This window comes from Acipenser ruthenus, chromosome 18 (genome assembly GCF_902713425.1).
Source record: "Acipenser ruthenus chromosome 18, fAciRut3.2 maternal haplotype, whole genome shotgun sequence".
Taxonomy (NCBI): domain Eukaryota; kingdom Metazoa; phylum Chordata; class Actinopteri; order Acipenseriformes; family Acipenseridae; genus Acipenser; species Acipenser ruthenus.
In genome coordinates this window covers 8,798,428-8,870,516 of record NC_081206.1, presented here as the reverse complement: position 1 = coordinate 8,870,516, position 72,089 = coordinate 8,798,428, and the positions used below count along the sequence as shown (strand labels likewise).

The window sequence follows — 72,089 nt, the reverse complement described above, 5'->3', positions numbered from 1 at the left end:
AGCATAGGTTCTCCCATGTTCCACCCTCAAAAAAAAAAAAAAAAAAAAAACCTGATTTCCTGATTGGTACAGTCTCCCGTGTGTTGACTGACACACTAGGGCAGAGTTCAACACACAATAAGGCACTGTGGCAAAGTGGTGATTAGTGCGCAGGTGTAGAGCAGGTGCAGTGCAGTAATCCAACAATGAAAGACAGACAAAGTATGGGTGAAATGGTTTCTGTTTTATTTTGTAAATCCAAATGGTCTGATGACCAAACAGTAAACAAAAGGAGGGCTGGCAATACACAGCGATGCGTATTGCGCAGTGGATAATTGTGGGTTGCAGTCCCTTAAAAAATAACAATAATCCAGAACATACACACAAAACACAAGCACGGTCACAAGCACAAAGTGAGTGCTGTAGCGCTCGTGGTGAAGTACAAGTTATCCGTGATACAATGTGCAGTGTTGTCCGGTTTTAGTGTTGGCCTTAAGCGACAGCTCCGGATCGTGTTAGCCGTCTAATCTAATAACAAACCAACAGTTCTATTAAAGATGAGACAGACAAAACAAACAAAACACTCAGGGTACTTTGCTCTATACAGGTCCTTTCAGTTTAGCGTAACCATCACAAGGAACAGATCACTTCACTACGTCCCCTTTATATACCGTCAACCATGACCCCTTGGTTAACGAGCGCACCCGCTCCTCCAGTCCACGGAAATGTAATTTTTTAGGAGCACCAGAGAATTTTTAGGAGCATACGCTCCCAAAACAGGGGCACTGTAGAGCCCTGGGTGTTCTGCTCCTCAACATCGTACTGGAGTTAAGTGGGTTCGACAAGTTCACGTAGCTAACCATCTCTCTGAAGACTTTTAACCAGCCTTAGCATACCCTGCTAGGATACAGTGGGAGCCTCTAGCTGCTTCAGGAAGAAAAAAAAAGAGAAAGGCTTTTGAAAGCCTTAAAGGCTTAAACTACCGTAATACAAAAAGTCCAATCAGACTTGCAATCCCTGATGTTAATGAAGGTGTCACACGTTGTATAAAGAAAGTTGTGCCTGGCAATCTTCCATTTTTCGGATGCCTACCCCCGGTGACATTTCATCTCACATTCAAAGAGTGCCTACCCTTAATGAAATGCATAATTAACATATTCTAATTGTACTGAGCGCCGTGATGATTCTGACAGAACTCACTTTCCATGTCTAATTCAATGCTAATTTAATCTGTTCTTTTCCCGTCGACATGACCTTTCTTGATTGAGTTTCACCGAGAAGAATTTTTTGATGGATTGATTTATCAGCTCCGCAAATACAACAAAGGCTCCTGGTTTTTATGACAAAACAAAATAAATAAATAAATAAAAGGGAATTTTTTTTTAAAAAACTCCAAAGAATTTTAGTTTCCAGATTTTTTTTTGCTTTTTATGCTGCATCTAATTCCAATGTTATTCAAAACCCCCGTTGCTGCTCATAAAACACAAACCCTTTTCTGACGGGCTGGCTCCTCAGAAGTGTCACCTGCCTTCACTCACAGAATTTGACTAAGCCTTTTTTCAGATGGCTTACCTTGAATGCTGGGGGATCAATAGGTGCACTACAAAGATTAACCGATTTTAAAAGCTTCGAGTCTAGATAAGAGCTTGCTTGCTTTATATTCATAAAGGAAGCTTTAATCGGCACACTCACAGTAGTGTAGAGCACTGTACTGTTGCAGTCAGGCTGTAAGATCGATATCTTATCTACTTTTATGGGGGCATTTGGAGCTTGTGTAAATATACTGTAAGCAATATTATGGTGGTGCCATAAAAGTCTTCATAACTATGTGATCTAGGCAGACATGCAGTTGATAGTATACAAGGGTATACAGAATGTTTTTATTTTTGGAGGCCAGCATGTGCCCACTTTTCACCAGCTGAGGACCCTGGTATATGTATGGCTGCACTCAGGGCAGTGTGTTGCCATGGTGCGCCTATCACTGCACCATACTCCCACGCAAAGGAAAATTGAACACCAGTTGTCGATTGTCGAATAAGGGAATCTGAATCCAGCGAAGGGATAGAAGAACATGAAGACGCCCTGACAAGTGATGCGGTAATGGGCGATGACACACACTTCCACTGCCCTGTCGCATATAGGGCCTTAATCACAGCTTGAACTCATTAAAGTCCGTTTTTATGTTTATTGTTTTCCAGCTCCTTTTAGATGTTTATACTTTCATGATTACTACAGAGACACCACATATATTGTTAATATAACAACTGGTTTCACTAGAACTAAGGCCGATAAAATATCAATATGTACATTTCCTCAGCTCTGATGTTAATCAATGAAATCCTAGCCAAACTAACAAAAACCCTCAGACTCATTTTTGCTCGACAAGGAAAATTTTTAAAAAGCTTCTTATGACATGAACCATGTTATATACCGTGGAAGGCCAGGATGCTACCCCCGGTGCCTTTCTAGAAGCAATAACAAAACTGAAAACTAAAACCTAAAGGTACGGTCAAAAACCCTTTCAGTTTCCATGCTGTAGATAGTCCTGGAGTCACAGATGATTCGATAACATACAATGTATTTACTGTATGAGGGGATATACCTTTAAATACACTGTTAATTGTTAACAGTTCAAAAACAAATGAAGCAAGATGAGTTTTGTTTTAGTTTTTTGCTTAGGAAGCTCTAAACCATCTAAAGATATTTAAAAAAAAAACAACCTCACAGTCCAATCAAAGGGAAGCTAAATAAATCGAAAAACAAATGAACATTTTAAATCAAAAGAGATCTTGTCAATGGCTCCCTTGGTGAGCTTCTGTTAATTTTTTTTCAGTCGGCTCTGTAAAAAAAAAATAAAGAAAAAAAGAAAACCGTCAGTCATATGAGAGACTGGGATTATGCGAGGCACAGAGCCGTAATTGAACAGCTCCAGACCTTCCCTCATTTACATTTCTTCCCCCCGGTTTGATTGGCAGCTGTACATGAAATGCCACATCAGTTGAAAGTATGTTGTGAGCTGGCACTAACAATCCCGTGGCTCCGGGGAGACCTGCCATATTGTAATTTGGTTATCAGGCATGAAGGAAATAATTCTGAGTGCCAGGAATGTGAGGTAGAATAAATGCTTCATTGCTGCAGGTTGCCGGAGGTGACAGTTCTGATTTAGTGTATGAGAACGTCCTGCTGCCTTTAGGATTGGGGGCTCTTTTCACTGTACTGTCGCTCAGAGTCTCTTTAGGATTGGGGGCTCTTTTCACTGTACTGTCGCTCAGAGTCTCTTTAGGATTGGGGGCTCGTTTCACTGTACTGTCGCTCAGAGTCTCTTTAGGATTGGGGGCTCTTTTCACTGTACTGTCGCTCAGAGTCTCTTTAGGATTGGGGGCTCGTTTCACTGTACTGTCGCTCAGAGTCTCTTTAGGATTGGGGGCTCTTTTCACTGTACTGTCGCTCAGAGTCTCTTTAGGATTGGGGGCTCTTTTCACTGTACTGTAGCTCAGAGTCTCTTTAGGATTGGGGGCTCTTTTCACTGTACTGTAGCTCAGAGTCTCTTTAGGATTGGGGGCTCTTTTCACTGTACTGTTGCTCAGAGTCTTTTTAGAATTGGGGGCTCTTTTCACTGTACTGTCGCTCAGAGTCTCTTTAGGATTGGGTGCTCTTTTCACTGTACTGTAGCTCAGAGTCTCTTTAGGATTGGGGGCTCTTTTCTCTGTACTGTCGCTCAGAGTCTCTTTAGGATTGGGGGCTCTTTTCACTGTACTGTAGCTCAGAGTCTCTTTAGGATTGGGGGCTCTTTTCTTTGTACTGTAGTTCAGAGTATCTTAATGACTCCATTATAGAAGAAGTTCGTTCCTCGTTCCTGCTCAGTGACAGAAGTGTATACTCATAATGCTGTGTATAATAAACCAACAGACCCCAGATCAGGTTTACTACTGTGTGAAAAACATGGTCAGGGTAGCAGATGCATTGTTAGGGAGTAATACAATATTGTAAAAGACAGGAATAGTAATTCAGTTGGCTTAGTAATAAATGTGAGTAGGTGGCTAGGTGGCACAGCAGGTTCATTTGCAAGCTTCTTGAGTGCCTAGGGTTGAATCCGACTTGGGTCACAGGTGAAATTAGTTTGGTAGATTCATATTCCTATTCATCAAAGAGTTGATTGCACGCCAGACACAATGTGCTCGTACATTCAGTGCAAAGATGACCAATGTAGGCAACACAACAATTGCACAAAGTCAGGGGTCTCCTTACAGTAAATATCCTAGCTGCATTTTTAACAACAATTTTTATACCACAATCAACGGGTCACAAAGAAATGGATCTGATATGACCCTAAGAATATTGACACCATAATTTAAATTGATCCCTGTCCATAGATAGATAGATAGATAGATAGATAGATAGATAGATAGATAGATAGATGTATAGATGGATAGATGCCTGTGACAGGGCAGAAGCCTTGCCAGTGTAAATAGTATGTTGTGTGTAAATAAAGGGTAATTATTTTGAATGTGGAATGTGGCTGGGTCTTGACTGAATAATTGATCATCAATCAGGTCCCAGCCACATGGTATATAAGGGAAGCTTAATCCTTTGTTTAGTTGCAGGAATCTGGAGAACCTTCAGTGAAGGCTGACGCTCCATGTTGTGGATTTTTGAAAGTCTTCCAGTTCATTTTATACTTGCCTCCTGCATTTTTGCAGCCAGTATGCAATTCTTTATGGTAGTTAATATAAAATATAATTTTGTCGTATGTCTGCCCAATCAGAGTCGATCCAAATCACTTTGAATTAACCTTAACATGTTCTCTGTGTCCACTGCTCACACCAGTGTTGTGTGATCTACAAATTTAGCAAGCAGTTAGATTGTGTTTCCATCCAGAACAGTGATAAAGGAAAATAAGTCCACCAACACAAGTAGTAAGCAAAATCAACATTTTGTTTATGGATGAGAATACACGTACAAAAACTGAAATTGATTAAATAAAAATAAATGCTTTTAGATATGCTGATTTCCTTCTTTTGAAGTAATTGTTACTATGATTTTAAAAAGATTTTTGCATGGTACTATATTATATGTAGTGTTGATCCTCTCTTATGGTATAAGAATGTCTTGTGTAAGCGGTTCTGTCACGAAAGTTCTGTCACGAAACTAAACTACGCCTATGGCAAAATAAGATATACTGGCATTTTGATTGGCTGAGAGGGCATTAAGTGTTATAATTGTAAAAATGAGTAAAATAATTTGACAGTAGAGTAATATATATTGCAGTATTTCAAATGGCTTTTTGCTACACAATTTACTCAGTTTATGAATAATTTTAAGAAATTTACTTTTATAAGACATGTGGTATTAATACTGAGCGTTATACTTGGATTCTCAGTGCAATACTGTAGTTTATGTGTTGCTGGACTGTAAACAAGCCTCCTTTTTTAACTCTCATGAGCACTGGTGATGATGCAGGCTGACTGGTAAGAGCTGCTGTTTTTGCACTGAGGGATATTGTTGCAACACATTTAGAAGGCTCTGTGGAAGAGCAATGGTCCAGCACATTGTAAATGCTTGTGGATTCAGCACAGATAGGGTTAAACAGTAAATCTGTACCCAGCCAATTAGAACTGGTCTCCCATTAAAACCAACACATGCAAGGTTGGCCTGCCCAATTGGAGGGGAAGTTAAAAAGATGGAATCTTCTGTGATTTTAACCCTATCCCTGCCGATCCCACAGATATTAACACATTTTCACAATATATAGGGTCTCTGCACTGCCAGTCTCATTGTAGTGAAGCTGCGTAAAGCATCACAGTCATTTGTCCACATATATACAGTAGTGTGCAAATGCTTTATCATTTATATCCTACCTACCTGCACGAAAACCTCTGGGTCTATGAATTTCAATTTACGGTCAGTAATCCGTGATATAGAACATTTTATAAATAGTATTGCTGCCTAAAATGCTGATGTGGCTGCTACGCATAGCCAATGCACAGTGGAGACAAAAACATCACTGCGTTACTGTCTCACACTAGCGGCAAGGTGAAAAGCAAATATGGTCGGAGGGTACACAGACACAAATTCATTTGAAGGCTAAAATATGAAAGATAGGAGCCCTTATCAAAGTACCAGCATTATGTCATCAATGACGGGCAGTGATGATTTTAAAAACAGTCATGTCTCATTTATAATTGAACAATTACTCTTTTTTTTCTGGGCTCGGGCCAGTCTCTCCTAGTGGAGCGAGTAGAAACACTGTGCATTATATTTTAGCTGATATTTCCCCACAGTGATACAGTGTATAGATGCACTGTGGACCATTACATAGTACTGGCCTAGAAAGAAGGGATTTGAAAGTTCTGTTTTAGTGTGCTAAGAGATTCCACATGGTCTATTCCCCAACGTATCAAGCAAGTCTATTATTTTAAGTAATTTTTGTCTTTTAAAGTACTTCATATAAAATTGATAAGGAAATCCATTACAAGGCATAGTACTGTTTAATAAAATAGTATAGTTACTTCAAATGATGGAATCCAATTCCCTTAGATACAAGCTTTAGCAGATTTACTCCCGGTATTGCATTGCAAGTAGAATTGCTTCAATCGCACCCCCATTTGCATTGGAGACCATTTAAATCTACTGTACAATGTACCGAGAATATGCATGCTATATGTAAGGCATGTATGGATAACAGTGGCGGCTGGTGCCCCAAAAATATGGAGAGGCATTAAAAAAGGCAGGACGCTGCAGCAGTAGAATCGTATTATTGTATTCTGACTGACAACACTTTTCATATCTTAACATTTTACCCCAGTTTGGCTGCTAAACACATTTTCTCCACTAGCCAGCAGAGAAAATAAAACACTAACCCATCACAGTTTATTCTAATAAACGCTACTGTTACACACTGGCAGCATATGTTTAAGAATGCACTGTATACAACATTGATAGAGCATTTAGAGTTCAAGACCACGTCACAGGTGCAATTTGTCAAATTTCCATGGGGGGGGTGGGGAGGGGATTGGGTGGGCACTAATATGCTAACATCTTCAGATTTTATTGTCGTTTAACATGCTTTATTATTATTATTATTATTATTATTATTATTATTATTATTATTATTATTATTATCGATCTAAAAGGCAATAACGTACTTATAATGCTACAAACAACATTTGCCAAACTAAAAATGGAGAGACGGTGTACAGTACGTAGTGTGGTCCAGTGGTTAAAGTCCAGGGCTTGTAACTAGAAGGTTACCTGTTCAAATCCCACCCTGCCACTGACTGACTCACTGTGTGACCCTGAGCAAGTCACTTAACCTCCTTGTCACTATTGTAAGTGACTCTGCATATAATGCACAGTTCACAGTCTAACTCTGCAAAGCGCTTTGTGATGGTGGTCCACTATATAAAGATATTATTATTATTATACAGAATTGCATACTATATGCAAAATGTTTGAATATCATCTGCCGTGGATGAAAATTGAAAGAGCAAAGCTTGTTATACAAAAAGCAGAGCCAGGGACACATCCTCGTCAAATCGCAACCCGCTAACATATTTTCCAAATAAAGTTGTTAAGGCAGGAGACAGGCAGACAAAAATCAAGCACATCCTAGTGATTTAATGAATGACCAACAAAATAACTAGACCGTTCTGTACCGAGTGGTGGCTGGTGATTTGTAACTCTAAGTCACAAGAGGCACAATTACAAACCCGTTGTTTCATCTAATCAATCTGCCATGCAAAAAACTGCTTCATTAATGTCTTTATTGATATCTTTTAGCACAGCAAAAGAAATTGTTGAAATCCTAGTAAATACGGTTCCTTATTTCCATGTGAGCAGCAAGTGTCATATCAATTTTGTCTTGTATTGTAGATTATATTTTGTTTATATATTTTAATTATAATATTGTTTTAGTTTTATTGAACATTATTATACTGTAATGCTACACAACAATATATATGTTTTTTTTTTTCATTTTTCATTTTGAGGAGGCATTGCCTCCCTTGCCTCCTCTAAGGAGTCTCCACTGATGTATAATGTATTTGCAACACTATTTAATGAAGCAGCTTTTAGTGACAGTGTTTTTTCATGCTTGTCTATCAAATACAGTGATCTTCATATATAAATGTGTGATCAATATTATGTAACTGCATGGTTCAGGCAGCACTCTGATTGGCTAGTCACATTCTAGAAGGGGTAGATAAATGTCTGGGAGACCCCACTGAGTAAAGTTCCATGAATGTATTCAAACTGAATTTAAAACTATGTTTCTACTGTACCCCTACTGATATCCTATGGATGATTATTATTATTATTATTATTATTATTATTATTATTATTATTATTATTATTATTATTATTATTATTATTATTATTATTATTATTATTATTATTATTATTATTATTATTATTATTATTATTATTATTATTATTATTATTATTATTATTATTATTATTTAAGTAGGCTGTGTGGTCCAGTGGTTAAAGAAAAGGGCTTGTAACCAGAAGGTCCCCGGTTCAAATCCCGGCTCAGCCACTGACTCATTGTGTGACCCTGAGCAAGTCACTTAACCTCCTTGTGCTCTGTCTTTCGGATGAGACGTAATTGTAAGTGACTCTGCAGCTGATGCATAGTTCACACACCCGAGTCTCTGTAAGTCGCCTTGGATAAAGGCGTCTGCTAAATAAACAAATAATAATAATAAAAGTAAATATTTAACCACAAAGAGAATATTAATACGAACTAAATGGTTGTCACTCATTTAGGATTCCAAAATAAATGTATATAATACAATTACAGCATTTCTCTTTTCCCAAAATATTTTAAAGACTAACAAGCAGCAGATTCAAGGCATCTCGTTAACCATTGTCTATCGGCGACCTCCCAGAGGTATTAAAGGTGAGGCTAATAATCAAATTAGTCTCACCCTCTAACCTTTAGCCTCGCATTGAACGTGCAAAAAGCCCTTGTCCGATGCTGACTTGAGACGAGCTGAAAAGATCTTCATCAGCTAGGCTTGTAACTTAGCTCAGCTGAAATGTAAACTTACGCTTTAAAAATAAAACAGCACTCCCAGCCTCTGTGGTATTTATTCTGTGTGCCTTATATCATTTCTATAATTATAGAAATACTATCAATGATATCATTTATAGCACATTATTTTGTTAAAACAAATACATTGACAGTTTAGTACACTGACACTAGAGTTACTTTGTTGACTGTCACATTGATTGCTTTTCCTCACTTATATCAGCTGTGTGATATATACAGCTAAATAATATAAGTGCACACAATACAGCATTATAGAATTACATAACGGCAGATATCTAAATCACAGGCTAATATTCATTTTGACTTTTCTCTTTCATCGCAGCTAGGTTTTACATAACAGTGATGTGTATTGCTTTTGAAGACTGCTAAGCTTGTGAATGCTCTGGCATCTCCAGGGAGTGGGCCGTGTAACTGTGTAAAGCATTATTTGCATGCATAAAAAAGGCTTTTCCACAGCTATTTAGGGAGACAAGGTCCCCTTATATTTCCGATAATTCTCTTATTCTGACTGTCAGGTTAAATCGGATAAAATCGTACAACTTTGCAGCTGAAAGATGTTTCTCCCTCACTGAACTGGTTAGAAGTGTATCAGTAATTGAATTAGGAGAATTTCCTTTAAAATGCAAACACATGGTTGCTTAGATTAAAATGTCAAATATATGCTTATATCTTTCTCAAATATATGCAGCTTCTAATACAAAGAAAAAAGAAATGTAGCAAAATTAAACAGGACATAATCGATATAGAAATAGTGGGCTGGGGGTTTACGATGAGTTTGGAAATGTGTTTTTTATTCTGCAATAGTGACTCAAGAGAATTCCCAAACTGAGCCATGGTTCCAGACTTCAGCAACTTGGTAACATCTGTTGCTTTGGTTCAGTGGGTGAAAGAGGCGATTGACTTGCCATTGGATCAGAGGCTGCTCATTGATCATCACTCCTCCTGAATGGTAAGTGGATTGTGAGGAGAAAGTCATTAAAAAAAAGAATTCTTACAATGAGTTTCCAACTTAGTCTCTCTCCTTGTGGCCTATTGTAATGCTGTTTTCCAGACATCTTTACAGTGTGACAAACAACATCAACATACACTATCTGCCTAGAGCCTGGTGCTGCTGTTTTAATGTTTTATTTGGAGAGGCTGCTTTTATGGTCTCTTTGACTTTGAATTTCATCATGAAAAACTATTGCAATTGTTTTGGATTGATCTTTGTAAAACACCTATCTCATGATGCTTTTTACACAGGAAAGAAAAAAAAAACATTTCTCATACCTAGCATTGTAGACATGGTATGAAAAACAAATAAATAATAATAATAATAATAATAAAAATCTGAATTTTCTTCCCATCCTGTTCTCAAGATTGATATATAGGAGGACACTGCACACATTAGAGCCCATCTATCAGGGTTATTCAAAGCCATTCATTGAGTTTTGGAGCAGCATTTTAATGTAGTGGAGCGTGACGAATTGAAGGCCTTCATATGCACTTGATCACTCTTCAATGACTCAACGACTGTTACTGAGTCACAGCCAAACTGTTCTTGTCTTGACTAACACATACCATATTGCTGATCACATATTAAGTATTTAGAGGGAAGTCCGCAGCCTGGTTAAGGGGCATCTGAGGCGATATCTTCCTTAGAAAAGTTGTCAGAATTTTGATAAAACAAAATGGAGCCATGCTGTGTTGTTATTTTGGCAAGTGGAACCATGGTCATTCTTGAGCAATCAATTGCAACTCATCTCCCTGTTCATTTTGCATATGGCTTCCCCGAAATGTTTGAAGCTCAATATAAACAAAGCCACCTCCTACCCTGAAAGGTGGTCCTGTTGCACCAATTTTTTATTGCTGTTTTTTTTCTTTTTTTTCATTTGTGGTGGCATTAACCATAACGTTGTTGTTATCAGTCCAGGATTATCCAAAATGAAAGTCTGGATTTAAAAAATACTATTTATCAACCAAGCCAAGTTTAGCCTGCAGTTTGCAAGCAGCCACGTTTGTCATTTACCATCCACCCATGTTCAGTCAATTCAAAAGGTGGCAGCTTTAACTGTATTGTAATTTTCAACTTCTGTTCATATTTTTCAATGTTCATTACTACTCACGCTTAGGAATGTTCCATATATTTATCAGACTTGTATCATCAATTAGTTAATTCTCAGTGTTTAAAAAAATACACCTGCCTGCCTCCTGGTTTTGAGAGCCATTACATACAGTATTTTCACTTGTTTAATACAGTGAGGATTTTCTTTAACAATACGTGAACTGGAGTTGAGAGCTATGACAGCAAAGCATCTCACATTTAGCTCTCACATCTAAGGCAATTGAGGGGGAAAAAAGGCAACCTCCACAACTTTGAAGCACACATAAAACTTAGATCAATTGTATTTTAAAACTGTCATGGCTTGCCATCCTCAAAACCCTAAATAAACATTTCAAAGTCTTTTAAAGCTTTCTACTTTTAGCCAGATCATAGACCTGGGGATTGTGTGTGCCTCATTTACATGGAGGGGGGGGGGGTGTTGAAGAGGAGATTAGAAGCTCTATCACATACAAGGCTTAAAATAACTTGTTAAGAACATTTGAGCATCAAAGTAAACCATAATTGACATGTTACGTCAAATAAATGCACTTGAAAAAACTACATAAATGGAGAAAAAAAGGTAGAGGAAGAAGTCTTTTGTTTTATGGTCATAAAAAAGATAATCTCTGTAAGTTTGAGTGGCTCTTAGGGAGAGAAAAAAGAGCAGCGAACCTGTCAGTTGATTAGTCCCCCTTGATTAGCATTTATAAGAGCGCTCTGAGTCATTATTTGCATTCCTATTTAGCCGTGATTTTGTGGGGGGCAGCGATGATTAAACTTGTCACTGGGGCTGATTGACAGGGTCAGATCTTCACTTTCTTTTCTTTTGAAATTAAAAAACAACAAATGTGTCAGCTCCTTCATGCGCCTGGCGAGTTCTGTGAAGCTCTCGCAGGCTTGTCAACGCTGATAGGTCAGGAATGTTTTAATTTTAGGGATGGATTTCTGCCTGTCAGGCAGGCGTGCTGGCGTGTAGTTTAGCAGATGAGATGTGAAGGGTGTAAAACAATGGGAAGGGAAGAACAAAGACAAAGGCGCTCACTTTATTAGACAGATTGAATTACTCTGAATAGATATTAAGCAGGGTGACGCATTGAGGTGTGAAATTAACCCTTGATTACAGAAGGGCGACAAGTCTTCAGAGAGCTTCAAACAGTTGAATAATAATAATGCAAAATAACATTCTGATCCTATGAGGCTGATTGGCGCTGTGGTGTTTTTTTGTTGGCTCTGTCTATGTGCAATAATAATAAAGAAGAAAATATGATTAATATTAACCAAACCGATGATTTGAACTATAGAAGATGGATACAGAGATGTTATGTCAACCTTTTTGTTGAATCGCTTAGCACTTAGATCTGGAGAACTGCCACATGCAATTGTAATGAAACTTGGTACGGACATTCCTCCACACACCTGCTTTTGTGTATACATGCTTCTGTGTTGATTATATAGTTGGCAGGTTAATTCCCTATACTTAAACTCAAGCGACCTTGACATTCTGTCTGAGTGCCCCACCCACAACCTCCTTACAACCTCCTTTTGTGTTGTATAAAAGTACATAATGTTAGCACAGGCATTGGCTATTATGATTCTGCATGTACAATTGAGCTGACCCCAAGAATAACCCCAAGTGTCTATGTGAATAAGTTGATTCCATTGCCCGGGGAATGTTTTTAGGATGAGAATGTCTCTGTAAGTGTTGCGGCCCCCCTGAAAACAACTTGCGGACCCCAGCTCCAAGTTTGGAAGCCTCTGACTTGCGTACATGTTAAATTTTGAGAAATTCGGGAGGTGTGAACCAGGGCTTCTATCATCATTGACTCCCTATTTAAACCCAGTCACAGCTCTGCTCTTTCTCTTGCGTTAGCTTTTTTCCTCCTCCTCCTCCTCCTCTGGGGGGATAGTGATTCTCACTTCCCTGACCTAGAGTTCTCATAACTCCACAGGTTCTTCGTGTGGTCAGAAGGGACCACTGGCCACACTATTCTTTCACAGCTCATGTGCTATATCTTGCCTCATGAAAGAAGGCTCTGTCTTACTTCTTTTATCCTCCTGGGACGTGGCCCTCATACTCTTAGCGCTTGAGTCCCATAACTAACAATTATTTGTGTTCTTTCAGATTGTCTTTTCTTCCTTACGTCAAGGTTTCGTACGAGCCGTTCAGTCCTCTGAGGGTTGAACCCGGTCGCTAACGTTGACCCAGTCGCAATAACGACTCTCTGAGAAGTCAGAGTACTCTGTGTTTTCAGGGTCCTGGAGGCCGATAGGGCCAGCCTCGACTCCATAGGGAAGGCTCTCTCGATTGGAGTCCAGCCCATCCTTTTCTCTCGCTCTCCCCTGCTCTAGAGGCCAAGCAAAACACTCCCTTCCTGCCCCGTGAAATACACACACATATATATATATATATATATATATATATATATATATATATATATATATATACAGTGCCTTGCAAAAGTATTCAGACCCCTGACCAATTCTCTCATATTACTGAATTACAAATGGTACATTGAAATTTTGTTCTGTTTGATATTTTATTTTAAAACACTGAAACTCAAAATCAATTATTGTAAGGTGACATTGGTTTTATGTTGGGAAATATTTTTAAGAAAAATAAAAAACTGAAATATCTTGCTTGCATAAGGATTCAATCCCTGTGCTGTGGAAGCTCCCAGTTTACACCGATGAAAGAAATTGCCCTAACGAGGACACAATTACCTTACCATTGGCCTCCACCTGTGAACCATTAACGTTGCTGTCACATTTTCTGGATAAAAACCCCACTGTTGAAGGATCATTGGTCAGGCTGTGAATCTGAAGGAAAATGAAGACCAAAGGGCATTCTACAGAAGTTAGAGATAAAGTAATACAAATGCATAGATTAGGGAAAGGGTACAAAATAATATCCAAGTGTTTGGATATCCCAGTGAGCACAGTTGGATCAATAATCAGGAAGTGGAAGCAGCATCACACCACCCAGGCACTGCCAAGAAAAGGCCGTCCCTCAAACCTCAGTGCTCAAACAAGAAGAAGACTAGTGAGAGAAGCCACAGAGAGGCCAACAATCACTTTGAAGGAGCTACAGAGTTCAGTGGCTGGGAGTGGAGTAACGGTGCACCAGTCAACCATATCAAGAGCTCTGCATAACGCTGGCCTGTATGGGAGGGTGGCAAGATAGAAGCCATTACTCAAAAAGTACCATCTGAAAGCACGTCTGGAGTGACCCAGCTGTGATGTGGGAAAAGGTTTTGTGGTCAGATGAGACCAAGATAGAGCTTTTTGGCCAAAACTCAAAGCGCTATGTGTGGTGCAAACCTAACACTGCCCATGCCTCAAGACACACCATCCCTACAGTGAAGTATGGTGGTGGCAGCATCATGCTGTGGGGGTGCTTCTCATCAGCAGGGACTGGGCATCTTGTTAAAATTGAAGGAAGAATGGATGGAGCAAAATACAGGGAAATACTGCAAGAGAACCTGCTTCAGTCCGCTAAAAAACTGAAGCTTGGGAGGAAATTCACCTTTCAGCAGGACAATGATCCCAAGCACAAGGCCAAAGCAACATTGGAGTGGCTCAAGAACAAATAGGTGAATGTCCTACAGTGGCCCAGTCCTGATCTCAATCCCATTGAGAATCTGTGGCACTATTTGAAAATTGCTGTCCACAAGCGTCGTCCAACCAACCTGAACAACCTGGAGCAAATCTGCCAAGAAGAATGGGCCAAAATCACTCCGACACTGTGTGCAAAGCTGGTACATACTTACCCCAAAAGACTTAAAGCTGTTATTGCAGCGAAAGGTGGCTCTACCAAATATTAATGTGTGGGGTTTGAATACTTATGCAAGCAAGATATTTCAGTTTTTTATTTTTCTTAAAAATATTTCCCAACATAAAACCAATGTCACCTTACAATGATTGATTTTGAGTTTCAGTGTTTTAAAATAAAATATCAAACAGAACAAAATTTCAATGTACCATTTGTAATTCAGTAATATGAGAGAATTGGTCAGGGGTCTGAATACTTTTGCAAGGCACTGTATATATATATATATATATATATATATATATATATATATATATATATATATATATATATATATATATATATTAGTATAGTTAGTATAGTTTATATATACAGTATATATATATATATATATATATATATATATATATATATATATATATATATATATATATATATACTGTATATATAAACTATACTAACTATACTAACTAGCTTGTGGTATACCAGTATCAGTATTACCAAGGTTTTAAAATCCATTTAAAACTGTAGTCTTTTTGTTTTTTATTAAAACAATTTGGGACACTAAAAGGTAAAAAGAAAAACTTGCTGCTGCTTCAACACAAGAGAAGGAGGACCTGTGAACAGTGAAGAAATATTTTAAAATCTCGGCTAGCATTGCTTTCCTGCTTACAAATCATATTTCTATTTCTTCTTTATCATCAGATCTGACCGCCAGTTTATTATTTTGTAGATATGTTTTAACAGTGAAGCTTTAACAATGCAGGGAAAAAGTAGTATTTCTCCTTTGTGTCTTGTTTTGTTTCTCACATGAAGCTCACATGTATTTCTCTTTAACAGCTTTACGTTTCTGAAACTGTTCTGTTATTAATTTGAGACAGATGTCATTTTTAAATGAGAAGAAAAACAAGATTCTCAAAAGTTTCTCAGAGAAGAGGAAACGTCACACTGTAGACAAGCAATACATTTGTTTCTCTTTCTTGGGAAAGCACAGCTTAAAAAAGGAGAACAAATCTCTCAGCTTTCCCAGTAATAAATAGCCACTGCTTCCTCCTGATTCTACGACAAACAGGAGATCTCTTTATTCCAGCGTATAGCAGCTCCAAGCTTGCTAGGAGCTCATTGCGATACAACTTCATAAGTGTCTAAACAAGAGGGTTTGTAATCAAGTAATTAGCTGTAATTAATGAACAGAAAGTGAGGGCTCGTTTGCACTTTAAATTATCCCATTAGCTCTTGTCACCCTCTATATACACAAAACAGCAGGATTTCAATTAGTTTTGTTTTTCAAAGGTAATTATTTCTGTATGATTACCTGATGCGTTCATGTAGTGTTCCCTTTCAGGGCCCTAGAAAATGTGTTCATTTCATGTCATGTGTTACTGCTGCACAAGAGCAAGAGTACACAGGTCTGTGTTAATAAAGTGTGTCAGGGTATGAATAGCAGTCCTGGGCACTTGCTAGCATTTTTATGCTTTATGAATTCAGTTCCCCAACAGGAATCTGTTATTTGTCAAGTTCCCCCTTCTACTATACACTGTAAGACAATATTATAATCAAAAATACTAATTTCCCTGCTGTCTTTAATAATCGGAATGGCTTCAACACTTGCCAGAATCAATTGCCTCTTTTAAATTGAGTGTGCCTAATTATTTTATCCCCATTATTCTCTCCATTCTAGCTTGTCCAATTATGTTCCATCACCGCATTAATCCCAATAACATCTCAGAAGAATGGAAGGTCAATGGCTGTCCTCCGATCCCATGATCAATTCACATGCAGCAGCCCTGCTGGTTCCCGCTAGAGCTTCCCCAGCACCTGTCCAGTAGGGTCCATTGTACAGCAGGGAGGAGAAACAGTCCTGTCCAATTTTGCCTCCCTAACTCGCAGATTGGCAGAGCCAATCATCCCCAGGGAAGACGGACAACTTCTCACAGCCAGAATGCAAACCTGCTCTCACTGGACTCTTTGACTGTGCACACCACGCAGCCGTGCCTTTAACAGGTTAGCCACTCAGTGACACTAATGGAAGAGACTGTAACTTTAACACTTTCTTAACTGATTTGTTGATTTGTGTATCTGCTATTTAGAAAGGGTCATTCCTGTTAAACAGGTGGATAGAGCCATTCGGTGCATTTGTATTGAACAATGAAAAAAGAAAAAAGTGAGAGTGAGGTATAAACAGTGACAGGGCAGTCCCACCCAGTAAACACAGATTGTTAATACACCCTTCTCTCAGGCTGAAGTCACTGAAGGAGCTGAGAGCTGGAGGCTGTGTGGATTTTCAAACCTCTGAACTCATCCAATTGGAAATGCGCCCAGAGGTGCGTGATAACTTATTGACCAGATCCATTTTTATGTCATTCCAAAAACAAGAACTTCTTTCTTTATTAAGTAAATGAGGGGTTAAATCCATGCAAGGAAAGGGTCCTCAGATTGTCTGTTTAATATACGGTTCAAGTCACTTCTTTTTGAATTGGACGTACTTGACTATTATTCAGCGTAAGCACAGAGTGCTGCCTTATATTCACACTTTCAGAAGAGCTTCCATGTCAAACTGTATCTTGACTGTAAGCTTTGATGAAGTGGAAATCACATTTTTCTGTAGGGTAAAATTACATGCATGTTATGTATGTATGTATGTATAATATATATATATATATATATATATATATATATATATATATATATATACAGTATATAATCAAAGTTTGCTTTGTACATTCAATTGCTAACTGGAATGTCTGCTGATCCCTCCTTACTGTGTAATACACTGTACTACATTGCTAAAATGTATTCTGTCTAAAAGATATAAAGGAGTATATAGTTCTGTATATAAAAGTGAACCATGCTTTCATGATAATGCATTTATCATGCTTTAACATACCTACTTATCCGTGCTTGCCTATGCTTTACAATGCTGCCTAACTCAGGCAGTTTCAGTTGTAAATTTGCATGTTCTGATGAAACAGTTGAAAGTAGTTCTGTTTATTATTATTTTATATTATTATGTTGTGTTTTTTCTTGGCATGCCAATTATGCAACGGTTATATACAGTAACTGTAGGTTATGGATCAGATCTATTGTTATATATCTGGAGAAAGAGGTACAGGGTCGCTGGCACGGGTAAGGCTGCCTGTAAGACACACACATCACCAGATATGAATATTTCCACTCTAATGGTATGCTGGTGTTTTGTTCTTTCAGCTAGTTTAAAAATCAGACGATGTCTCCCAGCAGTTCATTGTAAAACAGACTGTTATGATGGAACACATCAAAGTACAGCAGTGTGCACATGTATTAGAACACTCCATTGCTTCTGTATATAATACAGCAGCGTGCACATGTATTACAACACCCCATTGCTTCTGTATATAATACAGCAGCATGCACATGTATTAGAACACCCCATTGTTTCTGTATATAATACAGCAGTGTGCACATGTATTAGAACACCCCATTGTTTCTGTATATAATACAGCAGTGTGCACATGTATTAGAACACCCCATTGCTTCTGTATATAATACAGCAGTGTGCACATGTATTAGAACACCCCATTGCTTCTGTATATAATACAGCAGCATGCACATGTATTAGAACACCCCATTGTTTCTGTATATAATACAGCAGTGTGCACATGTATTAGAACACCCCATTGCTTCTGTATATAATACAGCAGTGTGCACATGTATTAGAACACCCCATTGTTTCTGTATATAATACAGCAGTGAGCACATGTATTAGAACACCCCATTGTTTCTGTATATAATACAGCAGTGTGCACATGTATTAGAACACCCCATTGCTTCTGTATATAATACAGCAGTGTGCACATGTATTAGAACACCCCATTGCTTCTGTATATAATACAGCAGCATGCACATGTATTAGAACACCCCATTGCTTCTGTATATAATACAGCAGCATGCACATGTATTAGAACACCCCATTGTTTCTGTATATAATACAGCAGTGTGCACATGTATTAGAACACCCCATTGCTTCTGTATATAATACAGCAGTGTGCACATGTATTAGAACACCCCATTGTTTCTGTATATAATACAGCAGTGTGCACATGTATTACAACACCCCATTGCTTCTGTATATAATACAGCAGTGTGCACATGTATTAGAACACCCCATTGCTTCTGTATATAATACAGCAGTGTGCACATGTATTAGAACACCCCATTGTTTCTGTATATAATACAGCAGTGTGCACATGTAGTACAACACCCCATTGCTTCTGTAGTTTTGATTTGCTGTGTATATGATATCAAACCACTGTAACTGAAAATCTTGGAAAATTGTAAAACTAGGCAAATTAGCTATAGTGTAATCTAATTGATGACTTTAATTGGCCACACATGCAATTAATTTAAAATAGTAAGTGAAAAGGAATACAAAGCCACAAATAGTAAAATGCATGACACTTTTTAGAAGTTGTTTAAGATGCCTAATTAAAGCACAAAGTGGTCTAACATTTTCACACACGGGTGCCTATTGTTTCTATATCACTGATTACTTAAGGCAAATTGAAATTCTCACGCCCGGAGATTTTCATGCAGGTAGGTATATAAAGGCTATAAATGACAAATCTTGAGTTGTTCTAATACATTTGCACACTACTGTTGTTATGGTTACTTTACTATGCCATGGTTTTTAATGCAATATTGTTTTTTTTTTAAACAGACAATTGTATCAATTGTGATATAATACAATTTGCTATGCTTTTACCATGGTTTATCACAGTAAACATTATATGGTGGCATCTAACAGTAGCTGCTTTTGTTGTTATAAAGAAGCAGGAAATATTAACAAAAAAAAAAAAAAAAACTGTGCTTGCAGTCATGATCTGGCAAGCCTCTCAACTGCTGCTGAGCTCTAGCAAAACAAAAACAAAAAAAACTTTAACAGCATCTGAGACACAGCATCATATCAATTCTAATTATTTTGTATGTTGGAGATTGTGTAATTGGCTGTACATTCCATGCGAATCAATAAAGCCATTTAAAAAAGACAAATGAAAATCTAAACTAATAAGGACAATAATAAAAAAATACCAACCTATCCATCTACTGGAAAAACAACCTTAAATATATCTGGGTTAGTAAAAGCAGTTAAAGAGAGCAGGAGTGGTGTGGAGAAGAAGCTAGGGCATGGCCGGAGAGAGAAATGATGCTGTTAGGAAAATGCACTGGTAATTAATGAATCCTGGCAGTAATTGGGAAGGTGTAGGACTTTGTAATACTGTAATGATAGTCATCCTTTCTGCACATCCCTCCCAGACTCCAAACGATTCCTCATCATGCCCCTGATCTCAGGTGCTTAGCCATGCAAATCTTCTTGACAGCATTCGGTATCTCTGTCTGCCTAATTGGACAGTATAGAGTTGTTTATAGATATTGCAGACATTTAGGACTCAGCTGGGGGCTGCTCAAAAATCATTAGCAAAAACCTCAGGAACGACTCCTGTCAACTTTCTACCCGGGCATTCGCAGTGTCTGGCATCTGGACTGAAGAAATGTCCTTTTAAAATAAAAAATGATCATTTCCACAAATAAAGATCCAATAAGGAATTCATGAAGCTATTTACTTCTGAAAGTGCCCCATTTTATCTACAGTACAGGAGAATCCACAAGGCAGTAGAAAGTTTAGAATGAACACTGTACTGTAGGTTACCTGACAATGGGAGTGAATCTCCGGTGTTCAACCCTTTCAAAGTGCTTTTAACCAACACAAGCCCCTGTGGGGTCCAGCTTGCTTTTAAAATAAAAGTGCATTTGGGCTTCACTCTCGCCTCATCTTCAGCGGGGGGATCCCAATTGAAGACAGAGCCTGGAACTGGTTTAAGATGGTCCAGTCAGAAGCAGTCTAGCTTTTGAGTGCAGGATTAAAAGCAATGCTTCTTTTACAGCTTAAGGCTGGTCTGTGATCTGTAATCATGTCTAATAAGACACACACAACTGCCGCTAGATCTGAGCCAGGGTTCATCTATCACCAATCACCAGGGCTACAGCTCTGCAATTACTGCTGCTGTTATGGTCATGTAACCAAACATATTGTAGCAATCTCGGTCAACGCAGGCAGGCGCATCACACAGGGCGAGGTAGTCCACACACAGGCGGAGGGTGGGCGCGAACCCGGGACCTCTCGCACTAAAGCATAGCGCCGATACTGCTGTACAAAGGAGCCGGCTCCCTTGCCAGGAGCGTTTATCGGGCTTATGTCTTCATGTGTGATTACATCGCCTACCAGCCCTGCTGCTGCCTTCCCCTGTGCACGCTACAATATCATTTGAAGGCAAGTTATCTCAAGTTGTCTTGTCTCATCAGTAAGTGGCTTCAATATTTTGTTTTATGTATACAAATATTTCAGTAGTATCTGAGCTATCTTCTCTCTGAAAATTTGCCACCAGGAACAAATGTTTTCAGTATAAAAAAAAAAACCATGCACCTTTAAAACATAGGCAAATTAAAAAGTTCTATATTTTGCTTCCTAAATGTAACATTTACATTATGATAATACACTGTAAATCCATAGGTTTGCGACCTGGATGTGTAAAGTTGCTTTTCTTCGATTAGGAATTCCACAGGGAGAGTTGCATTGGCACTCTCACAGGATAGGGAGGCAAAACCATGGATTGAGTCACCTCCTCACGCTACAGCGACCCCTACTGGCCAGGCACAGAGTGAGCTCAAGTGGACACCTGCAGGTCTGGCCTTTGTCCTGCAGGGATTTCCTGGGTGTAAAGAGACGATTGGCTTGGGGTTGGTATCGGAGCACACCCACTGACCTTCAGTTCTGCTCATCTGTTGTGGGGAGGGTGAGGGAACATAATTATAACTGAAAGATTGGGGAGAAAAATGGGAAATAGGAAAAAAGGAAAATATGGCACTTACGGCTTCAATTAAAAATAAATAAGTAAATACATATTCAGTAAATTGACATGGAAAATAACTGTATCTATCTATTGTAACACAGCAGGGAGGGGGTTAATATCCTCCCAGCCTAAAAACAGGAGTTAATTGTTTTTGTTTAATTGTTTTATTATTAATTATCACCTGCACCTGGCTATCATTGTAAAGTAGAGCCAGGTGCAGGGTGTTAAAAGGAAGCAGCCAGTCTGCTCAGGGCTGCTCCTGTGTGGAGGGCCAGGTTGATGGTGTTTTCAATCGTATTACTGAAGGTAACTGTGTGTTACTTTTGTTTGTTTGTTGAACTGTGTGTTTTTTGTTTATATCCGGTAAACAGCTTAGCTGTCTGGCTCGTTGGAAAAGGTTCCTGACGTGGGTAGTCATCACTCCAAAACGGAGCTAGGTGTTTTGTTTCGTTTTGTTTATTTTGTTTGTTCTGTTTATTAAAAATAGCGCGTCAGCGCTGTACAACCTCCAGTTTCTGTGTGCTGGGTCATTTTTTAAAGGGGCAACGGATTACTGTGTTACACTATATATCATGTCAGCTTTAGAAAGCTGAGCGTGTGATAGCAACTATCTTTGTATTGATCTATCTATCATGACGTAGGTAAATGACACTTGAGTAAGGCCTATTGCTACAGGAACCTGCCTGCAAGCCAGTATTCCTTTGACACTGACATTGACATTGACAATGACAATGACATGAACATTTTTTTTCTTCAGAAATATTGGTTTTCATAAGATAATTCTATAACAACATAGCTGGAAAAAGGATTAACGTTAGTTCTTGGAAGGAGTATTATTTGCTGGGGGCTTTTTACCAGTTTTGTGTGTGGTTTTATTTGTATTTTATACAAGTGTGCCAGCAACATACATCCCATGGCTGTAAATTCAAAATCAGAGATCTCAGTATGATGAATAAGTTGATGACCATGGCATATATCAATAGTATTTAGAGAATATTATTGAAGATGAATTAGAAATGAAATGTTTAATCACAATTTGATCACTGATTCTCCAGATACATGTAAAAATGTAACTGTGACATATGGAAAGACAGAAACCTCCTTATATCTCCAGAATCTCAACAACTCCAAATAATATTAATACCAAGTTTTGTGACAATTGGATAAGCAGTTCCCTTCCTATATATACAAACATTTGACTTACTGTAAACACCTTTCTATAAGTCTATTTTATTAGGTATTTTAGGGGGTCCTAAAAAGGGGAGGGGGGCAACTTATACACCGGTGTGACCTATAGGCTGAAATTGTTGCCTCAAAAAGGGGGTGGCAACTTACACACCAGTGCAACTTATACACCGGTTTTTACGGTACCTACGTACGGACATAAGACCATCTCCATTATATCACGTTCACAGTCGATTTTATAGGCAGTAACCATTATGGGTACAAATCCCTCCAGACTCCAATTACGTCCAACCAGTGCCATCCTGGAAGCCTACTGACAGTGCTATGGCAGGTGTGTCTAATGCACTGAACAGTGAAGGTTTCACAGGTCAGAATCAAACCCATTTCATCAATTATGAATGTGTAAAATCAAGCATAAACAGGTGAAGAAAAGAGAACATCTTCCCTCTCCCTAAACAGTTTCTCATTTGGGAGCTGGTAGAATTGTGATTGATTGCTAAGGATCAAATGGATATATTTCAGAACAAGACATGGCTATGTGAGATGTGTTCAGAGCCTGGGATCAAAGACATTCTTTATTTTAAAGCTATTTTTGTGTTTTTCTATGCTCTGTAAGATTGTAGCTGACTGACTGAAAATAATACATTCTCTTTAAAAGTAATTTATCCACCATATTGAACTAAAGTAAGCATCATATTAGGATCAATGGTAAACAGTAAGACCTTAAAATGGTTGCAATTGTAGCTCAAATATTCTGTTTTGGTTTATTTATTAAGGATACACTTCAGGTTCCATTTTCCAAGTTTTGTTAAAGTTACTTAGCAAGCTGTTCTGGGATTGAGAGGATAAACAAGTTATGGAAACACGCAATGCATTTTACATTCTGCTTGTCACAGAATACTAAATGCATGTAATAAATAATGTAACACACATATAACCACAATGTAGCCACAGTATTCTATCTATATTAAATGAATAAACATATTATCTATCCACCATATGCCATTGTTGCTTGATTGGAGATAGGAAGATAACATTTAGGAACGTGAGTATTAAATATGTGGACAGCCTTATTTTGCAGTTGCTTCGATAGAGGCAACCTAAAAAACAAGATTGTAGTGTTTTTAAAAGCTGAAGTTTTCAGATGGGTTGTTACTGCTGAAACTGATGTAAACGCTTGGGCACTGACTTCATTTTGTGCTCCTTTTAGAGCTCAGGCCTCATTACCCAGGGTGTTCCTTCCTCTTGGTCTTTGCACACATCACTTCCTTTATGACATTGAACTTCTGATGCCCTGCCTATGAAGACACGTCTTTGAACTTGCGCAATTATTCTTTATCCTTGCTAACAATTTAGTAATGAAGTATTGATTTCTGGATTCGTTCTTATGGACAATATTAGATTTTGTTTGATAAACTGTGTTCAGCCTCTAATCTCCACTGTCCCTTTTTTTTGCTGTCAGTAAAACAAAGTGCCACTAGAGAGATAATGACCAGAGAACATCAATGAACTCATTTCATCAATTTGTAACACTTGGCAATGTAGAAAGAGGTCCAATTTTTCAAGCTGTAATGTCCAAGTTTATTGCACTGGTGCAGAGGCGTATTAGAGGCTAGCCTTCCTGTGCAGTGTTCGGCTCTAATTTATAGTCCCGCCAGGCCAGTAAGTTTAACAGAAAGGTTTGCATTCAGTAAATATATTGGTGTTACACCTGGGTTGCCCATTTCCGCTGTGCACTGGAGATCCATCAAGTAAAAAAAAAAAAAAAAACACAGATTAGGAATGGTTCCAAGTTCCAAAAGGCTTTGCTTTATGATAATCTTCTTCAGATGTACTACACTAATCATGTGCATGTGAAGGTACACATTCTTAAATAAACCAGCAACGCTATTTTTCTTTTGTACAGAAAACCATTGCTCCTCCTCGTCATAATGTGTTGCAGCTTTGAAAATATTTGTGAACTCCCAAAGATCACAGCTCAAGCAGGAGATCCTAAATATACAAAATGGGCTCCAAAAATAACAAAACGCCTGGTTATGAATTGTTAATGTTCAGTTGCAGTGTCCTGTTATGTACAGTTTGAATGCTTCCCGATGTCTTGTAGTACACATTTGGAGTAGACAGTCCTAGAGGTTTTGTATAGTCCTGAAATTCATTAATGATGCAGTAGCCTAGGTTTCAAAGGAGAAACTTCGGCAAACACTTTGAATCTAAACTGATAAATCACATCAAACTAACTCCTCATCCTTTCATGTATGTTTATTTTTTTTAAATAAACAATCAAGGTGTAGGGATTTTTTTATTAGTGTGTGAAATTACACTTGACCAGCTTGAAACACCCTGTGCCAGACACCTGAGGCCAAGATCAAGGCCAAGATCAAGGCAAAGGCAAAGGCCAAGACCAGACTGAATGACCTCAAGTTCCCTGACAGCTGAGAGCTGACAGCCTGAGAGCTGAGAGCCTGAGAACTGAGAGCAGAGCGCCTGAGAGCAGAGAGCTGAGAGCCTGAGAGCTGAGAGCCTGACAGCCTGAGCTGACAGCTTGACATCCTGAGAGCCTGAGAGCTGAAAGCAGAGAGCTGGGAGCTTAGAGCTGAGAGTCTGAGAACTGAGAGCCTGAGAGCTGAGATCCTGAGAGCAGAGCTGAGAGCCTGAAAGCTGAGAGCCTGACAGCCTGAGAGCTGAGAGCCTGACAGCCTGAGAGCCTGAGAGCTGAGAGCAGAGAGCTGGGAGCTGAGAGCTGCGAGCTGAGAGTTGAGCTGACAGCCTGACATCCTGAGAGCTGAGAGCTGACAGCCTGAGAGCTGACAGCTGAGAGCAGAGAGCTGAGAGACTGAGAGCCGGACAGCCTGAGAGCTGAGAGCCTGACAGCCTGAGAGCTGATAAGTTGACATCCTGAGAGCTGAGAGCAGAGATCTGAGAGATGGGAGCTGAGAGCTGAGAGACTGAGAGCCGGACAGCCTGAGAGCTGATAGCCTGACATCCTTAGATCCTGAGAGTGAAGAGCAGAGAGCTGAGAGCCTGACATCCTTGGAGCCTGAGAGCAGAGAGATGAGCTGAGAGCCTGACAGCCAGAGAGCTGATAGCTTGACATCCTGAGAGCAGAGATCTGAGAGATGGGAGCTGAGAGCAGAGAGCTGACGGCCTAACATCCTGAGAGCAGAGAGCTGAGAGCCTGACAGCCTGAGAGCTGAGAGCCTGAGAGTTGAGAGCTGGGAGCTGAGAGCTGATGGCTGAGAGCAGAGTGCTGGGAGCTGGGAGCTGAGAGCTGAGAGCCTGAGAGTTGATGGCTGAGAGCTGGGAGCTGAGAGCAGAAAGCAGAGAGCAGAGAGCAGAGAGCAGAGAGCTGGGAGCTGAGAGCTGACAGCAGAGAACTGAGAGCAGAAAGCAGACTGCAGAGATCTGGGAGCTGAGAGCAGTAAGCTGAGAGCTGGAAGCTGGGAGCTGAGAGCAGAGAGCAGAGAGCAGAGAGCTGGGAACTGAGAGCCTGAGAGCAGAGAGCTGGGAGCTGAGAGCCTGAGAGCTGACACAGGACTCCTAGAATGGTTTTTATTGCTAGAATTAATCATGCATGAAAAAGGAAAGATTGCTACAGGTCACAGGTTTTATACCTTGTATAATTTGACTTTAACCTGATCAGGTTTTACAACTTCAAAATGTGGAAACCCTTTTCTTAGAATTGCTAACAAACCATTTGAATATTTCTGGGGGCTCTATGTGAGGACTCTTTGAAGATTCATGGATGGCAGTACAGTTAATGTCTGGTCACACAATCAATGCCTTGTCAATTCTACCCAAGGTGCTTTACAGTTGTGGGAGCTAAGGTTATTAGTCAGTGATGGCATGAAATTGAATGGCCACATAGATTCACTAACTGACCATAAATACAAACATTATATTATGCTTAGAACCAACTAAAGTAATATAAAAGTATCATTGTTGGTGATTGTTTGTGCTGGGCCCCATGGCAGTAGGCTGTTTAGTAAGAAATGGCTCCACCCATGTGTTTCAAGCAGTTGCTAATAAATAGTTGTTTGATGTTGTAGTCTTATGACAGGCTAGCTGTCAAGTCTCAAAGGCAGTTAAGTGCTTTATTATTTAGAAATACTAAAAGAACCTTAACAAATTCAGTGACAAACATTTTGACTTTGATTTTGTAGTCAAAACATTGTCATTGAAGTTTCTTTTAGTGTTTCTAACTTCAGCACTACTGTTTATTGCACAGGAAAGCACTGATTATTGAACATTAATATTTACAGTCCTGGCTGAAACCCTAGTAGTTTAATGTTTTCCTCACACTATATTTAAAGACCTGCTTGTACCTGTATATGTTCCCTAACATTAGTTTAGGAAAGTTTCATGAATGCAAAACATTATAAAAACTGAAACAAAACAAAACTGAAAGTATTATGCAATTGGGACAACCAGCAAAGAGAAAACCAGCGAAGGGACAACCTTGATCCATCCACTCACTCCAATTCTTTTCTTGCCTATGAATGAACTCAAATGGAAATGAGCTTGTGGCAGTGCGAAAACACTGCATTTAAATATATATATAGTGCCATGTAATACCTATGTTGGCCAGAGGGGCACTATAACCAAAAGGTTCCTGCCTCTGGCTAACACTGGGGAACAGGAAGCCCAAATATGGGCATCCAGATAGGCGACCAGACCGGTGGCAAAGTTGATTGTTTCATTGATGAGCAATTCACTTGACTACATGATATAATTGCACCTGACTAGAGATGCCAGGTAGTTCTTTGTAGGACTTAAGCAGATGAGGCAGAGGGAGAGGGAGAGGGAGAGGGAGAGACAGAGACGGAGACGGAGACGGAGACGGAGAGGGAGAGGGAGAGAGGGTGGATATTCCAGTGGGAACTAGCCTTTGGTGTTCTGTTGCACTTTTGTTTTTTTAGATTATTTTCCAAAAATGCTTCCTGACACACAGCCTGACCACTAGGCCCTGCACCTCCACAGAGCTCAGTCGGAAATGTAATATATATTCAAAGGCGATTCAAATACTAGAACTGTACAATGTCAACCGTGCTCTCATCTGCAAGAAAAGCATAGCATTTGAATTTTTACTTCACTTCAAAGTCATTCAAAATAATGAGCACCTGCTGTAACACTGTGAACTAGGTTTAGGATCACCATTGGCAGCTATAAATGAGACATGGCATTTTTATATATTGCAGAACACATGGCACATTTCCATAACCAATTGATAAGCCATGTGATCCTTTTACACAAAATGCAAGCTGCATGTTGCAGGCTCAGTCCCTGTACATCATGGATTTGGAGCAGTTTGGTATTGCAAAGAATTCACATACAGCAGTTTGCTGGCTGTGTGAATGATAATTAATTAATCTGAGACTGCCCTGTACTATATCTGAGTGATATCGCAGTTATTGAGAAGCTTCTTAGATATGTGATATGACAACAGCCGGTACGTGTTCATTCCAGCTCAAGTCAATGGAGCAAGTCCAAAATCTTGTTGTATACGCACAACCTTGCGCAACTTCAGCCCACATTAATAAAGCTGTCAGTTTCTGGGTGTCATTTTGAAAAAAAAAAAAAAACCTTTTTAGCAGTGCTGGCAGCAACGAGTATTTGCATTTTCTTAAACGTCCAAGTTCATGGTGTCAATCTGTTCAAGCTCTAATTCATGAGCTCTGGAAGACATCTGACTGACATGAATGATAAGACAAAACCAACTATACCCCCATCAAAACCAGCTTGGGGCAGATACACTGAAACCAGTCCCTGAAGCAAGGTCTAATCAGCTGTTTCTGGCAATGCCAATGCTGAAAACCGCCTTTGGTGGAGACCTACTTGCAATGCTCTCTCAACACTGTTCACTAACAAGCACAAAAATATGGATGCTGCAAAACTGATACAACGTCTAGATTTTCCATTGGTCGTGACGAAAATGGAAAATACTGGATCACGGTGAATTCATTTAAAATAGCAATCATTCAAAAATATAATTTAATATTGCAATACAAGTGTATGTACAACACATATTTTGAATTGTGTCATATAATTCATATCAAAGTAATTGTGATGATGTTGAAAAAATATATTTCAGGGATACAGCACAGGAGACTGCAAAGTGCTATTTTTTTATATATTACATAGCGTTTGCTATTGATATAACCTAGCACATTTTCAATACAAGCCACAAACAGAATGAACACAGTGAGATTACACAGAGCCTCCCAACACCTATTGATAATGTCACAGGAGGGCGGGAGAGTGACACAAACACAAACATCCTATCAACACTCATCCACTGCCCAGCGTTGCAAACGCCTGCATTTCATGACAGCCCTCATTCATTTAACATGTTTGTTTTGTTTTTTTCTTTACAGACCGCAGGAATTTCGCAGGTAAAGACACATTTCACACTTTATGTGGCTTTTATGAAATCTGTACAACAAAAAAGAACCTTATCAAGTCCTTCTTGGCTTGTGGAGATAAATACAAAATCTCACTCAACCTCAGTTCTGGTGTTTACTCTTATCTGGTTGAGTGTGTCAAATGATACAGGAAAATAAAAGGAATAATGCGAACTAATATTTCATACATAGATTGTGCAAAAACATGGAAAGAATGTTGTCCTATTTCACCATGTACCTCCCTTTAAATCTTCATGCAGTCTCTCCATTAACTTCTATATTCTAGGTGTGTATAGGGATACAACAGGTGTGGAGAGAGAGAGAGAGAGAGAGAGAGAGAGAGAGAGAGAGAGAGAGAGAGAGAGAGAGAGAGAGAGAGAGAGAGAGAGAGAGAGAGAACGAGAACGAGAGAGAGAGAGAACCTACTTTCCTACCCACCAAACAAGCCCGATTCCAGTGATCGGAGCAAGATAACCACCCTCTTGTTCAGCAGCTGCCGTTACAGGGGTTGTACCCGTGGATTGCAATACTATGTTTCCAGGGTCTTAGTCCTGGAGTTTGAAGTAACAATGGAGTAATTACAGAAGTCATTTGAGAAGTCAGAAATCGAGACTGAGTGTAAATTTGTTACAACTAAATGAATTAACAAGAGAGGTAATTTGCCAATTGAATCCTTTGAAAACATAAAATCCTCCCCTGGGTTTGCTGTTAAATGAATGTCTAAATTATGGCATAACAACACTCATTGGACCATTGTGGAGTCTGATTTCTTATTTCATTGAAGCTTTGTGGTCCCCACAGTGTTGCAGTGGCCTTTTATTTACAGCAGAACCCTGCTGTGCGCAAGGTATTATGGGAAATGGTGAAACCCAGAATACAGGAAGTGGTTAAATGTCAGCTCAGAACCATTCATCGGGCCACACCAGCAGCAAGTGAACAACACGAATATGACTTTTGAGTTATTTTGAGTTATTTCCAGAAGGCCTCATGACTGATTCAAGAGCAGTGGATTGGAAATGTCTTGAAAGATGTTTTCTCTGTAAAACAGAAGACAAGAGTACACTTCTTTTTTTCACCAGATCATCCTCGAAGGACCACGAACCTCCCCTTCAACAGACAGATGGATAGCAGTGCATATAGATGGATCATTTTCGCTGTGTTGCACATGGTTTCCATTTTCCTGCCCTTGCTGCAGTTTGGAGTTTCTTCCAGTCATTTACGTTGCCGCTGTCGAACCCTGCTGAGTTTATATTATAGATGGTCTCTCCTTCCCCATGTTTCATCACACAGGGGTGCAATCTGAAGCGAACAAGAGAATATTGAGAAAAAGAATGACATGTCTGGTGAGACACTTGGGAATTATATTTTGATCCAATAGCTTCTACGAATAACTATCCTGGCTCCTGATGGGAGGTCTACTGGAGTATAAACAGCCATTTTATTTACGATGCCCTTTCAGTTATTTATCTCCCTTTCTGCACAAAAGGAAAACCAATTACCCTTGTTGTAACGCGAAACTGCTGTATTTAAAAGAGCAGCGTCCCATAATCATGTTCAGTTTAACACAAAAATATAATTTCTTATTGGTGTCAGTTTAACTACAACTTGTTTAACTACATGACTTGTTGGAAGTCCACTTTGTTAATGTGTTTAGCTGTAGGGACACAACCTATTTGCACAAGTTATGTATGCTCAGGCATGCTCTTTTTGCTGTTATAAGAGGTCCTATCTTCCACATGAAATAAAACATTTCTTAGCAAACACCAGATTTATATTTCCAACAAGCGATACAAAATGACTTACATATACAGATACAATACAGAAAAATACATGTATTTATTTATTTATTTTTAAACAAACCCTGACAATATTTATTCACCATTTTTCATGAGCGTATGATTCAGGTCCTGACTTAATAAGATTTTTTTTTGTTTTGGTTTTTTATAGCATGCACAAGCTAGCACAGAAAAAACAACAAGGTGCTTCAGGGAACGTGGTGTAAATGAACTTCCAGGAATGACACAGAGAAGCAATGAGGCGTGGATGGAAAATCTACGCTGCACATCATCAGATAGAGATGCCAGTTGCAAATAGCTTCATTGAAGTGTCAGCACTCATCCATCAATCAATCATCCGCAAGAAACAATAACGACACAGCGATGGGGCCGCTTTTATGAGGCCTACTCATGGGTATCGGAAACAGCACTTAAATGCACTTCTGACACGAAAAAGCAAGCAAGCTTTGAAGCAAGAGCAGAGAAGTGCTCCCTTGTCTGAGCAATGTACAGGTTTGCTTAAGATCTTTTAGGGAACACCCTTTAGTTTAACGATTAATATATAAATCTGTAATTAAAGGTTTTGATTATTATTATTATTATTATTATTATTATTATTATTATTATTATTATTATTATTATTATTATTATTCATTTTATTTTAGTTATTTCTGTAACTTTTTGTACAATATATAATATAATGCTATACTACTACTACTACTACAACTGCTACTACTACTACTAATAATAATAATAATAATAATAATAATAATAATAATAATAATAATTATTATTATTATTATTATATTTTTGTACACATTTTTGGTGAGTCTGTATTCAGCAGATGGTCGTAGGTTCTAGTTGCCTGTTTGCCTAGACATTTGCAACACACGCTAGATCACAGCCAATGCCATCTAGTGATCTGCCACTTTTGGATCAAATTTCCTTCTGTTTTGCCGGCATTAAACTGCAGTGCACAAGATGGTTTGGGCGCTTGCTAATATAAAGACGCTTTAGATGATCTAGCCTACATTAGAAATCTATTTTAATGATCTTAAAGAGAGAGGGGTCTTTATGCCACCACCCTCAAAATTATAAATATGATTTTCTGTAAGCCTCAGTTCACATTGTTTTTATTGTATGAAGAAATGTTAAAAGCACGTGGGTTTACAGTACAGTACTTCCATAAAAATGGCAACAGACAAAACAAACAGCTGGCCAACCACTAGTATTGGTATTTAGTCTGGCAGTGTTTTTTGTTTTAGTGCTCAGGTAGATGAAATCAAATCCAATTACGTTTGGATATTAATCAATTCAGCTCATGACATTCATGGTCATTTATTTTCCTTTTTGTGTTGTGCATATCATTTTTAATTGAACCGAGGTCAGGGCTGTGCTTGTTTTATTTTGAGGCTTGCAGCATGCATCAGGTTGTTTTTTTAGAAGGTGGAATTTGTTCCCTTCAAAACCCACTTAAAAACACATCCATCGTAGAAGTACTGAAGACAAACGGCATGTCACGTGCACTGTGACACAATTTAATTAAATAGAAAATGAATAAATAACAATAAATAAAAAATATAGCTATTTTGCACCAGTGGGAGATATTAGTCTTTGATTTCTGTTTTCTCATTTGCCACATTTTTATTCTTGTTAAAAGAAAAAAAAATAAGGAATATCAATATTAAATCAAATGTAAAAAAGATAAATAAACCCGTTTTATTTGATTGATTGCTGTGACTTTTCCTAATGTATTTGTAGTTTGTTAAATCTGTATTGAAAAACAACTCTTACAGCCAAGGATTTCTGGAATTAGACCTCTTTTGTATTTTCATTTTACTATTAAATGATATTCACACTAACACTGCATGTCCCTTAAACTAGGGTAAAGTTTATGTAACTTAAAATGTCATTTCTCATACTGTTCTGGGTTATGTTGCTCAACTCCAATATTGAGTTATGACATCTTTTTTCTACATCTATACCCTGTAGAATAGAACTATGGTCTGGTGGAGTTGAAACGTCACACTGTCATATGACTTGAATGGGATATTACATGACTATGGCTGTTGGGTCCTGGCACTTAGGATTCTCCAGACAAGCTCAAAACAAGTTCAGGTTTCAAAGTCAAGATTTAGAGAAACATGATCAACAGAACCCAGAACCACCGGCAATGACCACAAACATCATCAAATAGTAAGGGCAATGTAAAACAGCTCTTCAAATGAAAGGCCGTTTTCAACTAATCTTAATAAGGGAAGCATCTCTAATGATTTGAGTGTTTACATAAGTGACCTGAGCAAATACCCACAGTACACTCAGGCTGTACAAACACCAAAATGACTGAGAAGAAAAGGGTCTGCTTGGTAAATATGTGTGTTTATTAAATTATTATAACGGCACAAGCGCTTATATGTAAGAGTGGCTGGCAGAGCCTTGTTTCAATTTGATTTTGAAGGATATGTTTTCTTGGCCGTTTCAACATTTGGCGGCGCACAACAACACAGCCCACAGCAGAGTGCAAGATGCCCCTTTATACCCAACAACCCTGTGAAAACATGTAACATTTAAACATAACCAGACACACAATGTAGACCTAACAAGACATGTTATTGGGCCCCGCAAGTCGAACGAGGGACAAACACAACACGATTGGACAACATTCACAAGCACACTGGGGTGACGACTCGCTCACGCTTCCCCCCACCCCACAGGTGCACTCGCTCACATGCACAGACACTCAGGACATAAACACAACACAGAACAGCGACACAAACCATACGACACATAACATTTAGTACAGATTGCTACAGTATATTTAGTTTATATGCATTATATACATTAGTTAATATATCTGGGAGATCCTCTTTTTCATGATTATTATATGCATTATATACATTAGTTAATATATCTGGGAGATCCTCTTTTTCATGATTATTAGGCTATTATCTTGTTTATATTAAGCAATGGAATGGTTGAATCGATTGTATGGAAATGTGTCGTTCTCCTCCTAATGATGCCATTTGAATCAATGTACATTTTTAAACAAGGTATAAATATAAATACATTTAGGAATATATTCATGTTATTATTAAATCACATAGCTAGCCTAATATAAATGTAACTCAAGTATTCATGCTTTTAAAAATGGTTAAAAATGTAATACCCTAATAATAATAATGGTTTGTTTTATGTGACAGGTCTATGTATATGCGTATAAGGTATCTAAAATGTGGTCCTACTACTTGAATGTTTGTTATAATAGTAGACCATTTTTCTTATACAAAAACTAAGAGTTGTACCACAAATACAAAAATAAATAGCACACCAAAAACATCCTTTAAGATATACAGTGAGGACTATAATGTAAATGGAGGGATCTACTTTCCATTGCATATAATTATGATGTATAAAATCAGCCTTCCAGTTAAAAAAGAATTAATATTAAACACAAAAAACTTGACTGTAAGGGCTGACAATTCCAAAAAAGATGGGAAATTGTCAGCTAAGGCTGCCACTGCGCCCTTACCTGACCCGTGTTCTGACAAGGCTCCCAGCACACACTGCTTAACTGGTACAGCAGGTGGGTTCACTTCAGACAACACGTGTAGTCACCAGTGGGTTGCTGACAATTCAAAAGTTCTCTGAAACAGCCTAATACATATCCTTTAGAAGTTTAGAAGAGTCACTGTCATAACTGGATAAGAAAGACCTATAAAGTTCATGGATTGATTGGTTGTAAAATGCTTGTGTAACATTATTTGTCTCATTTTAATAATCTCGTCACTACGTAACCCCTAAAGTGACATGGTGTAAATTAAAAAGTAAGGCTGCTATTTTGTGCACACAACATACTATGTCGAGTTTATGAGATATCATAGTAAGTCGTGCACACGAGATGGTAGCCTCCCATTTTAATTTTTACACCATGTACCTTTAGGGGTTCCGTACATTACTGTGACACACATACATGAAATTTATTTTCCAGCATATAAAACACATGTTTTTTGTGTCCTTCATAAACAAAAACGAAGTCCCAAAAAAAGAAAGAAAAAGGTTGAAATGGTTATGATAGTTGTAAATATTTGTATGCTAAAGTACTGAATAAACAGCTTGTCTCACTCCAGATGTGTTAATATTCCAACTGTTCTGATTAGCTTTTCCAATTCACATATAATTCTATCGCAACAAGAAAACAACCATGGTGGTTGTGGTTTTAGTCCTGACCTGGCCACTGGTGACTACACATGTTGTCTGAAGCGAACCCACCTGCTGTACCAGTTAAGCAGTGTGTGCTGGAAAGCCTTGTCTGAACACAGGTCAGGTAAGGGCACAGTGGCGGCCTTACCTGACAATTTCCTGTCAAGTAACACTTAGTTTTTTGTGTTTAACTAATATAAAGTGGGGATTGAGCCACATCTCCAAACATTTGATTACTCACAAGACTGTCAATTTATGCAAAACTTCATAGTGATGCCTCACCAGATTGATCTCAGGGGACACAATTTAGTGTGGTTTTTTACCCCATTTATTTTACAAGTGTTTTTAAAGGCACTGTTGCCAAATCTTAAAATGATTGTCAAGGAAAAAAACAAATGATACATACTCATCACATCTTTAGAGATAATAAAACACCAGTGTGTAATGTGTATACTTTGTCTTAAAGAGACAGCTCTTCCACCATAACTTCTTTTTTACTATACAATCTAACTTGTATGTTTTACTACATGCACCAGTAGTTTAGCTCCATGCACACTGCTATTGTAATTAAATGTATGCTGTTAACAGCTGTACAAACTTACATTTTAGAAATCTATGATAAGAATGTAAAACATTTAGAGCTGTCTCAGTATTTATATTCAATTTGATTTTTTGATTTTGGATGGAATATTAGTGTCAGAAATATAAAACAAAATACTAGAGAAGGCAAAATAGACATTAAAACTGTATGGGGCTAGTCTTGCTGGCAGCAGCTAGTTTGCAATCCTGACCCCTTCTGGATGTAAAGCTATATTACCATTACCTCAGTGTGTAAACGCACGGTTTGACTTTATAAGCAATATTTCACCCATTAATTACAAAAAAGGCTTTGACCATGTTCCTTAATATGCAAAATTTAGAACAAATACCTTTAGGCACCAAATAATTAAAGTGACTGTTTAGTTCAAACAATTTTTTATTCGTACAGGGTGGGGCATAGGTGTGAAATGGCTTTAAGTGATCTATTTAAAGTGTGGTGCAGAATCAATAGGATGTTTATCTTATCAGCAAAATACACGATATTGCCTGTGATGCCTGACTTTCAGTACATTTTGTACAATTTGATAAGTAAAAACATCTTTTTGGGAGATGAACTCAAATACTTAACCACATTATTAATTTAGGACATGTGTATTTTATTTAAGATAAGCATATATGCTTGGTACAGCTCACATTCAAGAAATGTATTCCTGCAGATGTAAAAAACCTGGTTATTGTAAAGAAAAAAAAAAAAAAAAAGATTACATTCCCTTTTAAAGAGCATAGCTATACCCCTTCCATAAAATGAGATCCAATATCCACTTTAATGATGATTCTCTTATCATAGGGGACCCTTTCAAAAGTTTACAATGATTAAAATGGAATAATGTAATATCACTGTACGGGACAGCTTTCTAGATAGTCAATAATGATACTACTACTTTCCAATTTGGTGTTCTCATGAATACATTCACAATACAACAGCATGGGATGAGTTTTTTTTTTTTAAACATCAAATGGTTTAACAACATATGGTCATATTTAAAGTTAATAGGCCTATATACATTTGCTTTGAAAAAAAAATTGCAGATTACACACTGGTGTGAAACAAGTTAATAAACTACATGTGATCTGTGTGATCAATTAAATATGCCGAGTGAAGAATGCAATATTAAGTTATATACCGGAAATTCAAAAAGGAACTCCTTTATGAGTATACATGAGAACAGGACAATATTTTTTACATTTACTGTATTTATACACCAGACTGGGGCCTAGGAGTCCTGTGAGGTTCCAGCGTCGGCTCATGTTAACATATGACCCTAAGATAGACCTTGAGGTCATGCCAGGGTTAATATATATGGAGCGAAAGTTTGCTTTCTTTGCTGAGCATCTGTGCTAAGTTTACAGAGTCGTGGGATAGGAGGATGATGCTAAGTGAATGCTCAGTTTGTGTTTGCGATTGTTCAGACCCATAGGCTATATGCACTAATGCGAGCTAATGCAATGGATTACACAGCATAAGCCCCAAGGACAAGACAGCAAACAGATGTGCTGTACTTAAAAAAAATGTCTTTAATGTGCTCCTCACTGTCCCTTGTCATTTTATGTTGTCAAGTGTACATCAGTGTGATGTGTTTTGCATTTTGCTCATTTTCAGGATTTTGTTTCCGCCATTAACAGCCAACCCACATGGGAAAAAATAAAAACAAAAACAAAATTAAAACTCTGGCATCGGTCACCAGCTACAGATTCGTAATAATGTATTTTTCCACATGGCAATCTTGGCAGAATTTCACATCCTGGTTTTAATAAGTAATGCTCTTTCCCCACCCTTAACTTACAGTGGCTTAATCATTAGCTAAACAAGGAACCAGAACTCAGAGGAAGATTAAAACCTACAATGTCATTAATGTATACACATGATCATATCTGAAGAGACATTTAAATTGCTGTAGTAGTACTGAACCTAGATATTTCATAAATGATGTTATATACAGACGTGCTCAAATTTGTTGGTACCCCTCCACAAAAAACGAAGAATGCACAATTTTCTCTGAAATAACTTGAAACTGACAAAAGTAATCGGCATCTACCATTGTTTATTCCATATTTAATAGAAATCAGACTTTGCTTTTGATTTTTTATTCAACATAATATTGTAAATAATAAAACAAATGAAAATGGCATGGACAAAAATGATGGGACCGCTAACCTAATATTTTGTTGCACAACCTTTAGAGGCAATCACTGCAATCAAACGTTTTCTGTAGCTCTCAATGAGACTTCTGCACCTGTTAACAGGTAGTTTGGCCCACTCTTCCTGAGCAAACTGCTCCAGCTATCTCAGGTTTGATGGGTGCCTTCTCCAGACTGCAAGTTTCAGCTCTTTCCATAGATGTTCGATAGGATTCAGATCAGGACTCATAGGAGGCCACTTCAAAATAGTCCTATGTTTTGTTCTTATCCATTCTTGGGTGCTTTTAGCTGTGTGTTTTGGGTCATTATCCTGTTGGAGGACCCATGACCTGCGACTGAGACAGAGCTTTCTGACACTGGGCAGTACGTTTCGCTCCAGAATGCCTTGATAGTCTTGAGATTTCATTGTGCCCTGCACAGATTCAAGGCACCCTGTGCCAGGCGCAGCAAAGCAGCCCCAAAACATAACCGAGCCTCCTCCATATTTCACTGTAAGTATGGTGTTCTTTTCTTTGAAAGCTTCATTTTTTCGTCTGTGAACATAGAGCTGATGTGACTTGCCAAAAAGCATCAGTTTTGACTCATCTGTCCAAAGGACATCCTCCCAGAAGGATTGTGGCTTATCAATATGCATTTTAGCAAATTCCAGTCTGGCTTTTTAATGTTTTTCTTTCAAAAGTGGAGTCCTCCTGGGTCTTCTTCCATAGAGCCCATTTTTGCTCAAAAAGCGACGGATGGTGCGATCAGAAACTGACGTACCTTCACCTTGGAGTTCAGCTTGTATCTCTTTGGCAGTTATCCTTGGTTCTTTTTCTACCATTCGCACTATCCTTCTGTTCAATCTGGGGTCGATTTTCCTCTTGCGGCTGCGCCCAGGGAGGTTGGCTACAGTTCCATGGACCTTAAAATTCTTAATAATATGTGCAACTGTTGTCACAGGAACATCAAGCTGCTTGGAGATGGTCTTGTAGCCTTTACCTTTACCATGCTTGTCTATTATTTTCTTTCTGATCTCCTCAGACAACTCTCTCCTTTGCTTTCTCTGGTCCATGTTCAGTGTGGTGCACACAATGATACCAAACAGGACAGTGACTACTTTTCTCCATTTAAATAGGCTGAATGACTGATTACAAGATTGGAGACATGTGTGATACTAATTAAAGAAACTAATTAGTTTGAAATATCACTATAATCCAATTATTTATTATCTTTTCTAAGGGGTACCAACAAATGTGTCCAGGCCATTTTAGAATATCTTTGTAGAATCAGCAATAATTCATCTCTTTTCATAGCGTATTTGCTTTATTCTATGACATACCAAAGGCATGCAAGTATACATGATAAAATAGCTTTTAATTTCATCACTTTTCAGGAGGAATGAAGCATTATTTCAATGAGCTGTAAGGGTACCAACAAATTTGAGCACGTCTGTATGAACTGCTATTAAAATGGACAGCTTTTTATTCCTGCTTAAATTTTTAATTTTCATTTTATTTCAATCTATTGTGTAAAAAAAATGTTCAACCCCCTCTTAGATAAAGGTATTTTCTTTTGAAAACGAGTACAGAAATCACAGGGCATACTATCCATGTATTTGCATGGTACCATTGGAATGTTTACATGCTGCAGACTGCCCTCTAGTGAGTCTTGTAGTCAGTTCTTGACAAGAGAATAACCCCCAGTTTCATTTTTTATGCTGCCATTTGAAACCACCCTTTGTGTTAGAAGAGTCTTACTTACGGTTTCCAAATTTAATAACTAACACAATGGAGCGAGGTAACCAGTGGTGTAGCACAGGGATCAGTATTAGGTCCTCTGCTATTCCTAATCTACATTAATGATTTAGATTCTGGTATAGTAAGCAAACTTGTTAAATTTGCAGACGACACAAAAATAGGAGGAGTGGCAAACACTGTTGGAGCAGCAAAGGTCATTCAAAATGACCTAGACAGCATTCAGAACTGGGCAGACACATGGCAAATGACATTTAATAGAGAAAAGTGTAAAGTATTGCACGCAGGCAATAAACATGTGCATATATCATATGGGAGATACTGAAATTGAAGAAAGGATCTATGAAAAAGACCTTGGAGTTTATGTTGACTCAGAAATATCTTCATCTAGACAATGTGGGGAAGCTATAAAAAAGGCAGACAAGATGTTCGGATATATTGTGAGAAGTGTTGAATTTAAATCAAGGGAAGTAATGTTAAAACTTTATAATGCATTATTAAGACCTCACCTAGAATATTGTGTTGTTATGGTCACCTCGTTACAAAAATGATATTGCTGCTCTAGAAAGAGTGCAAAGAAGAGCAACCAGAATTATCCTGGGTTTAAAAGGCATGTCGTATGCAGACAGGCTAAAAGAATTGAATCTATTCAGTCTTGAACAAAGACGACTACGCGGTGATCTAAATCCTAAAAGGTATAGACAATGTTGACCCAGGGGACTTTTTTGACCTGAAAAAAGAAACAAGGACCAGGGGTCACAAATTGAGAGTAGATAAAGGGGCATTCAGAACAGAAAATAAGAGGCACTTTTTTACACAGAGAATTGTGAGGGTATGGAACCAACTCCCCAGTAATGTTATTGAAGCGGAGACCCTGGGATCCTTCAAGAAGCTGCTTGATGAGATTCTGGGATCAATAAGCTACTAACAACCAAAACAAGCAAGATGGACTGAATGGCCTCCTCTCGTTTGTAAACTTTCTTATGTTCTTAATAGTAAAGTAGGAAAAAAAATGAATACCCCATGAGCTTAAATGAAAAGGAAAATACAATTGATTGTTTATATCCCATGTTATTATTCTGCTCAATATCCATTTTAGTGATTGGTATCCACCTGCAGTTTACAGTAATGAGCACATCTTCAGGTACAAACGGTATCTGTTGAAACAGCAAGAGGAGTACTCTGCTTCCCCCACATGGAACACCACCGAAACATGTGGGGGAAAAAAGTTAAATGTGTGGTAATTGTGGACGCCATTAAAAGAACAAATGAAACAGAACCACAGAGATGCAAAACTCTAAATCTATATTTACAAACTGAATTAAGTGATATGTTTCAACCAACGTACAGGCAGTACACTGTAAATTTCACAAATAAAGAACAATGTATTGCTTACACCGAAAGTTTTAAAAATAATCCCACATCATGAAATAAATTATAAAAAAGAAAACCAAAAATAGTCATGTACCTTAATATGCAAACTTTAGAACAAATACCTTTCTGCCAGTACATAATACTGATGCGTAATACATCCATTTCATGGGACATTTGAACTGCCTTATTCAGTGTTTAACTAGCTTGCAGAAGCATTATGATGCTCTCTAGATGAAAATATAAATGATCAATTAATGTAACAACCAAGTATCTACAATCTACAATTCCATTTGAATTATAGAAAACAAAATGTTTGGAATACAGATTTCAGAAAACATACAGAATGCAATAAGATAACATTTTCAGAATGAATACGATAAGTGTCAAGATGGAAACATAACTCTTAACTAATGCAAATTTGCCATCGTCTGATCAGTAGTGGCATATTGTTTTTGCATTTCACATCAGCAACATAATGCACAAGCTTAACAGGTCTCAAGCCAGTCCAAACAGCACACCTGCTGGCACTAGATCTGGTGACACAGCTCAACACTGCTTGTGTTGTAACACATCCACTTTATGGGTAAAGCAGGAGAAAGCAGCACAGCTTGCAGCAGGCGTACAATAAATATCAGAAATCAAGAAATTGTATAACAAAACTGTATAAACCAGCAAGTATTTTGTGAAAGTGCAAAATTATATATATATATATATATATATAAAAAAAATCTAATATGTACATATGGCTCAGCTTAGGAACAAGACCTCATTGAAGGATTATAAAACTACAATCCCGTTATACAATAATGTGTTAAAAGAATCAGAAAAGACCCGTTTTAAGTAGCCGAGGCATTTTAGCACTGACATCCTGATTTTTTTTTTTTTTACATTTGTTTTGCAATTGAAAAAACACAAACTAACTTTGAAATCAGTGCAAGAATATTTGTGCTGTTTTGCTCTTTGGAAATAAAATGTGTTGACAGTAGCTTTAAATGGTATGTGGTGTTATCTCAATGAAAAACAAAGAAATCCTGAAAACAATTTTCCCAGTACAATGCGTTTAGATAGGCAACGGGCGGCAATGTTATTTAATGACTACACTTGATTTCAAGTTTAGACCAGGTAAAATATATTAAATGGTACCACTTAGCTAGTATTCATTAACCCCTGAATAAAAGGGAACTGATTTATATGTTCTATGAACCGTATTCCACAAGACTGGGCAAAATGCTGGGCAGTTACACTTCCTACTAAGTGACACCAAGCAAAGTACAGTGCAAGTATTTACATCGTTAAACTGTGCTGTACCTACTGTATGTGAATACACTGTACTTGCATAGCAGAAGACTTCTGGTTAATCCCCACTGCGGTCAGTCCAATAAAGATTTTGGTATTCATGGCCAACGTCATCTAAATGTCATCTCTACCTCACAACCCTCCTCCTCCTTTAACCCCACTTTGAGGAGACATAGACCATGAACACAAAAATTAAACTGACCAAAGAAGCGATGTCCAGTGCATGGAATGCAAAGAGCAGTAGACAAGCACACTGCAAGTATTGTGGTTGAATTGTTTCAAGTAGGTACAATAAGCAAGTGCCTACACCATACTTAATTAAATGAAATAAACATAAAGCACATTTATACTGAAAAAGTCATTACAAAAACTTAATGGGAAGAAATGTCATGAGCTGCCCAATGTAACACTATCATAATATCCGTCCGTTTATAATCAACATCGACCTTGAAGACAGTCAGCAGCTTGTGTATTTAAGCAGTTCCACTTCATTTTTGGTCCGTGTCTGTGTGTCCTCCATGTTAACTCTCCACTCCTCTGCTCAGCACAACAGTGTGAGGTTGTGTGGGCTTTGTTCTCACATTCTGAATAGTTCTCAAAAGCCATAGAAAATACCACGGCAGCAACAGTCAACTCGAGAACAAGTGCAGTAATTCATTCTGAGTCCGTCTGCTCTCAGCAGGTTTAAAATGTGGAGCCTAGTGAGGTTAAAACTGTCAGTTTTTAAGAGAGAATCTACAAACATTCTACAAATACTATATCATATCATCAGTACGCTTTTGCTTTGAGATTTTAGGTCTGGTCTGGCATGTCATAGCATTTGTATTTGTAAAAGGGACAAGCTAGTACTTCCTTACAATTTACGGTTCATTGCAATCAGGGATTAGACATTTGATACAAGTGGCTTCACCAAGGAGGTGCTCCAGTTCTTCCAATACCAAACCTGCATCCGATAAGTCTATCTTTTGTTGTCTTGTTTTAAAGCACTTGAGTGAATATTTCACTTAAAAAGGTCACCCTTTATAACTTAAAGGCTGTGGAGACAAAAGTCCTATAGGATCTATTGTTACTGTAAAAACTAGTTTATATATCTCCTCACCTACAATTCTCCAATTAAACTACAGAAGCCTCTTGCAAAAAATCCTGTATGGACATATTCATTTTTTAACATGACCTCGGAGAACATTCAAGTGTCAGCTAACTTGAAATTTTACAGGCAGGTGCATATAAAATCTCTGTGGCACAGCCAACACTAACAGTAGTGTTTTAGATATGTACAAGTCACATCTTATTCCAGGAGCTTCAAACTTTTGTTTATTTTCCATTCTGTTATATTAAACAAAGGCAAACAGAACAGAGCACAAAATCTCATTTAATTCAGACCTAGGGAAAAAAAAAACAAAAAAAAAACACTGAAAGTTAAAATGCTGCATGTCTGACTTGAATGCTAATTAAATGCAATTTATACAAAACTACTGCAAGGTTTAAGAAATTTACCAGTCATCTGTCAAATGGTCATATTTTAAGCATTCTTATCAGTGGGTCCAGAGCGTGCATTACTCCTAGGGCTTGGATAGTTCCTCCTTTGTAGCATGCTACTTGGGTAATGCTGATAGAGTAAAGGCCTATTCCCTGGAAAAGGAAGATGTGGAAGACAGCTTAATTAAAGTGGCACTAACAACATTATGATATGCTTTCACCCAGTTCAGAGAAAAAACACTCACACAAAAACAAAAATCTGCTGGTAAAGGGCAATTTGGAATGAAATTTCAATATATATATATATATATATATATATATATATATATATATATATATATATATATATATATATATATATATACACATACATATATATATATATATATATATATATATATATAAAGAAGAGTTCTCAGGAGCATGCATGACTATTTCCCAAAATTACTGGATCTTTTAATGATCTTGACAGTGGCAGTACCAAATACCTTTACTATGTAAAGCCCAAATTTGACCTTGTTAGATGTTGCAACGAAAAAAAAAAAAAAACCACATTAAAAAAGGCCTCTAAAGGAATGATTCCCTTGTGAAGAGAGGCTCATTTTTCATGACAAGGAAACATCAAGTTATTTTGCCTTTTAAATGCATCCAGTAGTAATAAATCCAAACTGTTTGCATGCTCGTTTAATTAGATATGACATCTGAATGAACAAAATTGAATAATTACACTAAACAGATTTGATTGGCTAGCTTTTAAAACACTCTCGTCACACACAGATGCTTCATCCCCCCCCCCACAATGCTGCCAACAAGCTCCATCAAGCAGCAAGTCAGGCACAATAAAAAGACAGAGATGATGTGAGGATAACACTGAATGAGGGATTCCAGAACACTCGTGTCTCCTCTGGGCAACAACTGGCACAGCATACAAGCCATAATGGAAGGTCTCATAGCTTAATTAAGTTTGCCAAGTGGAACACATTTCCTCATGTCACACTCCGGGCAGTTTTTTTTTTTCTTTTTCTAATGAAACGCTCATTTATTTGGCAACACTCGAATGAGCATATTAGTTATACATAAAAACATACACACCCCAGATAGTACAGATTACTACCTCTTAAAAGCAGTAATCTGCATTATGTAATCATATATTTTACTTCTTGCAAAGCAATCAAAGTGGCCATATTTGATTTATTTTGCTTTATTTAAGGTCAATACCTCAAATCCTTTCTGTAAACTCACAAAATAATGACACTCTACAACAGGGGTCTCCAACCCTGGTCCTGGACAGCCCCTATCCAGCAGTTTTTCTAGGTGTCTTTACATCAGTAGCTAAAGATCTGGAACACCTGTTAATCTTGACTACTTAAGCCAATAATTGGTTCAATTAAGTAACAGATTGTTTGAAACGGAAACCAGCAAGCCACAGTAGCTCTCCAGGACAAGGGTTGGAGACCCCTGCTCTATAATGATGCTCAAGTGTTATTTATATTACCTTCTACAACTGCAGCAGATCCTTGGCTCATGCCCGTGCCACCAGAATTGTACAATGAAGCAAGGTCATGGGGGTTGTAGGACCGGAGAACATTCAATACATTCCATTCTGGATCCTCTCCATTTGCATGTACAGACGGCGACGTTTTCACTGGAGAGAAGGAATGTGCCGCTGTGGTGGGTGAGCTTTCCCTAGACGTCACCATGTTTCTCCCTGGAACGAACAGCATGCCGTGGTGGTCACCTCTCATGAAACTACTCCTCTCAGAAACGTCTTGCTCATGGCTCGATGAGCTGGAAGACCTGCATCTCTTATTGGAGGGCTCTCCAAAGTCCAAATGCACTGGGTTTCCATTCCCATTAGAAAGGCTGACCCTTACAGAATCACCCCGCCACAGATCTCCATTTCTAACCTGACGACCTCTGTGCACAGGCCCTTCGCTGCCTAAAAAATTGGGTCTCCTGGACAGAGCGACATCTCCGTCCCTTTTGGGGTGAGCTTCAGAAGTGCCTTGTCCAACTTCAGTTTGATTTAGCCGACGGGGATTTTGCTGCGTGTCCCCCCTCCTGTTCTGAGCTACTTTTCTTGATTCTACTTCATGCGATTGCACAGCAGGTGGAGTAGTCTTAGTTGGGTTTATTTTGCCAAGGGGCTTTGCTTGCTGGTAAGGTGGAGACTTGGTTCGCCGAGGGTGGCTTCTGTGAAACAAAGGCAAGGGGGAAACATCTTTTCCCTCAAGGGCAGGGGGGCATCCAGTGTATCTTTTTTGTTTGAGGGCAGCAGTACTTTTTAACCCATTTGTGCTGGTAACATCAGGCTTGTATTTATGCACCAACTTCTGGTGCATCAAAAGGACTTCTGGGTATAGAGTTTTATAAGTACAAAATGGGCAGGTACTGGTTGTTAATGCACTCTTAGGATCCGAGGTAGAGGAAACAGAAAGCGACATTTTAAAGGACAAATTTAATGGTTTCTCAAATGACTCCTCTTTTATTTCTTTTCTTTCCAACTTCAGTTTGAGTGATACAGAATCACTGATGCCATGGGCCCCACTTCCCAACCCTAAAGAATCACTGGACACAGCACTTTCTTTTTCTGATTTTACTCCAGTGTTCCGGGCAGCCTGGCAGGATTTCTTGATCACTGTGGCTTTGTCCAGATGCTCACTTTTCAAGCCAACACGTGAAGCACTGTTAAGCACCATGCTGGATGTGGGTGAAGACCACAGCTGTTTGCGTTGTTTTGCATTTTGGTCAATATCAAGGTGTTTAGACGCACCTTTTGCGCAAGCTAATTCCTGAGCAGATTTATCCTTGCTTGGTAAGGCTTCTTCAGGAGCAAGTGATGCCGATGAAGTTTTACCAGCAAGTTCAGCTTCAGAATGTTTGTCTTTGTGGTGTCTCTCCAAGTGATATCTTAACGATGTCTTCTGAGCTGCAGCATACTCACAGAACTCACATTTGTACGGTTTTTCACCTGTAAAAGTTAACAAAGCATGTTGGCAATCTGCTTTCAGTAGTATGTATACACTTTATAATACTGCAGCCTAGGTGCCAGACAAGTGCACCTTATGAAAATGTAATTACACAGTTTTCTGTTGATAAGATACCAGAAAATTATGCATTATTCTATCATGACCCAAGCTTTCCTTGGGCCACAACTCCAAACTGAACACTCCATTAGAAGTGCAGAATGACTTTGGGGGTGCGACATCAAATCTTTAGGTTAGTTAACATACTATATACGTGAAAACAATTTAATTGACTTCTTAAACTCTTATACATTTGACTTTTGTTTTAATGGTGTCTGTTCAACAACAGAAAATAGAAACTTCTACCCATTTAAGCTTTTAAAATTTAAATATCTGAAGCTAAGCTTTTTAAAAAAAAGTTACATTTCAAGCAGTAATGAATTACCTGTGTGTGTCCGGAGATGAATGTTGAGGTAATAATTTGAACGGAAAGTCTTTCCGCAGTAACTGCACTCTTTGGAGGAGCCAAGATTTTTGCTCTTTCCTTTCTCAGAGCCATCTTCACTTTTATCTATGGGAATAAATAACAAAAAATAAGTTATTCGTTGAAATAGCAGAACATTTGTTTACTTTACGACAGTATAAAATGAACAGGTTTCCCTTCCCCAGTGATCCTCATAAGAGCTAAGCAGTAGAGTTTGCAAATTGCCTTTAACTAGCCTACAAATCTAAAGCTTTTGGTGACCTACAAGGCTACTGAAGGTTTTGTTTGAGGCAGAATTTTTGCAATAGGTTAAATGTTAATGTTTTGCAAGAAAGGCGATTATAACAATGTCTCTCCTTAGATTTTGTTATCGTGGTTCTCCACAGTTTTTTCTGAGGACCTGAAGTGTTTAAGTGCAGAACCACAATATAGCAGCAGAGGGAGCTAATGCCATGACATCTGCACAAACACCAAGCAGTGCTTGAGATGGCTGGGCATAGATTACATTCTTGTAGTTGCAAAATAGACAAACTCGATATTGCTGGTAAAATAAAGCGAAGTATTTTGGCTTGCAACACAGCCATCCTTATCCTTGAAGCAGTGTTATGACTGAAGGAAAGCAAATCTCACAAATCTCCTGGAGCTGGTTTTTAAAAGCTTTGGTAAATCGGGTTTCCGCGCTTGATCTGGATTATATTGTGCAATAGGGTTTTTCAAAACATCAAAATGCGATCGCGATTACTGTGATCTAGATTTTGTTTTGGTAATCCGATCGCACTTTTAAATCACGATTAAATGTTGCAATTGGGTTTTTCAGGATTTAAAGAGATCACCATTACTTTGATCCAAAATACCAGGATAATTGTGATCCTACTGGAGAGGTGGACTTAGCTTTTAAATTATCACAGAACAGCGATATTTTGTTTGAATTGTCATAGCAAACACACACTATGTCAAAACCGAATGTTAGAATATCATATTTACATATTTAAGTTTTGTATCCATGCAAGCAAAATGGAAAACATGTATTTAGTGGTATAGCTTTAATAAAAAAAATAAAAATAAAAAAATAACATATGCCTTCACATACGCCTCCTTAAAGCTAGTCTGAGATGCTGGACTCCCGACCGACTAGGAAGACGACGAAGATGTCTAAAAACACATATACTTTTCAAAAGTTTTATTTTTATTTTATTTTTATTCTTAACAGAAATTCAGTTATTAATTTCTGTTAAGTAGGCATAAATAAAATAACAATTGTTTGCATATGTTATATGTGCACCAACATCAAAAGTGATGTGTGATTTTTGTTAAAAAAATATATATATATATATAAAACATAAATTACCATGATCTTATTTCTTTTGTTAAATTAGGCTGTACCATAAATAATGACCTAAAAAAAAAATACACTTAGCCCACTTCAAAAAACAAGATTTCGTAATCATGAATATTTGTTATCTGGATAAATGTAATCCATTTTCTCAGAAACCGGATCAAAATGATCCAGATAAAAGTAATCTCGATCACAAAATATAGGATTACAAAATTCGGATCACTGTTATCCAGATTAAAAGTTTTGAAAAACAGACACCTGGTGTTCAGGGAAACCAAACATGGATTACAAACACTTTCACATGCAGAGTGAACTCAGAAGAGAATATTCAGAAAGACAAAAGTACAAAAGACACTACATTTTCCTGATAGATTTCAAATAACAGGTGTATTTTATGGATGACTTTAGATTAGCCTACATTGTTGATGCAATTCTCTATCCTCACCTACCACTGACTCATATTAACGTGTGGCTTCTTTTGTAGTAAAAGATGTTTTCAAAAAATGAGGAACCTGCTATTCCGGTTCTGCAACACTCCCTATCATCTTGTAGATATCCATATACAACATCTGCAATTCATTTTAAGTTAATATTAACACACCTTAATGCAAGCGACACAGGTGAGGGCTGAGCACATATCGGGATGAGGGGATTTCCTTTCCATAATCATTGTTAATCAATTTCCTGATATTCTGACCTTATTAGGGACGTTTTTCATAAAGAGACTACTACTTTCAAATTAATGTGCTGCTTTTTCTTTGTAAGATTTAGTAGTAACAGGCAAGAGTAAAGACAACAGTTTGTGGTTTAAAAGGGTATTGCTATACATCTGTATATATCCAGCTGCAGCAGATTTTAAGTAACAGCCTACCTGAATGAAATACATCGCCATGTATTCCCTCTTCTGAGCCATCTTCAGAACATTCTTCAGTTCGGTCCAATGTGCCACTTTCCATAGATCCAGTACTTAACTGCTTGCTGTCAATGGAGATAGGACTCTCAGCACCATTCCTTTCCTTCTTGTGTATTCTGGAGTGGAGCACCAGCTGGTGGTAAGTTCTGAAGGTCTTCCCACAATCCCCACACTGAGTTGGCTTTTCCTTGCTCTGTAGAGACTTGTGATCTATATCTGGGGAAGGGGTGTCCCCACTGGCACGTTTAGATTTCAGTTTACAAATTAAGCCCTCCTTAACTGGATTGTAACTTCTACTTGTGGACCATATTTCTTGGAGTTCTTCTTTATCTGAGCAGGAATCTTCATTATCAGTGCTGATCTCGTGACCGGGTTCTTTGGTCTGCCCCGGCCCGACAGCAATTTTGCCTTTTGTGGCTAGCTGCCAAGCCTGGTAAGTATTAAAAGGGTCAAGCTGCTCGATCCATTTTGCAGACTTCTCGGCTTTCATGCTGGTTTCTGAGACATGCGGGCGCAGGTTAAGCAGCTGAAGAAAGGACTCTTGGGATACGGGCGATCCAGTAACAGGCTGTTCCTCTACAGCCTTCTCTTCCTCATCATTGGTCTCGGACTCAGGGTTGTGAACTCGACTGTGCTCCATTAAAATGTCTTTGCTTGAGAACAGGAACCCGCACACCATGCACATTTTGTAGGGAGAAGTGACATTCCCAGTAATTTGGTCTTGAACGACCTCGTTTATGGTCACAGGGGCTTCTGTGTCAGCCTGAGTCTTGTTTTTTGCTCCTGGCTTCCCTGTGTGTGTCCTCATGTGATTTTTCAGGAACCAGGGCTCCTTAAATCGTCTTCCACAAACGTTACAACTATAAGTGAACGAGTCTTTGTGCTTCTTCATATGATTTTCCAAATCTGTGGCATCCTCAGCCGCCTGCCAACAAACTTCACAACTAAACTCCTCCTCCTCCTCTTCTTTACTGTCTTTATCTCCATGCAGCACAGAAGAGGCTTTTACTCTGCCTTTCTCGTTTGGAGCTAAAAACGCTGCTTCCACGCGCAGAACGGCAGGCTCGCACAGTGTTGTTCTGTGCTGGGTCTGGACGTGACGCCCAAGCTCCTCTTGGTGTTTAAAGGTCTGCTCACAAAACATACAGTCCAAAGGCACGCATCCTTCAGCCTGAGACAAACCCTTGTCTTGAATACTTGTGTGTGGTGTCATGCTGGAGCCAGCACCTGGCATGTTAGCATTAGTATTATTCACTATGTCATGACCTAGCCCATCTGGACTTTCCATGTATGCTAATAAAGGATGGGTTGGCATGTTAACACCAGTATGCTAAACACCTTAGAGTTGAAATATCTATTAGGATTATTTTCCTGAAAATGTTTGTACAGAGAGGGAACTTCTTCAGCGGCCTTTCAGCTGGGCTCAAGAGCTTTAAACTTGGTTAATATCTAATAGATAAGTTTGAGTATTGTTTCTGTCTTCTTTCTACACATGTTGAGAAATAATCTCTCTTGGTTTTTAAGGCTTTGGATCAAGATTTTTGTCAAAGCATATGATCACTTCAGTATGCCTTGTTTGGTGCTAATCAAGTGGCACAACATAACGAATCCGATGGTGGTAGTTCAATTCTGTTCAACAGTACTCTTTTCGTGATTTGCACAATAGAGAACAGACTAAATACTTCCAGATACCTGTAATATAAAACATGAGAGAAGATATAAGTTATGGAAATAAATAACAGGATAACATGTGAAAATAAATGCACCATGTAAAAAAGATCAATCAAAAGAAAAGTCATATCCTCAAACATTACTTTTTGGATAAAGAATAAATACATTAGATTGAAATTGTGTTAAAAGGTGTCTTTTGTTTTTACTTTTTTCAAAACAGAAAGCCTATAGCTATTAAGTCTGGATATTACAAGAAGTTTCACGTAACAGAAGCAGTAGTCGTAGTAATTTGTGTTACACAACATGAAACAGGAAACGCATCCTTTACCAGAATTTCACACAAGCACTTCCTCAACAGTTAAGGTCTATCTACAGGATCTATCCGTTCACTATTCTGCACATATAACATTTAAAGTGGGTTTACACCATTTCAGCCTAATTAACATCTGTGTAGAAACACTGCTCATGTTACAGAACTGGCAAGAAACTATTTTGCTTGGGGTAGGAAATTCACCTCCTATATTTGTCTTATTTGCTTTATGTGAACACATTCATTAAGAAAAGTAAATACCCGTAACAGCATTTAAATGTTATCTATTTGAAGATATTTTTGGTTATTTTGTGTTAATCATCACTGTGCCTGGCAATACATCAATGGCTTTATGCATAGTGGAAACTTCCCATTTCAAATTTAACAAGAATCAATCCATTCTACAATTTCAACAAAGAAACCTTAAGGATTCCCCAAACTTTTCAAGGCCGAGAAACCAGTTTGAGAGCAAGTTGGAAAAGTTAGATTCCTTGGTGCTTACCCAATTTATGAATGGTGAAATGAGTCATAAAAACTTAATTCCTTTTAGAAATCTGTAGACCAAGTAACATGACAGCAATAACCAAACTAACCTTTTAATTCCTACATTTCCATTCATTAAAAAAAAAAAAAAATCTGAAAGAATGACATGCTTATAGACCTGCAAACTGTAGTAAAACCACAAAATAGCTCAGAAAACGGGAATATAAATAACTGAGTATGAAAAAAGACTAATCTCTTATGAGTTGTACTTTACACAAAGCCCTCTGGTGTCCTTGTACAGTATCACATTAATACGACTTGGCAGCTAGAATTCAGAATACCAGTTAAAAATGAATGAATATTGTCTTTGTTTTCCTAACATACCGTTTTAAACAGTTTTTTTGCCTCCCCCTCCTGGTTCGTTTAATGCAAAAAGCTGTGGACTAATGTGTGCCAATGAGGCCAAGGCTGAGTATTGTGGGCTGTTCTAAAACCCAAGCAGAAAGAAAACTAGGTTAGCAAAATGATTTTAAAAACATTTCAAATACGATGGCTGAAACACTCCACAAACAGAATAGTTTAATCATATTAACTGTTTAACATAGAAAAGGCATGCTAGTTCACAAGTCCCAATCTAATCTAGTATTACTTTGCACAGTGCTGTAACGTTTAACCTTTCAGTTGTAAACCTATTGATTCCAAATCTTTGAAGTTAGGGAAATAAATAAGACACCCATTGCACAGTGGTTCAATTCCAGGTTTTACTATGAGCTACAGTAAAACTTGGAAAAGATGAATTGGCTATGCAAGGGGATTATTACTCTCATCCAATGAACTTCCTATTTGTGAGAAAGCATTCCAAGGGCTAAATTACAAGTGACAGGTGGCTCATTCCATTGGTCACCTGTTATAGATATCCACACTGCTTTTTAACAATATTGTCTGGAAAACAATTTCTAATACAGTGAAAAACCATTTAATAGAATCACTTGTAAAATGTGAACAAACTGCATATTCGAATAAAAAAATAAAATAAATAGGCTGTACAAATATACATACAAAATAATGTCCAACGTCATAAATGTTATCAAGTATTGCTTTACTGTCAAAAGGGTGAAGAAACTTCAAAATTAGCTGTCCGAGTAGTCCATGGTTAAAAAAAAAAAAAACACAGAACAAAAAGACACACACGTTATTGTAATCCTTCCACCCCTACAAGCTGAAATTCAGCAAACACACAAAAACTTACTGCCTAACCTTCACCTGCTTAATTTCTACATTCAAGATCACCTGAAATGTTCCATGTACTGTATCCTAAACAGGAAATGACTAGTTGGTTAAGTGTTTCATGATGTAAGAAAAATGAAAGTTCTAGAATTTAAATGATCCTGAAATACATCTTTTTTGTTCCTTGAAATCCATACCTACAACATACAAAAACAATCAAGTCAAAAGCTCAAAATGCTTTCAAGAACAGTGTACATACTGCAAGCATGTCAAAAACAATTACTTTAGCAAGGAGAGCTACTACAAATGTCACAAACAACAGCAAACCATAGGTATTTCCCCTTTCAAGAGAATTAACTCCCCTTCCAAGCAAACTGTGTCACCACCAAGATTAACAAAATATGCTGACACTCGTTCACACGACCTGAATACTGAACAAAATCCAGCATTGTACCAGCTGTATTTAAAGAAGTGGAGCCACAACTCCACTGCCAAAAAAGAATGCAAATCTTTAACGATTCCTCTGTTTGGGTCATGCTAAAACACTGTTCAGGGTACACAAATACCAGAAAGCAAGCCAAGAAAATAGTTGGGAAGTTAATAACAAATTCCACTCTACACCACTGGTTCTTGTGGTATAATTATAATTTGATTACATCATCATGATTGGGTTGTGAACGTTAACACGAAGTACAGTTGATCTCTACACAGAAATGTTTTCAACCCTTTTGAATCACCTCAAGACGAGAATGCTATCTTTCAGTATTTGGCTAAATCTGTCATTCATTTATATATTAGTGGTGCACCGATAAAGATTTTCTTGGCCGATACCGATGGTTATCTACCCATATCGGCCCATAATAAATAGTACAGGTAAGCTATTGTAAACTACTAGAACTATAGTTACAAGGGCCTATATTTAATCTGTTTTATAATTATGAATGTTAAATGAACAGGTATTGTTTACTTGCTGCATTTGTTGAATACAAAGAATAATATATATTGTGTGCTTTCTTATTTTAAGCATACACTGCTGAAATGCAGCACAACTTAAATTGTAATCAAAAACAAAAATGTCAAAAATATCCTGTTGCAAAATTCAGTCAAACTTGAATTTGTTACTTCCAAAAGAAAACACAGTAATCCATTCCTGCTTCAAAATGTCACCGAATACATTCGTAACCAATGTAGATTAAGCAAGATAAACAAAAATTACAAAAGGTAATTTTGAAGTAAACTGTGTAGTAGTAATAATAAATTATACCATCTATGTTATTTAGGATTCAACCTTTTTTTTTTTTTTTTTTAAGGCATCAGAATAATATTCTACTCACAGTTAATTGTTGGATTTAATGTAGCATCAAGTCTGTTCTGCTGCACACAACTCGCTATCCTATTGTTGTCTTCAGATATTAAAAAAAAAAAAATCACCGCTCTTTTGAGACATATTTACTGCAGGATGATTGCACATTACACAGCACTGGGAAAATTACTGTCTCAATGTTCTTGCGTCATTAGTAAGTGAACCTGACCAAACATTAAATTCTGTGTTGGAAGAAATTCAAGCATTAATATCGGTGCAAGATATCGGCTAAAATAACACAAACTGCCGATAGCTGATTGTGTTTTTTTTCCTTATATCAGTGCCACACTAACACAGAAATTGCCCATATCTTAATCTTATAAACCAAAACATTTTCATACATGCAAAAGAGTAAAACATACAAATGTATACTATAGAAAGCTGCTGGTGAGAAACTTTTGTAGAATTTCTGAAAAAACAACATAACCTTCCGTAAAATTGTACTTTCATACTCATACTTAAACTGCAATTTCTATTACACACACACACACACACACACACACACACACACACACACACAGTACAAGATGCCAGTAGGTTATTAAAATACAGCCCAATGAATGATGGTTATTTTTGGGAGAATCCGAGTTCTTGCCATTTACTCACTTTCCTCAAGTAAAACACGCTTTGTGCACATCATTCTTCTAGTTTTTCAATTTGTTAATAATGTATGTTGACACCCTTCATGTGGAGGCACTTTGGACATACCTTTGTTATCTACTTGTAAACATGTTTCCTTAAAATACATAAAAGTATAATTCTAACTATTCTAAAGTATAATTCTAATTATTGATTTTGGAATACATAGTTAGCGACATATATTCACTTACAACCAAAGTAACATGGCATCAACAGGCACCCTATTTACCACCCCAAACTTAATTTTTGGTTGGTTTGTCCATTTACTTATAGTAATTCTTGCTTGCATTATTGTGAGAGTTATTTCACTTATTTTATTATTCTTTGATCTATCACCTTTTAAAATGTATGCAGAATATTTTATTTCAAAATGTTTTACAAAAGAAATTGCAAGCAGTATTTAGCAAGAGGAATATGTTAGTAAGTCATGGTTGGCTTTGACACCTTGCAAAAAGGGAAGTAAATGTTTAACAGTAAAATGAGTGTATAAGAAACAGCACTTTCGTTTTAGGCTACCGGTATATTAATAGTACAACACACCTGTTTCCATAAGAATATTAGTCTGGAAAAGAAATGTCTACCACTTATATCACAGTACAATGAACTGAATAAATATAACTAAGCTTCTTACATGCTGTAAATAAAATAACATGCAACAAGAATTAAATGAATAACTATATCAATAATATGCTTCATTAAAAACAGACTGAAATAAATACTGAGATCAATGTGAGTGGGTCAAATACATTATAGTTTAATTTCCCATTGAAATAACTTCCTTGTGAACGTTTTGTGTCTTTATGGCTGCTATGCAAGCTAATAGCTTGTTCTGCACAGAAGGAATTTGCCATTTTGCCAAAGCAATGGACAGCTGTTGCTTCCCCTGACTCAAGCCCTTTGTTATACTCCTCCATAGTGAAGCCATTAAGAACTCATACAAAACTGAAAAACAAAACATGCACTAAAGGTATATACTGTATGTATAAGCAGGTTTAAAAGGGCCTGTTGTGTCTAAACCAAACAACCGCTATAACTTTCTTATACCTTTCCTGTATCAATACAGCCAACTGTCTTTAACCACATCAGCGGTGCATTCAATTAACTTTCTATACGTGGACTTACATGAATATTAAATACCTCTCTGCTACAATGTGCTGTTCTGTAACTGGAGAGTCACGCTTCTTGTGGACGCATATTAAACTAATGATCCCGTCCATGTCATTTCATAGATAGTAGGCCTAAGTATGTATCTAACACACAGTGCAACCCTAAATGAAAATGTTGTAATCCAACCTGGTCATGGAACAGCCACAAAAAAAAGTGTCAAACATGGCGTGGAAGCTTTAGCTGGCTATTGTCATGTACTGTGCTTTGATACCTTTGCAGACGCACAACCAACCCCCACCAACCATCAGCATGTAATCATTAGTCAGCAAGTCAACGCCTGCTATTCAACTTGCGTTTTTTTAATCTTGGATTTTTCACAAATCATTTCTTAATTGTTTGGACGAAAAATCTCAACTAGTTAATCGCGAATCAGCAAATTCTAAACATTGTTATCAGCCACCACCATTGGTCCGAGTTTAAATTCGCAAATTAAATAGTTTAAATCCATACAAGTCGTCGACTGTCGCAATAATTATCTCTTTATCCTTGGATCTTGATATAAAATATACCTTTTAAAAGGTATGATACTAAAACAGGTACTGTCTTGAGTCCTATTAATAACCTCACATTCTTTTAAGTATTTATTCTTACCTATCCGTTGTGCACTCTCACAAAGCAAATGGCTGTTCTGTATCCATATCGACATCTTTAGATTAAAACAATTACCAAGTCTGAGGAGAAAGCCTCTGCAAAGCTCCCTTGTAAAATGAGGCAACTGTATTGTTGAACGATGTCTCTCTCAACACCCCCCCCCAAGACAAGAGTTAACCATGAGGACGAGGGAAGGAGGAAAAAAAAAAAAAAACACATGAAAACAAAAAGACACTGACAAGCGAGGATTAACTTTCATAATCGTCAAAAACCGTCATAAACAAAACTGCGGTACATTAATGTAAAGCTTTGGAACTCGCTAATCATTAATATCTCTTCACAATTCCAAAACATGTGATCAATGTATTACTAGTCTATTTGTATTTATATACACTACTATGTTTGTTTTTTTTCTAGCATAATCACTTTGCTATTTAACGTCAAAATAAGTATAACAGACACAAAAAAATCGAATTAAATTTCTATAAAACGCCTGTATTTTTATTAGTACGTATTTAGCCATGTTTAACAGAATGGAAGAATGTTCCAGTCTGCTCGCTGCCGTCGAAATTGTAATAGAATTACTTCTGACCCAGTGATTATTTATTGATGATGGAAACCGACAACCCAGTCACAACTTGATGAGAAAAAAAAAAGAATTAAGAGACTTTCTTATTAGTACAATTGTATTGTTACACGTGCAGAATACGGTTCAAACTTTAACGTAGAGCCCTCGCCTCTGTATAGCAAAGGAGTGGATTAGTTATTGTTAGATCACCTTTATCCTATCTTAAAGTCGGAGACAGTCTCGTTTTCAAGGCACACTAACAGTATTTCCTGCTTTGTGTAGCGAGCGTGTGATATTCCACTAAGAAGAATGATTAAAACAAAACAAAACAAAAACTCACCGATACTGACCCAGAAATTCAGATTCCTATAATGTTTCTTATTATTCGATTATCTTGGATAGTTTATTTTCATTTTATTATTATAATTATTATTTTTTAATTCTATTCAATAACTAGGCTTCGCCAGCTCCCGAGTTTAACCTACTTGTATGTGTTTGTAAATCTCTCTCTGCAGCTGTTGCGCTCGGAAGCGCGCGCTCTCTCACTCAACGTCTCGCTGAACGTCACAGCGCGTGCACAAGCGGCAACCCTGAGCTATCACGTGACTTCAGCTGTGTGTATGTATGTTAACTTAAAATTGTGTTATGTTATTAATACATTAATATTGCTTGTCGTCGCTGATATAACCTGTCACCTAGTTCCACCCACAAGATCAATATCTGTATACCTATACCTTGTCTCAGACAATCGGTTAAAAAGCATTTTCTTTTTATAAAGCATATGTCATGCCGTACACACACGCTAGGTTTACAATGCAGGTGATATGCGCATGAAGTTACAGAAGAAGGTGTTTAGCAAACTTCTCAAATTACTATCACGAAATTAATACAAACCATTGCTAATGATAAAGATCGATAACAAAACAAAAAAAAATGAGCAAACACTTGGTCAGGTCTGCAATACATACATTTACAATGCAAATACGGCATTTTGGAATTATTGGTCTTGGCCTAGAATTGTATTGTGCATTTTTAGGGTGGGGAGACATGACGAGGACATTGTGAAATTAAACAAACAAACAAGATATCGTCACTTACAGAAATTGTATTAAACTGAGTAGGCTATCTGTTAAATAGTTACAACTCCTATGTATGCCGTCGTTGTTCTTATAATTTTAGTTGTATACCTGAGTGATGTGCAACATATGTTTTATACATGTACACTGTATTTTTTATTTGCTTTAAGTTTAGTATGTATGTGGTTTAGGCTACTTGCCTAAAGTTCCTCATTTCTGCGCGAGTTTCATCTACAGGTATGTATGGAATGGATATAAATGTATTATAAGGAACGATTCATAATAATTGAATTAAACAAGTCCAGTTGAAAACGTGATTTGAAAAAGAAAACCCAACACAAGTGGATAACAGGTTTCTTAACATACACAATTGTAGTGAAGTAACGGCCCGCCGATATCATCCATCAAACTGGCTTCACAAACAGTAGGAGTCGAGGTTTCGGGGTTAATCTACTGCACTGTTGTAAATCAAAACAAAACAAAAAAAAAACGTAATGCTGATTAATGGAGCCCTATGTAAAGTCATAAAGTAAGATATTTACTTGTACGTATGTCAGTGAATCTGTATAAGTAATGTTTTGAGGCGCTGACACTTCTATTTTTGCACAAGTTCTTCAACACCCCCCACCCCCACAGGGGGAGATGCAATGGGGGTTGGGTGTGGAGTTGTCCTGTAAACTGTAGTCTCTAGGGATCTTGAGAGCTACAGTAGTTCTTGCCTCAATACAGAACAAAGTAATAATCTCTTACTAAGCAGAGGGCATTTGAGATTGTATTGGCATGCATACAAAGTTGGCTATTGTTACAGAAAACATGTATTTTATTAGATATTGAAGTTTACAAGGTGTTGGGGGATCATTTTCCAAAGTTTGGGGTCACCTTGCCCAGAACAACCGTTGAAGTCCACCCCATCAGGCCTAACTAAACCTGATTAGGATTTTCATCTAGTGTTTAATATTCAGATATAATTGATTCCCACTTTCTTACAACTGTTTGATTACTCTCCTTAAAAAAAGGCCTATAGTCTTATTTATATTGTAACTAAGTTTATACTTTCTTTATACTTTCTTAAACGAGATTTCTCCAGACTTCATTCTCACAGGCTGCTAATCCAGGACTTCAAACACTTGGAAGATACTCTCGCTTTACAACACATCAAACCCTTTCAGTATGTTTTGGAGTGGTATGTTTCAAATACAAACCACATACTGCAGACTTAATCTGATTCTGAAGGTATTGTACTATTGAGCACAGCTACTAAATATTCGAGATTGCTTTGCTTGAGTTATTATTCTGTCATGTTAGTCACAGTTATCCATTATACACGATTAATCCACCCAGATACTAACTTTTCCACCCAAACACACACACACAGTTTCTCTATGTGCCACATTCATAAAGGGAGGAGACCTTTAAACAACGTCACCCTTCATTGTTATTATTATTATTTATTTCTTAGCAGACACCCTTATCCAGGGCAACATACAATTGTTACAAGATATCACATTATTTTTACATACAATTACCCATTTATACAGTTGGGTTTTTACTGGAGCAATCTAGGTAAAGTACCTTGCTCAAGGGTACAGCAGCAGTGTCCCCCAGCTGAGATTGAACCCACAACCCTCCGGTCAAGAGTCCAGAGCCCTGACCACTACTCCACACTGCTGCCCTTCCAATGTAATGCCCTGCGTAAGCTAAGACAACAGGTTTAAGATGGGACACTTGTACAGTAAAATGCTTTAAGGCAAGATTTACATCAAACCTTGGTTTTGTCTTCTTGTTTCTTTGTTTTTTAATCACTGTGATAAACATTCTACATTTTGCATCAGCCTCCAATTTCCTATATTGTTTTTTACATTGGACCGCTAGAGAAAACAAACAGGTGTGTAAACCCCAAACCAATGTATATTCATTACCTTTTAAACCCTCAATGGATAGCTAGTTACTGTAACGTGGATTGGTATTATGGATAGACAGCTACTGGGTAGGTTTTTCTGACGATATTTTGACTGCTCCAGCTTAATTAACTTGTGAGCTGCTATGGTTCTATTAAATTCCACTGGTTCTCTGTTGACACACAGCAGGTGTCGGCCCTGCTTATGCACTCATAACACTCATTAAAGAAGCAGCAGCTAGTATATCGCACTGTCTGCTGGGTGTTTCATGTTAACAAACAGCCATGCTTTATATGCTATACCGTCATGTGCAGCTTTATTGGAACACCCCATTGCTTCTGTTTTTAATTTGTTGTGCATATGAAATCAAACCACTGGAACTGAAAATTGTCAAAATGGGCAAATTAGTGATTGTCTAATTTAATTGATGACTTTAATAGGCCACTCATGCAATTAATTTAAAATGAACACATAACCACAAATGGTAAAATGCATGAGACTTTTCACAAGTTGTTTAATTAAAGCGCAAAGCGGTCTAACATTTTCACACAAGTGCCTATTGTTTCTATATCACTGATTACTGACCGAAAATAGAAATTCTCACCCCCAGAATGTAGGTGGGTATATAAAAGATATAAATGACAAATCTTGAGGTGTTCTAATAACATTAGATACTACTGTATGTGTAGGAAAGGAGAGAGCAGTCAGTGACATTCTGTGGTGTTTATCAAGGAAGGGCTGTATATGGTGTGTCTTTGTACATGGTCAGAATAAAACACAATGGCAGAGTTTCAAGGCATGAAAAAGTAGCAAGAGAGCAGATAATACACTTCTGAAAGTAAAGTATGGGTAAAACAAAATGGGTTGGTCAGCTCTGATGTTGTGTTATCACTATAGACATTCTTCTTGCTATATGATTATTGAGGGTGGATTATCATTTTACCAAACAAAAAACATTAAAATGTATAAAAAGCTATAACCTACCCCAATACAAATTTTATTTAATTGAAAAAAAAAACACATTCCAAGCTATTCTGAAAGCTATAACCCTACCCAAAACTGCACACAGATATTACTGTTTACAACTTCCCTGATGGATTTGTAATAAATCATTTGGATTCTGCCACGTCGTGTAGGTGTAGTTATGTAAATGCATAGACAACTTATAGAGAAGTTTCATTTTCTCTAAAAGGAACATTAATTATGTTTCCCCTATATTCTATTAAAAGCATAAGATCACTAAGAAGTTCCTCAAAATGTATTTTGTTGTGTGTTCTGTATTTGACAGCATGTTTCTGAAGCCATTTTATGTTGAAAAGTACTTGAAAAGTAGAAGCGCTGTTGAGATGATTATTAGATTGTGTTTTATATTTATATATTGTATTTTGTATATATGTGTTCTTATATAAGATTTTAGTACCTTCCTAAATGATAACGTTACCTATTGTTCACTGTTTTTGTGTAAAGATATAAAGTTTGCCAAAAAAAAGTTAGTGATTTACTTAATTGGTTTGAAATACCTAACCACACCTATGAACTCTTACTAGGGCTGTTAGATAACAAAGCAGATAGTATAAATAAAAGTACGCCAAATCTGTAAAAAAAACAAAACATATTTTGCTACAAATGTTTTTCCTAATGATATGCAATGACGTGTTCGAAGAAGAATGCCTACAAGCTTAACAAACCTGAAAATAACACATGTCCCATATGTACATTTAATCACTATTGTTAAGTATTCTGATCCAGAGTGCTGTCATGCATGCTTAAAGTAATGCACCCATCCCCCCTGTCTACACATCCTGATCCATAGAAGATGCTTCTTTCTTTTCTATTGCCACTAATACTTCAATGTTTTTCATAACCATAATTAATAAAAATGACATAGATCATGACTGCAAAAGGCCCCTTCTTCATTGAAACATTTTGTTGTGTGAAAACGGTTCTTATCTTACTGTTGCTCAAGCTTAAGACTTGCCAAACGCTGCTTTCGAAATATGACCAACAGAAGTTTCTAAGTACATGTCTATAAATGCTGTTTATGTACTTGGTCTACAATGTATGTTTTTGTTAGAAGGCGGCACAAAGAAACCTGAAGAGACAGGCACTGAAGACAGAATCTGATGTTCCTATCTTCATGTTTATTTTTGTGCAGCTCTTTTAAATATATGCTGTCTTGTATGTGCTAAGATATTTGCAAGTGTTAGGTTGCCTTACCTATTACTGAGGCAGTGAGCTGTCCTTCCTCAGCGTGGTGTGAAAATGAAAGCACAGGGCCCCTCTTCTCTTGATTGATCAGCTCAAGCTGAAATGCAGAGGGAAGAAGGAAATGATTCACAGCAGCTCTGTAACTGAAATCTCCAGCTGACTACAGACAGACAAAGGGAGGCTCTTACCTGCTACTTTATATTCGAATCAGCCTTACCTACCTTGTAGTACTTCTTTTTGTTCACTTGCACTTATCTTAGTTTCAAAATGCAATATGTGAATTTTATGTAATAACCAGTTTGAGCAAGTTTTATTGTTACTGAAATGACAGACCGGTCATGTTAAAGGCCTAGTAGTGGATTACATAGGGGTTTTTAAATTAAATTAAGATGTTGGTTGTACCATTACATTAAGTATTTTTTTTTGTTTGTTTTTACTTTTTAAAGTAATGCTTAATCTTGTTCTTAGTGTAATACTATAAAAATAAAAGAAAAAATAAAATAAACCAGTACTGTTCTTAAATATTATTTTTTTAAAACAGTAAAGTTTGTGGTTTTAATGAGTTTACTACAGGTATGAATATGAAATATATAGAGCTTATGACATGTTCTTTAAAAAAATTATATATATATATATATAGTTTATGTGTAGAATATTTGTAAAATGTAACATGTAAAATATTTCATAGATTTAATTTTGATACTGGATACATGTTTTTGTTATGCGGATGCTAACATGGATGTGCTCTGTATTGTGTGTATCCCCAAAAATCTATGTGATAAACATACAGTATGCAGCAGGTATTGAAATGCGACAGCGCAGGCCTGTGTTTCCAGGCGTGTCCCATGTTGATCTGATCCCTGTAGTGCACTGCAGCCGTGCAGGAGCCAGCAGCTGCTTAGTAATGAATATCAAGGAGTGAAATATAAGGAACCTATTTGTGCATGTCATGGTCTATGGACTTCTTCAGCATGTGGAAAGAGCTAAACAAGTCACACATCGAAAAAGGAAAATGTGTATACGAACACTCATAACACTTCAATTACAGATCTGAAACAATAATTGAAGGTGACCTTGTGTAACCTTGGAACAAGCTGAGATATTAAGAAGTGTTGCCAATTAACACATGGTGGTTAGATTAGTCCTTATTTAAGGTATATTCATGGATATAAAAATACCTTGAACAAGAATCAGTTTTGTAAATTTAAAGGGCAATGTTTTCTTCTAATTTAAATTCACTTTGTTTGATTTTCTGTTTCAGTAGTCTCTGACCTTTTAAAACTAAAACTCTCCGAATCATGTGCGTTAGGAGAGTGGGACAGGTTGCCCTCTGTCGTTCTGTTCTGAGATACCTTTTAAAGTCCTTTAAAATTTTCAAGTTTATAATAGATTTATTTTAAAATGAGTTCAGATGATGTAAACGTAAATTCCAGACTATCAACTTGCCTTGACAAAATACGGGCTTGGATGTCAAAACATTTTTTGCAGTTAAATGCAAATAAAACAGAATTTCTTTTAATTGACTCTAAAATGGCATTAAATAAAATCCCACAGTCAATGACCTCCCCCCACCCCCCAAAACTTGGAAGTTTTTTTTATATTTTATTGTATACTATATTATTGTATAGAATATTTATTTGTCATATGAAGTGCTTTGGGATGCCTTGGCATGAAAGGCGCTATACAAAAGAAATTTTGATTGATTGATTTCTTACTTGGATCACTATTATTTTATTATTATTATTATTTATTTCTTAGCAGAGGCCCTTATCCAGTACAAGTAATAATACAATTAAGAGCAAGATAAATACAATGACTTTGTTTCAAGCAAGTACAAGTGTGACAAAATACAATTCAATAGTACAGCAGATAACAGTGTCGGTGATAGTTACATCAGGATATGATTAAATACAAAATACTACAGATTAAACACTTGGCAGATTACAGTACTCTGAAGTACAGGATTAAATGCAGTAAAATAGGGGGCAGATAAGAGCAAGTAAAGCACATTTAAAGAAGGGTGATAAGTGTACCAGGGGAAAAACAGAGGTGTTCTACAGGTGCTGTCTGAAGAGGTGAGTCTTAAGGAGGCACCGGAATGTGGTCAGGGACTGGGCAGTCCTGACATCTGTAGGAAGGTCATTCCACCACTGCGGAGTGAGGGTGGAGAAGGAGCGGGCTCTGGAGGCAGGGGAGCGTAGAGGAGGTATAGCCAGTCTTCTAGTGCAGGCGGAGCGGAGAGGTCGAGTGGGGATGAAGGAAGAGATGAGGGTCTGGAGGTAGCTGGGTGCAGTCTGGTCAAGGCATTTGTAGGCTAGTACAAGAGTCTTGAACTGGATGCGAACGGTGATCGGGAGCCAGTGGAGTAGTGGAGTTGCATGGGAGAAGCAAGGCATAGAGAACACTAGGCAGGCAGCAGAGTTCTGGATGAGCTGGAGCGGACTGTTGGCGGACGCAGGGAGGCCAGCCAGGAGGGAGTTGCAGTAGTCTAGGCGGGAGAGTACCAAGGCCTGGACCAGGAGCTGGGTGGCGTAGTTGGTGAGGAAGGGTCAGATTCTTCGGATGTTGCTCAGGAAGAATCGGCACTAGTTGCAGCTGACAATATAAAATGTATTTTTGTAAATGCATGATAAATGCAATAGGCTGTCACTGCTTAATGCGACCTTGTGCCATGTATAACACATAATATACCTGTGTTTAAAGGGTCTGTGTAAGCCCTTTTTAATATCTTTTACGCTGTCTAATTTATAAAGCTAATTACATGTTTTCATATGTCTGCTAGGTTCAGAATTATTTCCTTGGGAAACATCTTGCATTTGTAGTTTTTCTACTATGCATACAGCTTTAAATTTTTTTTTTTTACACAAGTTTGTTTTATTTTTATACCTGCTTGATTGTGTATCGATGAAATCCAGGGTAAAATGCTTATTAAGACACAGGTAGATCAAATCAACCATTGAATGAAAATAATGTCATTAGAGTGCAGCTTGGCAGTATCAGCTCGGAAGGGATCATTGGTATAAAAGTGCTTTACGTTTTCAACAACTTGTTATAACAACTTTTTCAAGTACAGCTATGCCCAAAAGTTTAACGTCACCTAGAATTTTAGGATTGAGACACAAAAAACACACAAAAAAAACTATAGGAACATAATTTTTATATTTTATTTAACATCATGTAATCAAAAAAACTACAAAATGATATTGTAAAGTCTACCGGAAGCCATAATAGCAGTATAGTATTTCATGTTAGATATTGAAATGTCCCAAGTATATGGAAAACTACAAAGCGGTATGTAATTCAATATGTTAACGTAGCATTATTCAGATGGTTTCATTGGACTTTATGAAGCAAAATTTGTTAATTCTATAGGGTGGTGCAAAACTTTTGGCCATAGCTGTAGACCGTTTAGTTGGACTTTATTTTGATTTGCCGACTTGTAACGGATCAGTTCTTCTGACAGGTGATGGATTGACATCACTGGTGACTGCAGCTTCTATTGATCTAATAGAGGAGATAAGGTAACAACAGCCACAGTGCATGTATCAAACACTAAGCAAACAATTCACTGAACTTTCAATGCCCCTCGCAACCTCAAGGTAGAGAGTCTCAATAGAAAAAGCAATAAATGGCCTTCCTCTTAATTTATCCCCTTACTCTTTCTCCTCATACTACTCACATACTGGGATCAGCACAAACTGATCGGCTGTGGAAGACAAGACTGCCAGGTCCACACAACATCCCTACATACTGGAACTCAGTTCCTCGTCACATTTGAGATTAAGCATTAACAAGCATTATTCAATTAAGCATTATCTTAATCTCTTAAACCGCACCTAGGACTCAGGCAAATCTAGCTGATATGATTATGCATCGTGATCTGTAGTTCATTTGATTGCTAATGTACAGTGCCATGGAAAGTGTTGTATAAATATCATGTTGATGTTGTTGTTTAGTTTCCAGGCACATTCCAGACTTCCGTTGTTAATGGTTTTGTAATAGGGAATTGGGTTCTGAGCTAAAGTCAAGCCTAGGTCTTCATGGGAGGCAGTACAGAATACCTGCCCCCCAACGACAGCTTCTGCTTCTTTTTTTAAAACTTCCTGTCCATTTCTCAGTTCTTGAGGCTGTTTAGGCTGCAGTTCACTCAGCACAAGAGGCCTTAAAGGCACTTTTTGTTTTTAGGTGGGCTGGGCTAAAACAGAGGAAGGAAAGCCATGCAAGAACTGAAGAAAAGGAAACTTCACAACTTGCTGTAAGCAACAATTCCAAGGACAGATAACATGCATTATCCAATCCTTGCTCAAGAACACCACTTTTCATATAATTTGCCTTGTGGATGGCGATTAACAACCCTAGTGCCAACATAAAATGTAACATGGCACTACTGGCACCATTGGTAGTCTTGAGAGTTCCAGACTGAATGGATTATAGCATATGACCATCTTCTCCATGACTTCTCTATCTGACCACTACAGAACAGACTGCTGCATTTGTAGATAACATTCTGAGGGGGATACAGTCTGATGTGTAATCGAGGACTTTATACCAGACAGTTGTCTCCAAGTACACTATGTTGTCACGGTAGTTAAAGCGATTATGTGACAAAGGTTTTGGTATTTCCTTGTTTTGAAGTCTTAGTTTTAATAAAAAAAATGGTAAGTACTGCTTCCATTCAGGTAAGTGGCAGGCTGTTGTTGCCATGCTGTTAATCGCCCCTTTTTGCATTTGTTTATTCAGACTGCACCATGTAGTTTTATCGCAGTGAATTGCACTTGACTCATGATGGAATGTACTAATGTACTGCACCTGTACTGCACAAAAGATCGCATATTGTTATTTTAGTGGTTTTTAAAACAAACTACAATTATAGTGCATTCATTAGGCTGATTTTCTTATATTGAAGCAAAGCAGCACAACCACAATATCCTTTCTAGGCTGCTGGTAAAGAAACCAGAACCAGTATAGAACAGTTTCATTCATTTCATCTCTGAAAGCATACCTTTTTCAGGGGCATTGATTTTAGTATCAGGGATTGGCATTACTGCTTTTGAGATACTGGGCCCTATTCTCAAAGCTCTTTACTCCCCATCATGGGTACCAAACCAAATAAAAACAGCTCACACATTTGATTGAGATACTTGTGTCAAATGCTTATTCATTTTGGAATTGATAAAGGTTTTTTTTCCTTTAAATAACATTTGAGAATCTTGCCTGTTATCTTCACATTTAGCATGCAGTTTTCCCCCTTGCTAGATACCATGTCTAATTTATAATTGCATTGCTGCTTTTTGTAACTTTTGATTTGAGATGTAATCCACTTTTTGTATTCTTTGCCATACAGGCTATTCTTCATTGTTTTAACTGCTGCCTAATGTATGCATGGATTCAAGGTGGGTTCCTTTGCAAATTCTAGCAACCCGTAAATAACACAGTACTTATATCTTCTATTTTTAAATGTTCTCTTTAAATTACAGTGTATATTTTAAGAACTGCTATTGTAATTTGCTGGGTTTCCCATACACCTCCACAGCAAAGCTTCTTATGAAATGTTTTTGCCGTCTCTCCATATGTGTGTTAATGGAAACCCACAAGAAGTCATTCATTACACAGAATAAGGGTATATTTCTCTTTATTGTTGGTGTTCCCATAATATTTTTGAGTGTGTGTGCACAGCTTTGTCTAGAATTTAGCCTTGTTTAGCTTCTTATTTCAGCCTTGATTATAGTTATCATAATCTGCCCAGAACTGTAGCCAAATGTCCTGCATGTGACATACAGAGGCCTCCCTGTTCATTTCCTTTTGTTCTGTTCTGACAGAGCCTTTGAGAGATGTGGTTAATCTGGCAACCAGTGCCTGAGAATGACAAAACACACTGAAGAAAACTTCCCATTGTTAAGAGGCTGGGCTTGGAGTTTAGAGTAGCTTCAATACCAGTTAGATTTAGATACTGTACAGTAGTGTGCAAATCTATAAGAACTGTTAAATGTGATCTGTTTATGTACAGAGCTGAAGTCTGGGTAAGTTCGAATTGTTCATGATGTGGCAACTGCAAAACAAAAAGTACCTGTGTGGTGAACTGCTCATAAACTACAGATAGATATCTAAAACTACCAGACTCCACTTTAAAAAAAATGTAATAACAGTATAGATGTACATGGTCAAATAATAAGCCACTGTCTGTCACCCTGCAATCGATTTTCAACAAATTAAATTAAAGTCAAAAACACGAGTCCCAGCAAAGCAATGGTTGACGTCTCCCCCTTTCAAAGACTGCTTTAGACAGCTCAGATCATGAAGTTCTAGAACAGGATGTTCATTTGCATTATATTCGCAATGGTATTTTTGTAATTATTATTTTGCCCCTGTTAGTGTTCAGTTCATTGTTCAAGATGCAATGTGATACTGAGTGACGGTCTCTGTGTTTCTCACACTGTTAAAGGTGCACAGGGGGGATTCAGCTTATGGATGGCCACCCATTGACATATGAATAGCTGCTATTTGGCAAACCTGCCCAAGAAGACAAGCAGCAGCAATGGCTTCTCTGTGCTAAGCCATTCAAAATATTTCAACATGGAGGCCCTTCTGCCATGGAGCTGCTTGTTTAGAGATACAATTGCACCAAATAGTACATATCAGATGTGTTCTTCTGTTCATTGCAAACAGGCTGCTAATTAGTAGCCATGCTCATTGATCCCATTGTACGGATAAAATATATCTTTGCATGTTAAATTAAATCCAGTTAAAATCACTGTTAATCAATACCTCATTAAATGGGACGTTGTATTATTTCTCATTTATATACTGTGTATAGGCATGCGTGTCTGTGTTTGCCACTTCATTGTGTTGGTTCTTTGGCATTTGTGTTGTCACATGGTAGTCACGCCATGGCTGCAACCAGCCATACATTTTAAGAAATTCTTACAACATGTTGCTGCAAGAGTAACTACTGTGAATATGATTAGATGTAGGCAGCATCCACAATAAATTGATTATGAGTCATATGGTAAGGAGGTAAGGAAATGTACTTTCTTTCTCTTTTTTATTGCGGAGTGTCTAGAATTGTGATATGCTGACGTTAGTGGGAGATGACACTCCCTGCAGGCTCTCTCTCTCTCAGCTTCAAATAGGAACATGGCTAGAATATGCATTAGCAAACATCCCAACCTCAAGTCTATTATACAAAAAAGAACTGTGGAAATATTGTAAAAACTGAACCGCAGTTATCCTGCAGTGCTGACATTAAACTAGTTTGGCTAGCTATTATTATTTGTTTTTAAGGGACTTTAAGAGCTGAGCTAATCTAAGCCTGGAGCCTATGAGTAATAGTGACTATACATAAAAGCATTTTCCTCCTAAAGATCCTCTTATTTGATTATATTTGATTTTATTTGACATTCATTAAGTTTTCAGAGCAACACTTCTCTGAACTAATGAACATCTGAATTGACGAATTACAATCTGATAGATGAACAGACAGTGTACAGCATGACAGCGTCACCTGATAGCATTGCTAGTCAGGTCACATGGCAGACTCGTCAGGTCTGTGTCTTGATCCTGAAGAAGCTGCTGACTTCGTTGTTTGTTCAACCCTCAGTGCTGATGAGTTACAGCATTTGCAATTCTGTATTGACTCAAACGGACGGAACTGTGGCTCAGCAAAAACATTACCTTGATGACTTGCCTCAGAGTCAGATAATGGGCCCTTTTCACAAAGCTGGGCTATTTAACAGTTTCATTGTTTGATATTCATGAAACCTGTATAGTCAAGTAGCCAACAATGGTCCAGAACATCTTTGTGAATAAGTGGATTCTTTATAAGTCACGAGTTAAGACTATGTGAAGAGAGTGCAATATTTATGATTTGTGTTTAATTTTTATAGTTTTCCAAACTGTTCCTTGTTTCTCCAAGTTAATTCATAATGATATGTTGCTTCATATATACACTGTACTGTATTTGTTATATAAACAGAGTGGTACATGAATATTCATGTGGTGCTGTAGTTATTCCATGAATGAGGATTGATGATGGGTTGTTTGCGACCATCCTCATGAGTGAGATAACCACAGCACGCCATGAACGCTCCTGGAGTATTCTGTTCATATAATGAGTACAATGAAACAAAAAGTATGTTTAAACCTAATTGAACCAGCTGAATTCAGGAAATACTTCTCTTAAATCAAGCTCTGTAGCTGCTAAGCAATGCAGTGTAATGTGGAACAGTGTGATTCGCCCTGTTGTTGAATTAGAAAATATGTTTATATATATATATATATATATATATATATATATATATATATATATATATATATATATATAAACTGAATAGTAACTGAGCTAAAATAGAAATATAGATTAATTTCTAACAAGTGAATTAGGAAAACACCTTCGTAAATTGGGCAATTTTGGGTAAACCCTGGTATTCCATTTATGGATCTGTTTTGTGAGTCATTTTATTATTTTTCTGTTGCTTTCAGTAAACACAAATGCTTCTTATCAGCCCTAGAAAAAGCCCCTTTCCAATTACCACAGGCATGCGTTGGCTTCCACATTAAATTGCTACATTCCCCGTGTTATTTGATTAAGGGATTAAATCTGAAGGGATTAGAGCTTCATTTTAAACGAGGTGTATACCTCCTTATGCTCATCAGTGCATAGACTATAGACACAATCTTAAGAGCTTCAGTAATAGTGTTTTTAAAAACTAAAGCCAGCATAACGTGTATTGAATATCATATACCTCATTAAATAACTGTATTATAAACATATCAGATCGGCATAACATAATAGTTACCTTGTGAGGTCCATTATCACATATATATTATATGAACTTGTAACATGTTAAAGCAACAAATATATATTTTAAAAAGCAATGTAATTTAGGGTTGTTATTTCTAAACATAATCTAACATTTTAATAGCATAATTAATAGTACTTTTATAGATGGTATATAAAAACTTATAACAGATACTTGGTGTTGTAGAAGTGTTTAAAGGTACTGCCTACCAGATTTTTTCAGCATTTCTTCATGCATATTAACAACACCGTATATCAAAGTCACGTTTTGTAGTCTATTAACGTTTCACTATTATTAACAAGAGATTAAGGACACACGTCAGATGGAAAGATTGAACTAAAGTGTTACTCAGATTGATCTCATATCAATACTATTGTCTTTTTAATGTACACGTCACAATAAATAAATCTAATTTGTCATGGTTGGCTGACAACACCTTAGATGC

At 37.5% G+C, this 72,089-nt stretch overlaps 1 protein-coding gene across 4 annotated transcripts; it reads right to left on the bottom strand.

Annotated features, from left to right (window-relative positions):
- Positions 1 to 41,085: 41,085 nt before the first annotated feature.
- On the bottom strand, positions 41,086 to 58,274 carry LOC117428536 (zinc finger protein 217). Of its 4 annotated transcripts, none has more exons than XM_034047780.3 (6): positions 58,150 to 58,274; positions 49,604 to 51,337; positions 47,358 to 47,483; positions 45,442 to 46,917; positions 43,965 to 44,099; positions 41,086 to 43,850 (listed from the first exon to the last, which is right to left on the bottom strand). In XM_034047780.3, exons 2-5 carry the CDS (start codon positions 50,958 to 50,960, stop codon positions 43,990 to 43,992), a joined length of 3,069 nt encoding a protein of 1,022 aa, XP_033903671.3. In that variant the 5' UTR covers positions 50,961 to 51,337; positions 58,150 to 58,274; the 3' UTR covers positions 41,086 to 43,850; positions 43,965 to 43,989. The 4 variants fall into 4 exon arrangements, with proteins under 4 accessions (XP_033903671.3, XP_033903586.3, XP_033903630.3 ...); XM_034047695.3 differs by lacking the exon at positions 58,150 to 58,274 and adding an exon at positions 58,005 to 58,143; XM_034047739.3 differs by lacking the exon at positions 58,150 to 58,274 and adding an exon at positions 58,015 to 58,143.
- Between the last annotated feature and the right edge of the window lie 13,815 nt (positions 58,275 to 72,089).

Coding starts and splice junctions, on each gene's coding strand:
- LOC117428536 (XM_034047780.3), bottom strand. CDS start 50,960: ATGCCAACCCATCCTTTATTAGCATACATGGAAAGTCCAGATGGGCTA. Junction 47,484..49,603: donor TGGCGATGTATTTCATTCAG/GTAGGCTGTTAC, acceptor TTATTCCCATAG/ATAAAAGTGAAGATGGCTCT. Junction 44,100..45,441: donor ATCTGCTGCAGTTGTAGAAG/GTAATATAAATA, acceptor TTCCTTTTCCAG/GGAATAGGCCTTTACTCTAT.